This window comes from Coffea arabica, chromosome 11c (assembly GCF_036785885.1).
Source record: "Coffea arabica cultivar ET-39 chromosome 11c, Coffea Arabica ET-39 HiFi, whole genome shotgun sequence".
In the NCBI taxonomy this organism is placed as follows: domain Eukaryota; kingdom Viridiplantae; phylum Streptophyta; class Magnoliopsida; order Gentianales; family Rubiaceae; genus Coffea; species Coffea arabica.
In genome coordinates, this window is record NC_092330.1 from 20,372,348 (window position 1) to 20,444,436 (window position 72,089).

A 72,089-nucleotide genomic window follows, 5' to 3' on the forward strand; every position below is an offset into this window, starting at 1 on the left:
TAGCTTCTTCAATAGTGTAGCATAGAGAGGGTTTGCGAGTGTTTGTAAAACTTCCTTGCTTGACCAAGTGTGTTTTGGGGCAAGAAGGAAGTGATCCCTTCCTTGTACACATAAAATTGGTTGCAAGTCTATTCAGCTTGAAGTAACTTGATATATAATAGAGGTGTTCAAACATCAGTTGTGTTTGAAGCTTGGTTTGGTTCTTTACTCTCATTTACTGCTTTTCTATATAAACTGCTCTTCTCCTCATCTCACTAATACCTGTTCTACTATACTATCTTGTTCATTGAGAAGCATTTTGAAAAAGAAGGGCTGTCTGTCAAAAAGAAAAAGGTTGAATATTTACTAGCAGGTTTTTTGAAAACCTAATTCACCCCCCTCTTAGGTTGTCTTCGATCCTTACAATTGGTATCAGAGCTTGGTCTCCCAGAGATTAAGCTCAAGCGGCTTGGAGTAAGATGACAACCAGTCATGCTATGTTTGTTGATGGGCAATCTGTTACTAGGCCTCCCATGTTTACTGGTTCCAATTATGTTAGCTGGAAAGAAAGAATGATTATCTTCTTGCAATCCATTGATATTGAGCTGTGGTTTATTGTGAATGAAGGACCGTATGATGCTAATTTTCTTGATGCAGAAACAGGTTTGTTGCGGCCAAAAACGAGAGCTGAGATGAATGCTCAAGACAGAACCAATCTCACATTGAATGCCAAAGCCATGAATGTTCTTTACAGTGCCTTAGACTCAAATGAGTCAATCAGAGTAAAAGGGTGTAAATCTGCCAAAGAAATGTGGGATAAGTTAAGAGAAATTCATGAGGGCAGTGACAACGTAAGAGAACAGAAAAAGTCCATTCTGGTCACCAAGTATGAATCTTTTAAGATGGAGCCTCATGAGAACATCGACAAAATGTATTGTAGATTCAATGATCTGATCAAGGATTTAGAGGTACTCGAGAAGGAATACTCTCTAGGTGAAAAGAACAGAAAAATTCTGAATGCTCTATCAAAGGATTGGGAAAGCAAAGTGACTGCTATAGAGGAAGCTAAGGATTTAAATTCCTTATCCATTGAATCTCTGATTAACTCTCTAACCTCCTACGAACTGAAACTTAAATCTAAGTTGCAGGAAGAAGAAGACACAAAAGGAAGGAAGAGTATTGCTCTGAAAACTTCACAAGATGAAGATGAAACAGCCTCACTGGATGAAAATGACTTGGATGGTGATGATAGTGACATTGCACTCATCACAAGAGGCTTCAAAAGATTTCTCAATAAGAGAAGATTCAGGAAAGGCGGATCCAACAACTCCTTCCAGAATCAGACCAATGACTTCAGGAATAGAGGGAAACTAGAGTTCAACAAGAAGCAGAATGATAAATGTTTTGAATGTGGCCAACCTGGACACTATGCAAATGAGTGTCCAATGAAGAAAAAGAAGGAAAACAAGATTGAACGAAAACCAAAGTTCAACAATTTCCAGATTACCTGGAATGATTGCAACTCAGAAGGCGAAGTTGAAGAAGAAGAGGAATCTGCTCAAGTAGCTTTCATGGCCATTGGAGATGAAGAGGTAACACAATGCAACTCTCAAATCAATAGTGATAGTGAATCTGATGATGATGTCAATTCTTTTCTAGAAAAAATGCATGACAACTTGAAAGAATCCTATGCTAAAAACAAAGAACTGAAGCAAAAAATCAGCTTTCTAATACAAGACAATGCAAATCTTTTTCGACAAAACAAATGCCTTAAGCATGAAAATGATAACCTGAAAAGGACTGAAACTGATGTGCTTGCTGAACTTTACAAAAAGAAAAATTACTGTGACTTACTCAAGAGTGAGCAATGCAGCCTGAGAAAAAGGATGGATGATTTATGTAAATTGTTACATCATGTGAAACAGAATCATCTTCAAAAAATTGACACTGTACCTTATGTTAATACTCATCGAATAAGATTGAACCAAAATACAAATGAGTTTGCTATCCACAGAAGAAGGCAAGTCAGATTCATCAAACCTGTTCATTTGATTAATCCTATGTCAATATGCAACTTTTGTTATCAATCTGGCCACATGTACAGCAACTGTCATGTTAAGAAAAATATGAGGAATGGGATGAGATGCATGTGGATAGTCAAACATAAGACTAACTCTCAAGGACCCAACATGTAAAGGGTACCAAGTATTATCTTGTGGGTTTGTGTGTAGGTGAACCAGGATTACAGTGCTAAAGGATCAAAATGGTTCATTGATAGTGGATGTTCAAGACATATGACTGGTGATGCATCACAATTTATTAAACTCAAGCAAAAAGCAAGTGGAAAGGTAACTTTTGGAGATGATAACAAAGCCAAAACTGTTGGCATTGGCAATGTTGGTAAGAATGATCAAACTTTTATCCACAATGTTCTTCTTGTTGATAATTTGAGCTACAATCTGTTAAGTGTTAGCCAATTGTGTGATAAGAATCTGTTTGTATTATTCAAAAAGCTTGAATGTCTTATATTTGACTCAAAGTTCAACATTATTTTCAAAGGAAAAAGAGTTAATGATGTCTATGTTGTGTATCTTGAAAATTTTGATTCCTCATATCTCAAATGTCTCAAAGTAGCAAATGAGGACCCATGGCTATGGCATAGAAGGTTGTGTCACTTCAATATGGACTTGCTGAAAGAAATTTCTAAAAAGGAACTTGTTAGAGGTCTTCCAAAAATCAGATTTGAAAAAGACAGAATCTGTGATGCATGCCAATTTGGAAAACAAGTCAAGGTCTCTTTTAAACCTAAGAAATGTGTTTCCACTTCAAAACCACTTGAACTTCTGCACCTTGATCTATTTGGCCCTACACAGACTGCAAGCCTTGGTGGTAAGAGATATTGTTTTGTGATTGTTGATGACTACTCTCGATATACTTGGGTAATATTCCTTGCTCATAAAGATGATGCCTTTAAGAATTTTACCTCATTATTTGCTAAAGTACAAAATCTGCTTGGCTTGAAAATTGTCAGAATTAGAAGTGATAATGGGACAGAATTTAAATTCTGTGGTTTTCCAGAATTTTGTGATCACAATGGTATTACCCATGAATTCTCTATTGCTAGAGTTCCTCAACAGAATGGAGTTGTAGAAAGAAAAAATAGAACTCTCCAAGAGGCTGCTAGAACCATACTTAGTGAATGCAATTTACCAAAATATTTTTGGGCTGAAGCCATAAACACAGCCTGTTATACCATGAATAGAATTCTTCTAAGACGAATTTTGAACAAAACTTCCTATGAGCTCATGTATGATAAAAAGCCAGTAGTCAGCTACTTCAAAGTATTTGGTTGTAAATGTTTCATTTTGAATATCAAGGAACATCTTGGAAAGTTTGACAAGAAATCTGATGAAGGAATTTTCTTGGGATATTGTGAAAACAAAAGAGGTTTCAGAGTTTATAATCGTAGAACATTGATTATAGAGGAGGCTATACACATTACTTTTGATGAATCAAACGGTGACATTTCTATGAGTTGTGGTGAAGATGATGACACAGGTGTTCAAGAAGGACTAAAGAAACTAGCAATCAATGACCATGACTCTGCTTCACCAGAAACTGATTCAAAGGATAATGATGCTCAGATCAGTCCAGCTGAAGAAGTGAATAATAGAGATACCACTACTCCTAATGATCTTCCAAGAGCCTGGAAATTTGCTCATAATCATCCCAGGGAGCTCATAATTGGTGATCCTTCTGAAAAGGTCAGGACTCGTTCCTCTAGACACCTGGTAGATAATCTTGCTTTTGTATCACATATTGAACCAAAAAATGTTGTTGATGCTTTGAATGATGAGCACTGGATTTTAGCTATGGAAGAAGAGTTAATCCAATTTGAAAGAAACAAAGTCTGGACTCTGGTTGCCAGACCACAAGGCCATCCTATCATTGGCACAAAATGGGTGTTTAGAAACAAATTGAATGATAAAGGGGAGATTGTTAGAAATAAGGCTAGACTGGTGGCCAAAGGATACACTCAAGAAGAGGGAATAGACTTTGATGAGTCTTTTGCACCAGTAGCCAGGCTGGAATCCATAAGAATGTTTTTAGCATTTGCATGTTTCAAGAATTTTAAATTATTTCAAATGGATGTTAAGAGTGCTTTCTTAAATGGGTTTATAGATCAAGAAGTCTATGTTGACCAACCACCTGGTTTTGAAAATGTATCTTATCCAAATCACGTGTTTAAACTCTCAAAAGCTTTATATGGATTAAAGCAAGCTCCTAGAGCATGGTATGAACGTCTGAGTGGATTTCTGATTGAAAATGGTTTTAAAAGAGGCATTGTAGACACTACACTTTTTACAAAACAAAGCTCACAAGATCTTTTGATAGTGCAAATATATGTGGATGATATCATATTTGGTGCCACTAATGAAAATCTGTGCAAGGATTTTTCCATCGTCATGCAAAAAGAGTTTGAAATGAGCATGATGGGAGAACTGAATTTCTTCCTTGGACTCCAAGTGATTCAAACCCATGATGGAACATTTATAAATCAAACAAAATACACCATGGAGTTGCTGAAAAGATTCAGAATGGAGGATTCAAAGCCTGTTGGGACACCTATGTGCACCTCTACCAAACTAGACAAAGATGAGGAAGGTATTAAAGTTGAGGAGAAGAAGTACAGAGGTATGATTGGAAGTTTACTTTATTTAACTGCTAGTAGGCCTGACATCATGTTTGCTGTGTGTTTATGTGCTCGATTTCAATCCTGTCCAAAGGAATCACACTTGAATGCAGTAAAAAGAATCTTGAGATATCTTAAAGGAACCTTAAATTTTGGCTTGTGGTATCCAAAATGTTATGAACTTCCTTTGTGTGGATTCTCTGATGCTGATTTTGGAGGTTGTAAAATAGATAGAAAAAGTACTACTGGTATATGCAACTTTCTTGGAAATTGCTTGGTCTCTTGGTTTAGTAAAAAACAAAATATTATCTCACTGTCCACTACTGAAGCTGAGTATGTTGCTGCTGGTGCTTGTTGTGCTCAATTGTTGTGGATGAAAAACACACTAAATGATTTCGGTTTAGTGTATGAATGTGTACCCATGTACTGTGACAACACCAGTGCAATTAATCTAACAAAAAATCCCATTCAACACTCTAGGACTAAGCACATTGATATTAAGCATCATTTCATTTGCGATCTTGTCTCAAAGGGGATAATCCGTGTTGAGTTTGTTTGTTCTAGAGAACAGATCGCTGATATACTCACAAAAGCTCTTCCGCTAGATCAATTTGTGTCTTTAAGGACTAAATTGGGTGTTACAGAAAAAATGTTCTGAGTCCTATTTCCAGTCAATCCTTATCGGATGTCCGATGAATTGGAACGGACGTCCGACAGTGTTCTTCATCCAAGGTCCAGAAAATCCCTGGCTCGGACGGTTGTGTCGGACGCATCACTTCGTTCGGACGTCCGACACTCAAAAATTGAGTCCTATAAGACAGTTATCCACTCTTCTCAATTCATTTTCCTTCATAAGTCTCGGACGCGACCTTTCAGTTTCTCTAAATTTTGAAATTCAAATTCCTCTCTCCTCAAACCAAGTTTCGAGAAATTGACTCAACCAACTCCATTACACCTCTCCTGCTTATTAATCATTCATAAAAGGCATTCCTAACACCCAACTACCCCAAAATTCCTAATTTACATTCGAAACCCTAAAATCATATAACCCTCTCCTTGCGGCTTCTCAGTATTCATCAGTTGGTTCTTACTGCACTATTTCTTTGTACACCACACTCCTTATCCAAAAACATATCCACATTGCATCATGGTCAGAATGAGAGGAGGATCTTGTAGTGTCGGACGATCCTTTAGGCTTAGGGATGAAGATATTGAAATTTTGGAACCACCTCCTGTGGCACCCAAAAAGAAGACTGTAACCCGTAGTGGTAAGGTGAAGCAGACTGCCCAAAGAAAACTGAATATCCAAACTGCTGAATCATCTGATGATCAGTTGGATGGGCAGAACTCTGAAGAGAACATTGTTGGTAGAAATGAGGAACCAGAACAGGCTGACCAGGGAGATAAAACTGTCACAAGATCCTCTGCCAAAAGAAAGAGGTCCGCTAAGAGGAAGAGCACTCCTCAATCCAAGAAAAAACAGTCTGCTGATCCCACTGATGATCAGCAGAATGAAGAGAACACTACTGGGAGTAAGAAGACTCCTGAACCTTTCACCAGGAAGTCTCCAAGGACTAGATCTGAGGCTCAAAATGTGGAAGCATCTGCCACACAAACTTCAAGAAAGAAACGCTCTGGAAAGGATCCTGTGTCTCAACCAGATGAAGAACCCACTCCTCTTCCGAAATTCATTGATGATGAAGCCAGAGACAGATTTGAGTTGGTCTCTCAAAAAGGTTTTATCACCCAAAGGCTTATCATTCCCTATGAATTCCGTAAACTTGATCTTGAATCTGTTGTCAAACTGTTTGAATTCCAGAAATGGACCCATATTCTGACCATTCCTAATGTCTTTTACCCTGACATGCTATATCAATTCTTTGCTAATCTTAGAAAGGGTAAATCACACACTGAACTCATCTCTAGGGTCAATTCTGTCGACATCATGTTAACTCCTGACATTGTGAACTCCATTTTGAAAACCAGCATTGAACCCAGTTTCAAAGGAAAAATTGCAAATTTTTTTTCATATGAGGAATTTCCTTCTGCCTATCATCACTTTTACAGTGCTAAACTCATGACTTATTTTCAATCCAAATTCAACACCCCTGCTGAGGCAAGATTGGATGATCTCAGTCCTCAGAATCTAATCATCTTCACTATCATCTCGAATCTGTTGGTGCCAACTGATGGCCATAGAACAGATGCAAATAAAATGGAACTCTATCTTTTCTACTGTTTTGTTGAAAAAATCCGCATTGACTTTGGATTTGTAATGTGCAAATTTCTGCTCAAAATCAGCACTGATAGTCGTAGGAAGCTTTCCTATGGCAGATTTCTGACCCCCATTTTTGCTCATTTTGACATACCCTTTTCTGGCAAATCTCCAAAAGAAAGTGCATCTTCAGTTTTCTCCAAAACTTATTTTGAAAGAAAGAATCTAAAATTTTTTGAGGGTCATTGGTGCTACAAAGAGACTGTAGCCGAGTCTAGAAGAAAAAATTTGCATGAAACTCCTGTCACTCCTAGAACTCCCCGTGATCAGTCAGGGTATATATCTCCTTTCACCATTCATCCCAGAAAGTCTGCCAGTAAGTCCTTCTCTTCCAATTCTGAGGTCATCTCCCTGCTTGAAGACCTCAAACAGCATGTTATGCTTCTTGAAGATGGTCTCATGATGACCATAACCTCTGCCCAACAATCCTCCTTTCTTGAAAAAAGGAATCTTCTTGTGCCCCCTATACCTGAAACAAATGAAACTGCTCATCAGAAAGAACCAAGAACTGAGCCCACAAGGCCAACCACTGGTGATGAGACTACTCCAGCTTCTAGTTCTCAGCCCAAGGATAAAGGCAAGGCTCCAGTAACTGAGGAAGCATCTGAAGATAGTGATGAAGAAACTGAGGAAGAAGAGGATCCTGCACAGTATCGTCTGGCCAGGAGAAGGCCTAGATCATCTAAAATCACCATCTAGGCACTACTAGGTCACTGCACCTTTATCTAGGATTATAGTTCATCTTTTTGCATTGCACTTTTGTATCAAGTGCTGAACACCTGGTCTGTAATATCTAGCAATATTTTATGTTTCTAAATTAAGTGTTTTGTTATGAATGTTTTGAATATGTGTTATAGTTGGTTATGTGTTTATGGTTGAATGTTTCTAATTGATTCCAAATTGTGCTGAATATTGTTACTGTGTATACTGATATTGCTTCTGATGGAATGATATTGCTTCTGATATTGCTTCTAATATTGCTTCTGTATACTGTGTGATGACAAAAAGGGGGAGATGGTATATGATTGAAATTGGATTTGGTTTAACACTGGTGGTGTAGAGCAACTAGTTAGGGGGAGTCAGTCTCAGGGGGAATTGTGTTAAATTTAATTATGCACCTCGTTAGGAGGAGTCAGTCTCAAGGGGAATTGTGTTAAATTTAATTATGCACCTCGTTAGGAGGAATCAGTCTCAGGGGGAGTTGTGTTAAATTTAATTATGCACCTCGTTAGGGGGAGTCAGTCTCAGGGGGAGTTGCTACAATTTTTGCTCTATCCAATTGTTTTGTCATCATCAAAAAGGGGGAGATTGTTTATCTCAACTCATATCTTTTGATGATTACAAAACAAATGGATATTTCTAATACCTCTTGTAGAAATCCTTTTCAGAAATGAACCAAACAGGTCTGAGGCTTTAAAGCAGAAAAAGGAGATCAAAAAGTATGAAGATTGCTGAGGATGATGTCGGACGCACAAAAGGAAAGTATCGGACGTCCGATATCCTTTGAGCATCTTCGGACGAGTAAAGAACTCAGACTCGGACGTCCGAAGAAGACAAGCCAGAGGTTCGATGACTATTAATCATGATCGGACGCTCAAACATCTGTGTATCGGACGTCCGACAAGTATTGCTGCTTTTCGGACACAACACTCTGAACGCATCGGCCGGCCGAAGGATTTCAAGAAAACTTCCAGAACTCATTGATCTCGTTCGGACGCATAAAATCCAACCATCGGACGTCCGACAGCACCAACGGCTAGTTGACTCTTCAGCTGCCTTCTGCCCGTTGACAGCATTAATTGAGGAATTCTCTGGTCTCCTATAAAAGGAACAAAGTCAATCACCTCAAAACAACTTTGTACATCAAGCCTACATCAGATTGTGAGTGATTCTAGTGCTAGAATACTCAAAAGAAACATTTGTATTCCTTGCATGTGCAATCTTCGTGTAGCTGTTTTTCAAGTGTGACATAGCTTCTTCAATAGTGTAGCATAGAGAGGGTTTGCGAGTGTTTGTAAAACTTCCTTGCTTGACCAAGTGTGTTTTGGGGCAAGAAGGAAGTGATCCCTTCCTTGTACACATAAGATTGGTTGCAAGTCTATTCAGCTTGAAGTAACTTGGTATATAATAGAGGTGTTCAAACATCAGTTGTGTTTGAAGCTTGGTTTGGTTCTTTACTCTCATTTACTGCTTTTCTATATAAACTGCTCTTCTCCTCATCTCACTAATACCTGTTCTACTATACTATCTTGTTCATTGAGAAGCATTTTGAAAAAGAAGGGCTGTCTGTCAAAAAGAAAAAGGTTGAATATTTACTAGCAGGTTTTTTGAAAACCTAATTCACCCCCCCTCTTAGATTGTCTTCGATCCTTACAATATTCATCTTCTATGTTTCTTTAATTTAAGATTTATAGTTATTTGGAGGGTATTCAAATACTAAAGATGTAATAGGTAGGTTACATTTTTCTTTTCTTAAAAATTGTAGTTAGACATACAGATATAATAGATAGGTTAAATAAGTTTATTTTCCTATATTTCACCATTTTAAATTGTAGCTAAGTTCCCTAATAATAGATAAGGTCATGGTGTGTTTATGTGGCTTATATGCATAGATACTTACATGCTTTACTTGCTTTGTTTAGCATTTTGCATCTAGATATTATACTTATATGCTATATGCTTTATGTGCTTGTATGTGTTTATTTGTTTTAATTATATTTTATATATTTTATTATTATAAATAATGAATGCATGACATTGTCACACTAGTCCACAACTAGTTGTGGCTTTTCTTATTTTCTTACTAGTCCAATGTTAATAAGGCCGTGTAGAAATGGGTCAGTCCAGTACTAGACTCATAAGTCCTATCCTGCGCTAGATCCATGTATTAAGTGTCCATTTCCTTGTTTAGTTTAGAAGAGTCACTCTTCGAATATAAAAAATAGGTGAATAAGACCTTTTTAGATTTAGCACACTATTATCCCTCTATAAGAAGAAAAATTGTATCATGAATTTTCGTCTCCCATAGCCGTTATATTGCATTCCCGTCTCTTCAATCACGTATATTTATATATAAGCATTATAATTTTTATTTTTTTGAGTCTTTTTGCACACTCGTGGCCCCTTCAAAGGATTATTCTTGGGCCTCACAATGAATATAATTGGTACCAATTAGACCTTGAAGGGACATTTCATCCCTCCTAATATCCCTCTTAGATTTAGGTTTGCATTTATATTGAAGCATCCAAATGTGAAAATTTTGAATCTTAGATTAGGAAAATTTTGACTAAATCTCGCAACTAACTTAAGATAGGTTGAAAGAGTGTTTTAGATTTGAGCCAATTGAATCTTTATCTTCCTTATTTTTCAACTACAACTCCCGAGGTTTTCATCTTGTTTTTCCAAGACCTGGAGTTTTCTAAAAAAGGGGTTTTATTATTTTATTTTATTTTTCTAAAACCTTTTTTCGTGACTTGGTACAACTAAATTCAATACCAAGTAGTGATTCTCTTTTTTCTAAAACCCTTTTTCAGACTTTGTTTTCAGGTCCGAACTATCACATTTTCAAAAGTCTCATTAACAAAAATGGGGTGCAACAAGGTTTGTGACCGTTTGTTATGACTGGTAATGTCTGTCGAAAATCGCTTCCAAAAACATCAATTTTACCACCAAACACGGTATGTTTATTCATGATGTCTTTGAGTGCCTCATCAAACTTTTTTTTAGGTGTTTGTTTTGCCATGCTTGCCTCATCCTATATAATTAATTTTGCATATTTTATTAATTGAGCTATACTAGTTTGTTTTCCAATGTTGCAACTAGTCGATGCATCATCTTTTCTGGAGTTTTGAATGTTGAATGTATGGTTTTGCCTCCCGGAAAGATTGAAACCGCAAAACCAAATATAGTTGTTGCAAGAGTAATCTATCCTCTTAGCAGCTCACGGAGGGGAGGGAAATACAATACATACCCTGTTTTGATCGCCATCTCGGTCATATCATAAAAGTCCTTTTGATTCCATATATCGAGCACTAGTCCTTTGCATAAAAATCACTTTTATTATTTCACTTTAAAAATATATATTTGCCCCGTTAGATCCAAACTAGCTTATACTAGATATACACCATGAGATATCTCATATGGTGCTTTGCTATTTTGCAATGCCAACTTTATCCCTTTTAATTTACCCTAAAATAATGGAACTAATAAAGCCCAAGTAAGAAAAAGAGATATTTGGCATTGGTAGTTTTTTTTTTTTTTTTTATAAATAACTATCCACTAGTATGCCACCAAAACACCTTCTTGTATCTTGCAGTAATTGTGACCTCTCGAGAGAATCAATGACTGCATCGAAGATGTGGTGCATGGATGAGTATTTGGCTCTCTGTCTTATCATGCTTGCAATTGCGGCAACAACACGAATGTCACCTCCTCCATTCTTACTAAGTGAAGTGGGGTATGAAAAGCTATACTAAATACGATGGATTATCATCTTTGGAGGATGGGTTTTCAGAACCAGAAGGAGAACAAGAAGTGAAAACATGCATGGACCTCTTTCTCTTAACATAGTTGCCAAAACTAAGATTGTGGAAATCATCATCATAAACAAGCAGGGTAGTTGTCGTGGGGGAGCCACTGCTCCTATATTCAAAGCCTCCAATGCCTTGTTATTAATTAAGGTAGAATGAGTTCCCTTAGAAAGTTGTTTTGAGTTCTTAGCAAGTTATTTGGAGATCAGGATACGAGTAAAAGATTGTGAGGTCGAAGTAGTAGTAATTAGTAACTGAGGAAAGAATGAATGAAAAGGTTTTTTCGAGGGGGGATTTTGAGTGTATATATGAGGGAGTTTAAATTTAGTTAACCAAATCAATAAATGGAATAAGGTTATATAGTAACAATAGTGAATGCTGAAATGAGGAGTAGGAAGTTGCGTGAGCAAAAGCAATAGTGAATGCTGATGGGGATGTGCGAGTGTATAGACAAGTGTCGGTGCCTATTTGCATAGGAAAGTATGAGGATGAGGTGATCTGTGACGTCGTTCCCATGCAAGCCACTCACATTATTTTGGGACGACCATGGCAATACGATAAGGATGTATTCTTTGAAGGTTGAACTAATAAGTATTCTTTTACCCATGATGGTAGGAAGATTACTTTAACCCCTTTATCCCCCAGCCAAGTTTGTGAAGATCTAGAGAAGTTGAGGACAGAGAGTGAGCATGAAGATGCAAGGAAAAAGGAAAATCGAGTTGCTAGCCATGAGAGAAAGCAAAATCTCTTGATGCGCTTTACACCTGAGGGTGATGCTTTGCGCCCCTCACCTCTAACATTTGCTTTGTTTAGTGTCCACTCTTTTGTGCAGGTTGAGCAAGGGGCAAAAGTCTTGGTCCTGCAGTGTTCTATGCCTTCTTTCATTGGAGCTAAAAACCAAAGTGCTGTTAGCCCGCGCCGCCAATTCTTGCGTTCCCACGATTTGAGGACAAATCTTTTTAAGAGTAGGGGAATGATACGAATCTTAGGAGCGGCCCAAAAGCTATTATGTGGTCCATTGACGGGTCGTTGGGGTCCAATGAAGAGAGCCAAAGCCAAGCATTCAAAGTTCAAGGATTTCGTGTGCAACGCGCCGGACTGATTTAGTTGTTTTAGCAGTTTCCGTAATTTCCAATTATTTCCTATTTTTATTGCTTCCAATTGGGTCTTGTAAGCCTACTAAGGCATATCTAGTATGTTAAGGAATTAGTTATGTTTTGGTTAAGTCTTTCAATTCAATTAGGAAACTTACCTCTTTCACGTAGTTTTAGGTTAAGTTGTTTTGTAAGCCTATGAAAGGCTGCTCAATTCCATAGAGAAGGGACTTTTGGGATTTTCAGAAATTAAGAGAGTTTCTCTAGCTTCTTGTGAGCACCCTTGAGCACCTTTAGAGGATCTAAAGTGTTCGTCGACTTTATCAATCAGGGAACACGCCTGATTGTGGTGTCTTCTACCGTTCGAAACTATCTCGCGCTGCCCTTGATAGTCTAGGACTCCGCTTACCCCAAACTCGTTACCTTGGTCTTCGGCTTGTGGTTCGAATTCTGGCGTCCTCGGATCCGGGTTCGTATCAGTTGGCATCAGAGCATAGGTTAAGGTATCAAGTTATATCCCTTTTATTTTGTTCTTGTCGTATTTGTTTAGAGTTTATTATTAGGGTTTTTTTCTTAAATTCTTTTGTGTTGTCGGTCTGCCGCAGTTTGTGCTGCTAGTTGTCAGTTAATCGTGCCTTTGTGTTTGGGTTTGGAAAAAAAAAAAACTCAGAATCACTGTTCACGGCACTGTAGCGTCGTCACTGTTCACGGTACTGTAGCCGTACTGTTCACACGGTACTGTAGGAGCTACTGTTCATCCGTTTCTTTCTTTTAATTACAAGAAAAAAAAATTTTGTGAATTTTTGAGTCCTTGAAATCACCAAAAAAAAAAAAAAAAGGGAGCCTAGCTGCACTTGCGTGAATTATTGGTAGTTGATTGCTCATCTAAGGTCATTCTAAATTTTCTCAAGGTGGATGATCAAGAGCTTTGAGAAAATTGGTGAGAATTACTGGCGCGTCCCAATTTGAGTGACATACACGAGTGTGAGAGAAAATTGTGAATGAGTGAAGTGAGGTTCTTTGTTTGTCATTGATCTCCCGCAGCTTTAAAACATGTCAAACGAAGGTGAATCCCAACCTTTTGATTTAAGACTTCAAATGGAGGATATGATGGAAGAATTCGGGCCCATGCTTAGAAGCTCCATTGAACCATTGCACGAACGGATGGAACAATTGGAGTCATCCAAAAATCGAGCTAGTTCGAGCAGAGGAAGGTCGAGGCAAGTTGAGTCGGATGCGTCTAATAGTGAGGATGGCGAGTTTGATCTACAACCAAGGGTTGCCCGAGGAAGGAGAAACGGCGGGAATGAATCCATCAAGGGAGTTAAGCTCAACATCCCATCATTCCAGGGTAAGTCCTATCCTGAGACATACCTCGAATGGGAGCGCAAAATTGAGCTTGTGTTTGAGTGCAATAACTATTCAGAGCAGCAAAAGGTGAAGCTTGCCGCCGTTGAATGGATTATGCATCCGCAAGGTGGGATCAACTTCGAACTAGTAGGAGGAAAAATGGCGAGCGAGCAGTAGAAACATGGGGAGAACTTAAAGGAATCATGAGGAGACGATTTGTCCCAAACTACTATCATAGGGAGTTACACCAACAGCTACAAACTCTCACTCAGGGCGACAAGAGTGTGGAGGACTATTTCAAAGACATTGAGATGCTCATGATGAGAGCCGATGTGAATGAGGATGCTGAAACCACTATGGCACGATTCTTCAATGGCCTAAAATCCGATATTGCTGAGATAGTTGAACTCCAACATTACATGGATATGAGTGAAATGTTGGATAAGGCTGTGAAAGTTGAAAGGCGAATCAAGAGGAGGGGTACCACTAGATCTTCGTCCCATGTAACTCCTTCAAGTTGGAGCACCAATCCCGGATCTAAAGAGGAGAAGCCTGCAAACTCAACTCCTCCACTCAAGCCTAAGGGGACACAGTTGGATCGGGTACAAGTAAAGGAGTGCCAACCCCATTCAATGGTGTTTCTAACTCGCGCAATCGGGATCGAAAATGCTTCAAGTGCCAGGGGTATGGTCATATACAATCCCAATGCCCTAATCAACGCATTATAGTTATAAGGGACAATGGTGAAGTAGCCACAGATGATGAGTCTGATTATGCAGGGATGCCGCTTTTGACGGGTGATGGGGACTCGGAGGAGGAGATTGCACTGCTACCTGGGAATGTAGGATGTTTGGTCGCTCGTAGGGCGTTAACCATGCTTGCTAAGGAGGACGAGGGGTCTCAACAGGAGAACATATTTTACACCCGTTGCAAAGTTAAGGATAGGATTTGCAGCTTAATTATAGATGGGGGAAGTTGCACCAATGTTGCAAGTTTACTCATGGTAGAAAATTTGGCTCTCCCAACCAGGAAACATCCACGCCCTTATCGATTGCAATGGTTGACAGCTGATGGGGATGTGCGAGTGTATAGACAAGTGTCGGTGCCTATTTGCATAGGAAAGTATGAGGATGAGGTGATCTGTGACGTCGTTCCCATGCAAGCCACTCACATTATTTTGGGACGACCATGGCAATACGATAAGGATGTATTCTTTGAAGGTTGAACTAATAAGTATTCTTTTACCCATGATGGTAGGAAGATTACTTTAACCCCTTTATCCCCCAGCCAAGTTTGTGAAGATCTAGAGAAGTTGAGGACAGAGAGTGAGCATGAAGATGCAAGGAAAAAGGAAAATCGAGTTGCTAGCCATGAGAGAAAGCAAAATCTCTTGATGCGCTTTACACCTGAGGGTGATGCTTTGCGCCCCTCACCTCTAACATTTGCTTTGTTTAGTGTCCACTCTTTTGTGCAGGTTGAGCAAGGGGCAAAAGTCTTGGTCCTGCAGTGTTCTATGCCTTCTTTCATTGGAGCTAAAAACCAAAGTGCTGTTAGCCCGCGCCGCCAATTCTTGCGTTCCCACGATTTGAGGACAAATCTTTTTAAGAGTAGGGGAATGATACGAATCTTAGGAGCGGCCCAAAAGCTATTATGTGGTCCATTGACGGGTCGTTGGGGTCCAATGAAGAGAGCCAAAGCCAAGCATTCAAAGTTCAAGGATTTCGTGTGCAACGCGCCGGACTGATTTAGTTGTTTTAGCAGTTTCCGTAATTTCCAATTATTTCCTATTTTTATTGCTTCCAATTGGGTCTTGTAAGCCTACTAAGGCATATCTAGTATGTTAAGGAATTAGTTATGTTTTGGTTAAGTCTTTCAATTCAATTAGGAAACTTACCTCTTTCGCGTAGTTGTAGGTTAAGTTGTTTTGTAAGCCTATAAAAGGCTGCTCAATTCCATAGAGAAGGGACTTTTGGGATTTTCAGAAATTAAGAGAGTTTCTCTAGCTTCTTGTGAGCACCCTTGAGCACCTTTAGAGGATCTAAAGTGTTCGTCGACTTTATCAATCAGGGAACACGCCTGATTGTGGTGTCTTCTACCGTTCGAAACTATCTCGCGCTGCCCTTGATAGTCTAGGACTCCGCTTACCCCAAACTTGTTACCTTGGTCTTGGGCTTGTGGTTCGAATTCTGGCGTCCTCGGATCCGGGTTCGTATCAAATACAAAAAAGATAAAACAACTTGAGAGAACAATAAAAATGAAAGGAATTGCAAACCAAACTCAAAAATTTCTTCTAAACTTGGAGTTGAATCCACTAGTAGCATCTTGAATTGTTAGTATAAATAGAGATAAAAAATAAAAATAAACAAAGATATATATAAATTAAAATAAATGATGATAATAATAATAATGAAATAACAATCAAGATAATAATATTAAAAATTGAAATAAGTATGATTATGAATAATTATTTCCAAATTAGGAAACTTTATAAACGAAGAGGAACTTTCCAAATTAGGAAATTTTTCGAAAATAGAAACTTCTATTTTAGGAAACTTTCCCACACTTTCCCATACTTCCATCTTAGGGTTACTCAGAATCTTATATATATATAAGAAATATTAACTAATTAGGTCACTTATATATTTTAAAGGCACGAAACAAGTTTAAGAAATCCTAAAATAATCTCACTCGAGTAGTCAGTCAAAAGTAGGTGGTGTCTGTCCCTCTGAATTTTCAAATATTAAGTGTCAAAATTTTCTTAAATGCAAGTTCTATTTTGTTAGATGTAAATCGATCTAGTAATCTATTTGAAATATTTTGATATGATATAAATTGCATTATGAGTGGCATGTTTTATGAAATGAAAGAAAGGTGCATGTGACATATGAAATGAATTTATGATAAGAAAAATTCTTAACAGTCATGGAATAGACGGTAGGGACTATAGTCCTGATATGTTATGGGATGTTAGTTATGGGAGTCGGTATAGAGTCCGAACAATTGACTTATATTATGTGATTAAGTGGTAATCATGAAACCTTTTGGTCACCCTCTTAAAATGGGTTTAATCTCTAGGCTAAATACTCAGAAATAAGATATTACATGTACTTGTTATGACCTAATATCAAATGTTTTCGCTTTTATTACTTCTTATATATGATTATGGATAGTGTGGACTACAATTTGCCATTGCCACTCATTAATATTGTACATTAATAGTTTAATTTTGTTTGAATAATCTTGCATGCGATGTGTGTGAAAATGCTTTGATATATGTAATGCTGTAATTACATGGTCCAATAGAGGAGTAGTTGTTGCCTACTAAGTGAATATCACTTAACTCATTTTTCACCACTTTTGCGGATTTTGAAAATTATGAATTAGTCCATGTTGAAGACCTCGAAGATAATTTTTACTAGATCCTTAGTGGATAAGAGATAGCAGTATAGTAGTACTTGGTTGTTTTGTAATAGTGGATATCTTCATTAGATATGGAGTATATGGACTCCTTAGTTAATTATGGGATGTTTCTAGTTTGGGATTGGTACTGCACTATACTAAGTTTCATTAATGCTATTTTATTTTAGTTATTTTTTTAGTTTTATGTTGTATTGTATTTCAAAAGCGAGACTTGAGGAATGCAGCAGATGTCTCGTGACTGTGTACAAGTTAAGAGCATGACAATTATTATTATTATTGTTGTTGTCTTCGTCGTTGTTGTTGTTGCTGTTTTGAAAAAGCCACGTGAAGATGTTCACGTTATGACATGCTTTCATGCCACTCAATTCTCAATTATAAATACATGTGTATTAAACCCTGCCCCTGTTTACCAATATATAGATATGCACGTGACGCTATGTGACCAACTTTCATAAATATATAGTAGATATATTTGAGAATCTTCAAGGTCCACAAGAAAAACATTGGACACGTTGGTTTAGCAACGTGTGCTCAGTGGATTGGGCAACTCCAAGAAGATAGACTTTTTTAGCTTACAACTTGAGAGATGTAGGACGTACCTTTATATTTGTCTTAAATTGCTATTATTCAATGAACTCGCAAATTATCTTAGTTTGATTTGAGCAGGTGAGCTCTTTGGATATTTTAGTTTGTCTAAAGATGAAATTAGATAGCGCACATTAAGTTTGATGAGTGTCTAATAACGAAGTTTTGACTTCATTTAATTATATATGTTACCTTTATTTTTTAGTGAGACTTAAGGATGCAGCAAGTGTCCCCTGACTTACACGTGTGGGTTAAAGTACGACACCTCAACTGTAGGATTCAAACAAATAATAAATCATCAACCTAGAGGAACAATCAAATAAAGAACAATAGTGAGGCAAAGGAAGTTTTCTATTAATCAAACGAAACTCAGGCCAGAATACAAAACAATGAAGCCGCCACTTAAGAGGATGGACGAGAGGCTATGAAGTACTAGATCTCTTGCTGGCTGACTTCTAGTACTAGTACTCTGGGGCTAATCTAATCAGTTGGGATCCTCTATGTCACTATTCGGTGTCTTGATGCTTGCTTTACCATTTCTACATCAACCAGGGAAAAAAGGGCTGCAAAGATTGAGATGAGCAAAATGGGCCGCATAAGGCTACCATGTGAGGACTCGCAAAATTTACTTATTTAATCTCCTATTTCTAGCTTATTTAATTATTTATTTGGCCTTTTGCTCCGAATATTATTTTCTAAGTTCTTGAGATCTAATTACATGAAAATATAGTTTCATTATATTTTTAAAATAACTTGTTTCAAAAATTAATTTTCGGAAGCTCGTTTTGTAAAAATAGTGAACACGTCTTTGGAAATCTTGATCGATTGAGAGTACAATAGGTTTGAAATATTGGAGACATGTACAATGGACCTAAAATAGGCATTTTAATGTTTAAATACTCAAGTGATGGTTAGTAGTACGGACGTTATAAGAATTTCTCGGAGGTTTCGCGTTATAGCGATAAAATTGACGGTACACGTTTCCACACGCGTGACTTTATTTGAGGGACTTTAGACCCTTATTTCGGGATAATTAAGAGTGAATATTATCTACATGAATATAAGTGCATTAGAGGTTTAGTGCACTAGTGAACCAAACGCGCGAGAAATCGAGCCGAAACGCACCCAAACGCACCCTAGTGAGAGTTGACTTTGGGGATGATTTTTGCACCACACATTGTGTCTTCCTTAAGAAGCTAAATTTAGACCAAACACTCCCTCTCCTAGTCTCTCTCTTGGCCGGATTCTCTGCAGCAAAAACACAACACAAAGTTGCCATTTTCATCCTCAATTCTTGCACAAAAACTTCATGGATTCACACCAAATTTGAACTACACTTAGCTTGTCACGTGGAGAGATCATCTAGCTAGAAAAAGGAGGAGTTTCTCACGGTTTCTTGGAGCATCTTGAGGACCGAAATTTCTGGTTTAAAGCAACAAGGAGGTATAACCTCATCCTACACCTTAAGCTTGGTTTATGATGGTAGAAATGCATCCTTAAGCTATTGCATGTGTATGGGTATCTTGATATTGTTGGAAAAATGTGAAAGTGGGCTCTATGGATTCCCACACTTGGGTTGTTGCTGATTTGATGATTGATGGTGGATATATTGTTGGTTTAGTGGTTAAAATGATGGATTAATGGTGTGTAATTGACAGAAATTTCATTGGGTGCAAGAGGCAAAAGTTTCCGATTTTACCCCTGCCTTGTCCGACCACTTTTGTGCAAAATTTTGAAGTTCTAATGGCTTGATTATGTTGTTTACATGTTATTGTGAGTGTGTACAAAATTTCATTGAAAAATAACATGATTTGGTTGGTCAAATGAGTTGATTTCGAAAGTTAGCAAATCTGGAAAATGATTCCCGTATTGACCAGGCAGTCATTTTGTATCGGCTATAACTCTTTACTCCGATGTCGAAATCAAGTGCCGTTTGCGGCATTGGAAACTAGACATTCCCAGATTTCCATTGGTACTAAATTCGCGTTCTGGTTCCACTTGAGTGAGCCACACCATTCGTTTGAAAATCACTGCCCTGTTTCGTTGCTCTCCAGGAGACAGGACAGAAATTTCTTCTTGATGCTCAAAAACGAGCTGTTTGTGGATAGAATTTGGAAATGGTTTCTTCTGAGAAAATTCAGCTTTATGAGAGAGCTTTCTAACGCCATCAACCACGCTCAATTCCAAGTTGAATTGAGTGAGTTGTGGCCATATTTCGAAACTGATGCAGTGAGTAAAAATCCTCTTTTGACTAGTTAAATGGCCTAGCTTGATTTGGGACTTGTTGTTTTGGAAAATTTGATGTCCAACATCTACCAAACTTTATATTAGATGTTTCTTGGACTTTGTTTTACAAATAAACCAGATTTGGGTTGGTTGCTTTGGACAAAATGTTTAAAAAGGAAAGAAGAGCTAGAAGACAGTTTTACCTTGGGAAATTTCCTGAACTTTGATGGTTTAGTTAACTACCTTCCCGTGTGTATTTTCAAATGAAATTTGATAGAAGAGTAATCCTCATATGGAGGTTTAATTGTACAAAATTTGGTAATATTCTAAGACCATTTTGATATGCAAATGATGTCACAAAATTCGCTCATTGAATCTGGAAAACTTTTGTTTTCTCTTAGCCGAATGGCCAAATCTGATTTGGAGAGTTTTATTTCGAAAATTTGGATGTCAATGGTCTTTAAATTGCTCAGTGAATGTTTATGAACTCCTGGTTTCAATAATGGAGAGATTTGGAACTGATTTCATGGTACAAAAAGTTTGTAAACAAAAGAAAAGTGAGAAGGTAGTTTAGCCTTGAAACTCTTCATAAACTTTGGTTGTTTTAATGACTACCTTACCGTGTGAGTTTTTGTATGAAACTTGGTAGAAATGTTGTTCACATATGGAAGATTTAGTGTACCAAGTTTTATGTATTTCCACTGCCAACTTGATGACCAAATGATATTTCAAATCTAGTTTTAAACCTGGAAAATAGCCCAACAGTCTTAACTTTTTCAGCAACTTGGAGGTACTATATCTTGGTGCTCGAAACTCCGTTTCTCGTTCCGCTTGTTTTGTTATACTCTTGGATTGCAACACTAATTGATTTCCAAATTTCAAAGGTTAGTTCAAAACAAGTGAATTTTGCCGAATTTCTAAAGTTGGCCAAAAACCAACTTAAATCTGTCTTGGTAATTCAAGTTACCAACTTTGAGCCAAAATTTGAGTGCCTTTCACTTACATTCGTGGAAAAGTGTCTTCTAAGAACTTTTAGTACTTTGAAAGAGGATTCCAACAGTACCAAGTTTTCCAATTTTGGACTTGTGGAGAGTGAAATATGATTTTTCAAATATTACTTGTTAAATCTGGAATTTTTTAACTTAAAGGAAACTAAAGGTTTCAAACCCTCCATTTTCCTTCAATATCATTTGATCGTTTTACATTTGATTTTAAAGATGGAAATCAGATTTGTCTTGTATTTTAAAACCCACTTTTGAACCTCGAGTTACACGAACTCTTAGACTTGCCTCTGCGTTAATTTCTTAGATTGTACTAGTGTACAATTTTCCTCGATAATTAGAATGATTTTGAGTGGTAGTTGATTATTGTTGCTCAGGCACTCGAGGGAATCTCCCAGAGGAACTCGGAGCGGACACCTAAAACGCTTGTTTGAGAACTACTCGCTTGTTTTGACTAGGTGAGTGTTCCATATAGGAATACGTAATTGGAATAAGTCTATGACATGCTTAACCCATGGTCATTAAGTATTTACCACACTCATGCATATTTGAATAATGTATACTTGAATTGCTCGACATGAAACACCTGAAGTATGTATATTTGAACTATTGATATGAAATGCTTAAAGAGCATACTTATGTGATTACTTGAAATACTAGATATGAAATGTTTGGAGAGCATATTTACATGATGTGTTTAAATGATTAATTATGCTATGGAAGCATAAGTCGGTTGGAGTGAATCTCCTCGACTCTTACGTGGTGAAAGTGAAAAACGGCCAATGGCGGCCTATTGAAATGACATATGTCTACCAATTAACCGTAATTACTACCGTTAACCGTTTACCGTTTACCGTTTACCGTGTTTACTTACCGTTTTCTAATCTATGTGGTTACTTGCCTACTTGATTATCTGCTTACGTGATCACCAACTTACTTGATTACTTGACCACCTGATTACTTGATTATCATAAATTATATGCTCATATGAAGTGGGCCACGGTTTTAAGGCGAGTGTGTACTTTATCTCACTCGACCTCCAAACATGATAAATTTTTACTTTTGTCGAATTACTTTGTTACCTGTGCATGTTGTAAGCTATAAGCTGAACTTGGGCCCCGCCTCGGTTACTGACCTACTCGAGCCAGGACTGGGCTCGGTCGGGTAGGTTGGAACCCTGGACAACCGTTTCGGTATACTCGAGTATTACCACTGGAGGGATAAGGCGATGGCCAGACCGTACCGTGGGGATCGGAAGTCATAAGGTGCAGATGACCGACAGAGTTCCACTGGAACACCGTATCCTACCGTATATGTTTACCTTGTATCATGATAATTGTTTCATGCTAAAATGTCAACATGAAATCCTGAACTATGCCTGTGATATGCTCCATACCTGTTACCTGACCAATGTACTTATATCATGATACCTGTCTCATGATAAATGTCTCATACCATGATAAATATCTCAAATTACTCGTACAATGATTATCACCTCATGATAACACGCCATTGTGTAACATTGAACCATGCATATGATATGCCCAACTTACTTGATTTATTTGAACTGTTAGAGTGTCTTGGAACCTCACTGGGCTGTGTAGCTCATCCCACGTTGTGGTTTTCTTTTACAGGGTTCGAGACCAAGGGTGCTCGTGAGTAGTACTAGATTGTTTTCTTTTGAAAACTTTAAGTTATATTATAACGGATGGCTATTGTACCCTTTTCCGTTGGGTTGTATTTAAGCTTGGAAGCTGCATAATTGTAAGTGTGAGATATTTGGAGTACTTTAATTATGTATTGAAGTTACTTAAAGTATTTCGAGCTTTTGAATGATGGATTGTAGTGAGTCCTGGCGAGAGCTGGGCAGGCGTCCCGCGGATACCCTTTGGTTCGCCTTAGGGAGAAGTGGGGGCGCTACAATTGGTATCAGAGCTTAGGCTTCAGATTTTGTAGTGTATCCTAGGCTTAAATGTTTAGGATGCCGGACTGTGGGACTGTTCTGAAAGTTAAATGATTGCTTGTAGTGATGAAATTTAGAGCCACTTCACGTGGTCTCTACAAAGGAGCAAGATAGGGCCAAGTGGTGTTTGGTCCTTACTATGTGATTAAGTAAAGACTTAAGTGCCCTTCTAGAAATGTAAGTTGTGAATCATGAATGTTATAGGTTGTAAAACCTTTATCTTGATAATTGGAGAGAATTTGATATGTATGTTGGGTAGGAATCTTGAATGTGGTGATTTACTCTTGGGACCGGCCGGCTCGAGTTGTGAATTACCTTATTTCGGATTCTTGTGCCCGAGTACTTGAGAGTGGAAAGCAACCATAAGGACTTGATATCTCCATTTGTGGGGAATAAGAATGAATCGATATTTCATGTGAATGGTTACAGGAAACCAATAATTGTTTGGTTAAGATGGTACAATAATTAAGAGTGGAAGATGGAAAATATCGTAACCCAAAAGATCCTTGTGTTTGGATTGAAATCGAGCATGTTAGGGAACGAGAATCGTCTAGTTCCAATTAATCTAGTGAATCTCTACTGGTGATCTTTCATAGTGAGACGATGGGAGTAGAACTTAAGAGTTTGCGCCTTGGAGATGAATGTACTTGTGATAATCACTTGTTTATTTTTGTTATTGACTTTGACTTGGCATGAACTTTACTTGGCCATAATTTGTGTTATGATTTAATGAACTCTAGTTTGTGTTTACTTGCATAGTGATAATGTTATTTGTGAAAGTGTCTTCATCCTCTTTAAATGTTGCTACTGGTATATGAGTGTAGTTCAATTTTAACTAAGTGTGAGGGTTATGCATGTGCGTATAGATTAGTTGTGGACATGGAAACTAGAGGACAACGAAAGGGACGTCAACCTAGACAACCCCGAAATGAAAGAGTAGCTAATGGGTCCGACATCGATCAAAACGTTGAGCTAAGTGCTGGGAGAGGAAATGACCAGATAGGACAAGTTTTAACTCGCATGACGGATATCCTAGAGCTCTTGGTAGCTCAACAAGGTCAAGGTGTTGGACAAGGAAACCAACGTGGAAACCAAGAGATAGGGGAGGATCGAGCTTTAGAGCGGTTTCAGAAATTTTTCCCGCCCAAGTTTGCTGGAGGACCTGATCCAGAGGTGGCTGAGAATTGGTTAGAGAATATAAGAAATATATTCGATGCCTTGGATTACACAGAGGAGAGACAAGTCACATTTGCTGTATTTCAACTTGAAGGAGCAGCCCGAGCATGGTGGAATGTTATAAGAAACAAGTGGGAAAGAGATCAAACTCCGAGAATTTGGATAAACTTCGTGCGTGAATTTAATGAGAAATTTCTTCCTCCACTTGTCCAAGAAAAGAGAGAAGATGATTTTATAAAGCTTCGTCAAGGAACTTTAAGCGTAGCTGAGTATGAAACACGCTTTACGAAGTTATCTACATATGCCCCAGAATTGGTGGCTACTGAACGGAAGAGAATAAGACGGTTTATCCAAGGATTAGATTTGGAAATCCAAGATACCCTTGCCGCAGCACAGGTTGAAACATTTAGTGACGCTCTTGAAAAAGCGCAAAGGGTAGAAAGTACAAAATCTCAACTGAGAGCTTTTCAAGCAAGGAAAAGAGATGCATCTGATAGTACACCAGGAGGAAATGAACCACCACCCAAAGTTAGAAAAGGAGTGGATGGAGTAGGACTATCACTTCCTGCACCACTCATGATAAAAGAACCAAAAGGAACTATGTCACGAGGGACTTCAGTAGGACAAACACGACCAAAGAAAACCTCGCAAGTAAGTCAGGTCGCAACACCTCGTCCGACTTGTGGATATTGTGGAAGGACGAATCACACTGAAGAAAACTGTTGGCTAAAGGGACAAAAGTGTATGGGGTGTGGAAGTACCAACCATAAAGTTCATGACTGTCCAAGGAGGTATCCGCGAGAAACTACTGCTCAACAAGGAAATGGAACTGTTCCTCGACAAGTCAATGGAAGGAGAAACCGACCAGTGACATCTGAAAGAACGCATGACATGAACACACCACGCGGTTCAGAGTTGTCCGAGATTACAGAAGGTATGAATTTCGAGGACGAAATTCTTTTAAGGAGGGGAGGTTGTGAGGACTCGCAAAATTTACTTATTTAATCTCCTATTTCTAGCTTATTTAATTATTTATTTGGCCTTTTGCTCCGAATATTATTTTCTAAGTTCTTGAGATCTAATTACATGAAAATATAGTTTCATTATATTTTTAAAATGACTTGTTTCAAAAATTAATTTTCGGAAGCTCGTTTTGTAAAAATAGTGAACACGTCTTTGGAAATCTTGATCGATTGAGAGTACAATAGGTTTGAAATATTGGAGACATGTACAATGGACCTAAAATAGGCATTTTAATGTTTAAATACTCAAGTGATGGTTAGTAGTACGGACGTTATAAGAATTTCTCGGAGGTTTCGCGTTATAGCGATAAAATTGACGGTACACGTTTCCACACGCGTGACTTTATTTGAGGGACTTTAGACCCTTATTTCGGGATAATTAAGAGTGAATATTATCTACATGAATATAAGTGCATTAGAGGTTTAGTGCACTAGTGAACCAAACGCGCGAGAAATCGAGCCGAAACGCGCCCAAACGCACCCAAACGCACCCTAGTGAGAGTTGACTTTGGGGATGATTTTTGCACCACACATTGTGTCTTCCTTAAGAAGCTAAATTTAGACCAAACACTCTCTCTCCTAGTCTCTCTCTTGGCCGAATTCTCTGCAGCAAAAACACAACACAAAGTTGCCATTTTCATCCTCAATTCTTGCACAAAAACTTCATGGATTCACACCAAATTTGAACTACACTTAGCTTGTCACGTGGAGAGATCATCTAGCTAGAAAAAGGAGGAGTTTCTCACGGTTTCTTGGAGCATCTTGAGGACCGAAATTTCTGGTTTAAAGCAACAAGGAGGTATAACCTCATCCTACACCTTAAGCTTGGTTTATGATGGTAGAAATGCATCCTTAAGCTATTGCATGTGTATGGGTATCTTGATATTGTTGGAAAAATGTGAAAGTGGGCTCTATGGATTCCCACACTTGGGTTGTTGCTGATTTGATGATTGATGGTGGATATATTGTTGGTTTAGTGGTTAAAATGATGGATTAATGGTGTGTAATTGACAGAAATTTCATTGGGTGCAAGAGGCAAAAGTTTCCGATTTTACCCCTGCCTTGTCCGACCACTTTTGTGCAAAATTTTGAAGTTCTAATGGCTTGATTATGTTGTTTACATGTTATTGTGAGTGTGTACAAAATTTCATTGAAAAATAACATGATTTGGTTGGTCAAATGAATTGATTTCGAAAGTTAGCAAATCTGGAAAATGATTCCCGTATTGACCAGGCAGTCATTTTGTATCGGCTATAACTCTTTACTCCGATGTCGAAATCAAGTGCCGTTTGCGGCATTGGAAACTAGACATTCCCAGCTTTCCATTGGTACTAAATTCGCGTTCTGGTTCCACTTGAGTGAGCCACACCATTCGTTTGAAAATCACTGCCCTGTTTCGTTGCTCTCCAGGAGACAGGACAGAAATTTCTTCTTGATGCTCAAAAACGAGCTGTTTGTGGATAGAATTTGGAAATGGTTTCTTCTGAGAAAATTCAGCTTTATGAGAGAGCTTTCTAACGCCATCAACTACGCTCAATTCCAAGTTGAATTGAGTGAGTTGTGGCCATATTTCGAAACTGATGCAGTGAGTAAAAATCCTCTTTTGACTAGTTAAATGGCCTAGCTTGATTTGGGACTTGTTGTTTTGGAAAATTTGATGTCCAACATCTACCAAACTTTATATTAGATGTTTCTTGGACTTTGTTTTACAAATAAACCAGATTTGGGTTGGTTGCTTTGGACAAAATATTTAAAAAGGAAAGAAGAGCTAGAAGACAGTTTTACCTTGGGAAATTTCCTGAACTTTGATGGTTTAGTTAACTACCTTCCCGTGTGAATTTTCAAATGAAATTTGGTAGAAGAGTAATCCTCATATGGAGGTTTAATTGTACAAAATTTGGTAATATTCTAAGACCATTTTGATATGCAAATGATGTCACAAAATTCGCTCATCGAATCTGGAAAACTTTTGTTTTCTCTTAGCCGAATGGCCAAATCTGATTTGGAGAGTTTTATTTCGAAAATTTGGATGTCAATGGTCTTTAAATTGCTCAGTGAATGTTTATGAACTCCTGGTTTCAATAATGGAGAGATTTGGAACTGATTTCATGGTACAAAAAGTTTGTAAACAAAAGAAAAGTGAGAAGGTAGTTTAGCCTTGAAACTCTTCATAAACTTTGGTTGTTTTAATGACTACCTTACCGTGTGAGTTTTTGTATGAAACTTGGTAGAAATGTTGTTCACATATGGAAGATTTAGTGTACCAAGTTTTATGTATTTCCACTGCCAACTTGATGACCAAATGATATTTCAAATCTAGTTTTAAACCTGGAAAATAGCCCAACAGTCTTAACTTTTTCAGCAACTTGGAGGTACTATATCTTGGTGCTCGAAACTCCGTTTCTCGTTCCGCTTGTTTTGTTATACTCTTGGATTGCAACACTAATTGATTTCCAAATTTCAAAGGTTAGTTCAAAACAAGTGAATTTTGCCGAATTTCTAAAGTTGACCAAAAACCAACTTAAATCTGTCTTGGTAATTCAAGTTACCAACTTTGAGCCAAAATTTGAGTGCCTTTCACTTACATTCGTGGAAAAGTGTCTTCTAAGAACTTTTAGTACTTTGAAAGAGGATTCCAACAGTACCAAGTTTTCCAATTTTGGACTTGTGGAGAGTGAAATATGATTTTTCAAATATTACTTGTTAAATCTGGAATTTTCTAACTTAAAGGAAACTAAGGGTTTCAAACCCTCCATTTTCCTTCAATATCATTTGATCGTTTTACATTTGATTTCAAAGATGGAAATCAGATTTGTCTTGTATTTTAAAACCCACTTTTGAACCTCGAGTTACACGAACTCTTAGACTCGTCTCTGCGTTAATTTCTTAGATTGTACTAGTGTACAATTTTCCTCGATAATTAGAATGATTTTGAGTGGTAGTTGATTATTGTTGCTCAGGCACTCGAGGGAATCTCCCAGAGGAACTCGGAGCGGACACCTAAAACGCTTGTTTGAGAACTACTCGCTTGTTTTGACTAGGTGAGTGTTCCATATAGGAATACGTAATTGGAATAAGTCTATGACATGCTTAACCCATGGTCATTAAGTATTTACCACACTCATGCATATTTGAATAATATATACTTGAATTGCTCGACATGAAACACCTGAAGTATGTATATTTGAACTATTGATATGAAATGCTTAAAGAGCATACTTATGTGATTACTTGAAATACTAGATATGAAATGTTTGGAGAGCATATTTACATGATGTGTTTAAATGATTAATTATGCTATGGAAGCATAAGTCGGTTGGAGTGAATCTCCTCGACTCTTACGTGGTGAAAGTGAAAAACGGCCAATGGCGGCCTATTGAAATGACATATGTCTACCAATTAACTGTAATTACTACCATTAACCGTTTACCGTTTACCGTTAACCGTGTTTACTTACTGTTTTCTAATCTATGTGGTTACTTGCCTACTTGATTATCTGCTTACGTGATCACCAACTTACTTGATTACTTGACCACCTGATTACTTGATTATCATAAATTATATGCTCATATGAAGTGGGCCACGGTTTTAAGGCGAGTGTGTACTTTATCTCACTCGACCTCCAAACATGATAAATTTTTACTTTTGTCGAATTACTTTGTTACCTGTGCATGTTGTAAGCTATAAGCTGAACTTGGGCCCCGCCTCGGTTACTGACCTACTCGAGCCAGGACTGGGCTCGGTCGGGTAGGTTGGAACCCTGGACAACCGTTTCGGTATACTCGAGTATTACCACTGGAGGGATAAGGCGATGGCCAGACCGTACCGTGGGGATCGGAAGTCATAAGGTGCAGATGACCGACAGAGTTCCACTGGAACACCGTATCCTACCGTATATGTTTACCTTGTATCATGATAATTGTTTCATGCTAAAATGTCAACATGAAATCCTGAACTATGCCTGTGATATGCTCCATACCTGTTACCTGACCAATGTACTTATATCATGATACCTGTCTCATGATAAATGTCTCATACCATGATAAATGTCTCAAATTACTCGTACAATGATTATCACCTCATGATAATACGCCATTGTGTAACATTGAACCATGCATATGATATGCCCAACTTACTTGATTTATTTGAACTGTTAGAGTGTCTTGGAACCTCACTGGGCTGTGTAGCTCATCCCACGTTGTGGTTTTCTTTTACAGGGTTCGAGACCAAGGGTGCTCGTGAGTAGTACTAGATTGTTTTCTTTTGAAAACTTTAAGTTATATTATAACGGATGGCTATTGTACCCTTTTCCGTTGGGTTGTATTTAAGCTTGGAAGCTGCATAATTGTAAGTGTGAGATATTTGGAGTACTTTAATTATGTATTGAAGTTACTTAAAGTATTTCGAGCTTTTGAATGATGGATTGTAGTGAGTCCTGGCGAGAGCTGGGCAGGCGTCCCGCGGATACCCTTTGGTTCGCCTTAGGGAGAAGTGGGGGCGCTACATACCAGCTCGAAATCATTCTTGTAGATGAGTAGTCTAAATTGGAAAAAATTGGTTTCATTAGTTACATGAAGCTGAAAAAAAATTTCAAGAACTTACAAGTCCTTGTCTCCTGGATTAAGCTTTTCACATTCCAATGAATGAAGTGGTAAGATGGGATGTACCAATAGTATCAAAGTTTAAGATGTTTATCATTATTGATAAATCCGCACAAAAACTTGTCTTTCAAGGACTTCAGGCTGTAAGGATGTTTATCATTATTGATAATTCCTCAGAGAAACTTGTCTTTCAAGGACTTCAAACTGTATCAAATCAAGCATCAGGAAAAATTGGGAATACCAATTAGGGGAAAAAACGATTTCTCTCTCTAAATATTTCCTTTGCCTTTTGTCTAACTCTTTGTGTCTCGCAGGCAACTTCTTCCTCCTCGTGGGTGGGAGGCCAGCCATGATCTTCTGCTCTCTAATTTCTTTCTCGTTTTGTTCAAATAATAATCTCATTTAGGTTTTTCCTAGTGCAAGTATTCTCTCTTTTTGGATTTCCAAGTTAGAGCTTCATCTCTCATATGGTTTTTCTAGTGGGACTTTTGTACTCTCCTAAAATTTCCTTGTGACAGTTTTTCTTATTTTTTGTTATATTTTCTGTTGGATTTGAGATTTCTTATATTTGTTTTATCAGATCTAGAAATTCTCAAATCTACGACATCAAATCTAGCTTTCTTCTAGGCCATATTTTTATTACATCAGATTTGACAGTTCAAGATATGTAAAGAATGGAATTGCAGTGATTCATATGATTGGAAGACATTTTCAAGTTTCATGGTACAATCTTTTGATTTTTCAGATTTATTTTTAATTTTTTTAGATTTATAATTTACAGATTTGTTATTTCTATTGCATGTTAATTTGACGTACTTTTCACCATCCATGTAGATTTATGAAAATGAATTATGAATTTCTTTTACAAAAAAAAAGCTATTGAATAGGCATAATTGGATTTAATCACATCCGTAGTTTATCATAATAGATTTTTTGAATATCATAGAGCAAAAATTAAGGGAAAAAGCAACAAATTAGGATGAAAATCTATATATAATAAATGTGAAATTTCAAACCAAACCAAGTTTTGATTGTATGTGATTAAACTCAATACTTTAACAAGCCAAGTCAAGATTTTCGTGAATATATATGTAATTTCAAAGCAAACTTGATCAATGCCTTTCAAAGAATTATCAAATACATGCCAAGTCCAAACATATTTTTTTTTAATTTTCAAATCAATTCTAAACATACCTCTATACAGTTCGTTGAAACTTGTTTTCAGCCCTATTCATGAGGACACAAAAGTTAAAAAAGAAAAGGTGAATGTGATACTCTATCCCGTATTGAAAAAGTAAAGTGTTATAAACCAATAATTAAATAGAATCTAAACACTCAAATCCAACTTATAACTATTTCATTTGTTTTTCATCTGATGGGTTTTCAGAAATAACTATTTCATTTGTTTTTGATGTAGAGGGTTGATCTATAGGTTGATGTTTTATTAATGATATTCTTGCTTCGATCTCTAAGTCTTTTTTTTAATTCTAATATCTAATTTTGTAATTGTTTTACTTTTTTTATTATTAATTTCTACTTGAAGATCTTTTGTAGTTTCTTTTCTTATGTTCTTCATTTTTGGGTATTTATCTATTAATTTTGAAATACTAAAAGGTTCTATTATTTTTGGCAATTTATATTCTTGTAAAATTAGATCTTTTAGTCTTTCTAAATATTCTTTTTTAGTCTTAGGGTCATCTATTTTTTCTATAATATCTAGTAAAAATTCTTTATCTTTCTTTTTTGTAATGGCACTTATATATTTTGAGAAGCTTGAACAATTGCAATTTTCTTGTTCTTCTGAACTAGATAAATCATTATAATAGTCATCTTCTGTATTTTGTTCTTTTTCATTTATCAATAATGCTATTAACTTATTTTTTTATTTCATCTTCCAATATATATTTTTTTCTAAATTTTCTTTTATATTTCTTTTTATTATAATATTGTTCATTATTAATTATTTTTCTAAATTTTTTACCCCTTTTATCTTTCTTTTTATTTCTTGACGATGGAGATTTTATTCTTGTAATACCAAAGGCTTCACAGAATGATCCTACTTCTTTTCTTTTTTATTCATATTTTATTTGAAGTTTTAATTCAAAGCATAAAACTAATCCTTCTTTTTGACAAAAGCAAATAATTGTCCAAAAGAAATATTTTCAAATGAAATTATTTCAGTTCTCATTTCTTTTTGTAAATTATTCATAATTCGTTGGGAAAATAAATTTCGTAATCCAGTTATAAATCTTTCTTTCCAAAATGAAGCATTACAATCTGGTCATCTTAATACATTAGTTAAAAACATATTTTTATACCATCTAAAATCTGATAGAGTTGGACATCTTAAATTTGTTAAAAATGCTTTATTAGCATTTAATTCTTCTCTGGATTCCTACAAAATACGTGGCTAATGCTACTATTAAAAATTCTGTTGCATCTGATTAGGCTTGAATATTTCCTTCAGTGTCTTCAACTTCTATTGTATGATCAAAGATTGCAAGTTTTTCTTGGAGACTTAGGGCATTATCCCACCAATTTTTTAATTGTCATGTGAATCCAGGCACTAATAGAGTTGCTACATTTCTTTCTTGAATATTTCTCTCATTTTCATTTTCTTCGTCATCAAAATCTTCTTATAAGTATTTATAATTAATTTTAAATTTAGCTTTATTTATAACATTTATTTCTCCTTTCATTTGTGAATGTGTTGGTGAATACTCAAACTAATTTTGATGTATTACCTTTGGTACTAGGGTTTTAAATCTAAATGTTGAATTACTTTCAATAGGGGGTACTAATTCAGTAAAATCGGAACAAGATTGTCTAGTTGGTATCCATGAATAATTTGAAGAGGTTGAAGGTCTTTTTCTGAATGAATTGAATTTTATAAACACTCTCCCATCCGATTTTTCTACTATATGTTCTGCTTCTATTCTTTCTAAATTTCTTGGGACTTGAGGATTTTGTATTTGAAATTCAATAGGTACTGTGATTTCATTGCATTTTAATCTTTTAGGTGTATATATTGTTGGTCTATCTGCTTCTACTTGAAGCATTACAGTTTCATCTTTTTATGTGGGAGTCATTATAAATTTTGGGTTTAATTGTGATGATAATGGTCTACAATACATCCTATAAATTATAGCAAAACTTTTTCTATGTTTTTCAAATTCATCTCCTTGTAAATGAATGTCTAATACCATAGAATTCAAAACATGTGGGTCAATCATATCTATTGAAAATCCAGGAGCACAATTAAAATATATTGGTCCATAACATACATTTGTTTGAATCATTGCTAATAATGAAGTTTTGTATTTTTTAAGTCTTTTATCTCTTAGTGGTAAATAAATTGGAGCATGTACCCCTAGATGAACTAATGGTTTTACTGCTGCTTGATTTAATCGAAAATGAAGATATCGATACCCTTTACTCAAATATTTTTGAATTGTGGCAGGATTTATCAATGGTGTTGTTTGAAATTCTTTTTGGATTGATGTGGTTTCTTTATGAGTTTTGACTGATAACGCTATTTTGAAAACTAAACTTCCATTCTGTATAAATTTTCTATTTTTTCTTCTGGAATTGTCCAGTATGAATTATTTATTGGCATGTGATATTCATTACTTTGTGACAGTCCCACCTCCCCCTAGGGTGTACCCAAGGGTTTGGCAGACCGCCTATCCAACTCTCGCCAGGACTCAGTCACAATTCATGAAATTTACAAATGATAACCTCAAAATAAAAGCGACATTAAGTACAACATTCAATATATACACTCATGGGCCTCCAATGTCCACACAATCTATAATACAACCAATGAGTCAAGCTTGCAAAAAAATCAAACCAAACAAGCTGGCTAGACATCTATGAAGTGCTCACGTGAGCGACTGACGAACTTAGATGAAATCTAGACCTTCCTCAATTCAACCTCTCATGTTCTCATCCCTGTAAGGAAAACAAAATTGCATGGAATGAACTAAAAATCCAATGAGATTCCAAGAAAACAGGCAGGTAATATATAGCCAAGACCATACACCGGATATCAAGAAACAAGTCAAAACTCAAATAGATCATGACCCAGTATATAGTTAAACAAATTGCCAGATAGATTATGCAAAAGTGTACAGTAAAGAACACATTCATGGCAAAGGATATAGATTGCTCTTAGGAGCAAGTTCCACTGCAGTTTGATCAAGGTTTGTTGACTCTCCGTCAATCACGAATTTTAATATCCATAGATCACCACTTTACACTAACTTTCGTCCACCAAACATACCTCTTACTGGGCCCGAACGTCAAAGAAGTACTCGAAGTTTGTCGATCTCCTCGACCAAACCCTTGCCGGCTCGATTTGACCAACTAGCCTTGGGTTGGACTTATAGTCCCAGATATTCAGAAATTTAGGATCTGGTTTACAGCCCCAAGTATTCAGTATTCAGGAATGGAGTCGTTGGCTGTTATCCAACGCTCACACAGTAATAATTAGAGACGTTAGTTGACTTGACGCTCCGTATTCAGTAATATCAGTGTTCAAGTGATGAATTCCAGTCAAGAGTAAACAGATTAGGAACTTGTCCTTTACTCAAGATTGCCCAACTTACTCGACCGCCCTGAAGCTAGTCTAAAACAAGAGGTCTAACGAGGGCTCAGTTCAGCCGTTGCCGACCTACATTCACACATACGCATGAGTAACCCTAGATTGCACTTACCCGACGTCTCGGATAAGGTCCAAGGCCTAGTTCAACCACTACAAGAGAAATGTAACTGGTCTACTATTCAACCGCCACAAGAGAAATGCTACCGGTCTACAGTTCAATTGCTACAAGAGGAATGTAGCCGGTCTACAATCACGCATATAAATATGCAAGTCCACACACAGGATCAATTGATTCAAGTTGATGGAGGTCGAGTGCAAATAAGGACACACTCGCCTAACCATGATCAAGTCACAAGTAATGTCCAGTAATTCACATTCTCAAGTATTCCAAGTATTTCAAGTCAATATACAGGTCATATGCACATCAAGTTACTTGTTCAATCATGAATGAGATATCAAGTATTTAATCAAGTTAGGTCAATTGAGTGTACATAAGAGCACACTCGCCTAAATAGGTTCAAGCCATAAATAAGCCTAGCATATCATGTTTCAAGCATTTCAAGTATTTCAAGTCCAAACAGTTGAAAATCGGGTGGGTGCGAAAACCTGATCAAACAAGAAAACTGAAGGAAAACTGTAGAAATCAGATATTTTGGCAGCAAATCCGGCCACAAATCCGGCCAGATATTGGCTGGATTCAAGGCCGGATTGACAGGGAGAACTTAAAAATTTTTTATGCTCACTGCCTCAAATTCGACCGACAATGCGGTCGGAAATCCAGCCAGAAAGTGGCTGGATTCTGGCCGCATTTCAGTTATAACAAACGACCAATACATATTTTAACAAAAAATCAAAAGTTTAGTAGAGTTAGGTCAAGTACAATAAAGTATATGCTTGCCTATGAGATGATAAATCAAGTACCTAGCAATTTCTAGCAACAGTGAGCATGTAACATGCAGTTGGAACACTCACCAATGAATTGCGACCCTTCACTTTAAACTTGGTTTGTCCTCTTGAACTCTCTCGAGTCCTGTGGTCATATACTATATTAAAAGACTAGCAACACAAAACCAATATACATGAAGAAATTAAGGTTTCAAAACTTCATTTTCTTTCATTTAAACCTCAATTCCACCCATAAACCCAACTCAAAATAGTTTACCAACTCCAATCTTAAAGTTGGAAATGAAAGTAAGAATAGTTCTAGAAAAATAGAATTTTTCTAGTTTTGCGTGATACTTTTTAAAAATCATATCTCAAGCTTCTTAAGTCCAAAATTTATAAAATTTATACTGTCAGAAAATAGACTCAAAGGGTTACAATTTCCCAGAAGACACATTTGTAAGATTCTATCTACAAGTTAGTCAAATTCCAACCTCAAGTTGCTGTTTCATCCAGTCGAAAGACAGAACAGGTGTGGAAATTCAGTCAAATTTGGAAAATCACAGATATTCATAGGAATTGAGAAAAATTCTAAAATTTTCACAGTACAAATTACCATGAATCTAGTTTCAAACACAACAAACAGAACTCAATTCTGACTTTTCTACACCAAGATATAACAGATTTCCCCAAGACTGCTCAAGGTTTATTGCGGAAAATTTTCAGCAGCACTTTCTTTGTGTTTACCAAATTTTTCAGCCATTTTCAAGGCTTCATTCTCACCACAAAACAGTCTCAAATCAAGCATATACATACCAAGCCAACAACTCACTAAGTCAAGCATCTATATAGCATATAACCCTCACCTGCTTGAGCTAGAAAATTAAACCCTAAACTGAAATTCATAATCATAAGCTGGAATTTTCTATAAGTAAGCCAAAATAACTTATAAAAGCTAGAAAATTCACATGGCAATGCAACCGAATCATAGCCAAACTCAAACCATCATACCAAGGCTGAAATTTTTCACCAAAAGCTGAAATTTGCCAACCACCACTTAAACCATGAAATTTTCCAAGTAAACTACCAAAAGCAAGCCTTAAATCTACTCATATGCAAGTAATGAAAGAGTAGATGGTTTCTTGATGTAGTTACCTCAATACTCTAAGAAGAAATGGAAACCAAGAGCTTCTCTCTCCAAAATCTCTCCACCAAAGCCCTTAATCCTTCCTAAAGGTCAACTTTTATGGAGTAGATTGCAAGTTTATGGTGAAAACTCAAGGATTCAAGCTTGATTTGGAGGTTGAAGATGAAGTTTTCTTTCCCCTTTTTTTCCCTCAATGATTCAGCCAAAGCTAGGAGGAAACGGAAAGAAGTTTTGGTCAAATTTTGTTTTTATTGAAGAGGTAAGAAAGTCTTTGGTCATGGTAAAAAATCCAAGAATTTTGTGACATGTGTTTAGCCAAGATTAATCCTCGTCTTGTCTTCTAATCACTAAAATATCTAGTCAATCTCTAACTATCTCTTAACAGCTTATAAAATAATATTCCTTTGTACAAAACTCTTTTTAATCTTCAAAATTTTATCACACGCACTGCATTAGTGGGTCCTACGTCCATAATGCAATTCAAACTTAATATGAACTAACTTATGCAAAGAAAATGATTTAAAACTTGATTCACTTGTAAAAATAGCGAGGAAATTAAGGCGATGATTTAAAGTAAAGAGAATGTATTCAGAGAAATAAAATAAAATATAAAATACTTTTTCGGGTCCTCACACACTTTGTACTATATTTGAATGTTTTGAGTTAGAACCTATCCTTAAATGTCTAAAAAATGCAGCCATCTTTTTATTGTCTAAGACTCATATGGTCTTATTCTATTGTAATGGGAACAATCGAACCTATGCATGGAACACCCTAATATCTCATGGCCTTACCAACTAGCTTATAAGTTTCAAAATCTTACCATCACTAGGATAGATAATTATTTATAATGTCTTATAAATAATAAGATGTATGCATGTCATAAACATTAATAGATAGAAACTAAATCAAAACAAGAAAATTATAGGTATGGCTCTAATACCAGAACCATTACCAGGAAATTTAATAAACTAGTTAAAAGAATTTAATAAATGAAATTAATAATGATATGCTTAATTGAAATTGGAAATTTGGAAGTTTTAATAGAAATGTTGGAAGCTTTATCAATTTGTGAAAGCTTTGATCTTGATTTGAAACCAAACACAATTTACACCAGTTGCTGGAATAAAAAGATTTACAAGAGAGGGGAAATTTTTAAGAGAAGGGCAAATTTTAAAACAAGTAAGATAGAACTCTTTTCTAAAACTCGATGCCCTTTATCTCATTTTGATGATTATTTATAGTTATTAGAATATTACATTTGAATTTCATTTGGCAGATACTTTCATTTTAGGTGCATTTGAATCTTCATGCCGACACTCTTATCTTCATTTGATCGGTTCTTTAGAGATTACATCTTATCTTCTTTTGAAGCTGGCCGACACCTTTTGTTTAAGTATCATTTAGGTCTTGTTCGCATGGCCTACCAAATGAATCAAAAGTGGAATCCGATAATTCTAACATCTAAAGAATGGATATTAATTTCTTGTGTCTATCAGATGAGATATGTAAAGAATGGAGTTTCAGCGATTCATATGATTGGAAGACATTTTGAAGTTTCATGGTACAATCTTTTAATTTTTCAGATTTATTTTTACTTTTTTCAAATTTATAGTTTACAGATCTGTTATTTCTATTGCATGTTAATTTGACGGATCTTTCACCATCAGTGTAGATTTATGAAAATGAATTATGAATTTCTTTTACAAAAAAAGCTATTTTTAATCACATGATATTAAAGTTGTATTTTGTAGAAGTTTTAGATACAAAGGTATGTACATAATATGAAAGGGGCAATATTTTTTTTGATTTCTGAATAAGAATTTTTAACATTTTCTAATGATTTTTGAATGGCTAATGAGTTTACTATGATACCCATCCCATATAAAATATATAAAGTGCTATAGATCGATACTTAACAAGAGTCTAAGCACTCAAGTCCAACTTAGGATAGCCATTCTGGACTGACGATGACAGAGTGCAAATAATTGGACTTAGCTATTGAGACTCTAGTCATATTTTGGCCTGGCGTGCCCGGGGCATTATATTATGATAATAGAGCAAATCTCATGTAGTCTATGCATGGAGTGAGACTAGACCAGTAGTACTGGACCAGATCACATAAGGGAGTGAAAGAAGTAAGTACTATGTGGGACTAAATGCTGTGTTGACCTAAGGGCGGGAGCCATCTCTAGAATCCATATTAACTATCTTTAAAATCTAACATAACTGAGTAGACAGTCCGAATTATGCTTCGTGAGTAGAGTTGAAAATCGAACCAAGCAACTTAGCACTCGACTTGAACTCAGATCGAACCAAATTTGTTCAAGATTATTTATTTAGGTATCAATCCAAGTCTGAACATGATTTGAAACTTGAAAATATTAACAAACCAATCATGATTTTCACATTGTCTGACTCGATATGTTCAGGAATATATAAGGGAAGTAAATTTTATAAAAATATACTTATAGTTTCCTTCCTTAACTTCACTTCTTTCCTTCACGTATATTGCTTATTTTATAAAAGAGCAAGTATATAATACTCTCGTCAATAGCCATAATTGATTTTAATCATATCCCTAATTCATTATAATAGATTTCTTGAATAGGCATAATTGACTTTATTCACATCCCTAGTTCATCGTAATAGATTTTTTGAATATCATAGAGCAAAAATTAAGGGAAAAAGCAACAAATCAGGATGAAAATCTATATATAATACAATTTAAAATTTCAAACCAAGCCAAGTTTTGATTGTATGTGATTAAACTCAATACTTTACCAAGTCAAGTCAAGATTTTCGTGACTATATATCTAAAATTTCAAACCAAACTTGATCAATGTCTTTCAAAAAATTATCAAATACAAGCCAAGTTCAAACTTTTTTTTTTAATTTTTAAATCAATTCTGAACATACAGTTCGTTGAAACTTGTTTTCAGCCCTATTCGCGAGGACACAAAAGTTAAAAAAGAAAAGGTGAATGTGATACTCTATCCCATATAGAAAAATTAAAGTGTTATAAACCAATTGTTAAATAGAATATAAACACTCAAATCCGACTTTGTTTATCTATTTTGGACTAGTGAGGATGGTGCTCATATAATTGGACTTGATTGCTGAGACTCTGCCGGGGCGTGACATTTACTGCCTATTAGTACAGTCCAGGAAAATAGGCATTGGTTTACTGATAATTGAAGGCAGGATGCAATTGTCGTTTTTTGAGGAGTGACTGTAGGCATCAATGGGCTCAGAGAAGTATAAGTTTATTGGACTACACTGCTTCCAAGGGTGGAAAGATATAATACTCCAGAAAAAAAAATCATGTTGCTATTTGTATGTATACCTAAGTACTCGACAGGTTCGTACTGAAAGATATGAATTGTATTTTTCGTTATTGGGTAGCCTGAATAATAAACTAAACGTTAGGAGTCAAGAGTTAATTTTTTATTTTTATTGTATAGTTAACAGCATAAGTGATAGAAACCTAATTTTGTCTTTATTGTTTTGCCCTCAAAGATAGTAAAAAAATAAATAAATAAAAAGGATTCTCAAAGACCTTAAAGTAGGTTTCAAGGAGAATGAGATTTAGACTCTGTTTGATAATCCAATTCAGTATTTAAATTTAATAAATTCAAACCTTAATATGTTTAGACGTATTTGATAATTAAATTAAAATAAAACATCTGAAATAATTGGTAATCTTAAAGCTGAAGTTGATTCCAAAGTGCAGGTGACGTTGATTCAGTTGAAGTCCTTAGCCAGTTGGCCTTTATGTAAGGGTTATTATTACTTTACCCCCTTAACATTTGGTGCTACTATTAATTTTCTCCTTAACGATATCTTTTAGTCATTTTATCCCTAAGACTAATGGTCAAACTTAACAGAGTTTGTTAATTAAAGTGAAAAGACATGTTTAACCCTTCAAATTATTATCACTTTACCCCCATAAAATATAGTCTCACTATCAATTTATCCCATAGATTTATTTTTTAGGCAATTTATCCTACCATGAAACCAACTTAACAAGTTAAAAAACTTTAAAAGAAAATACCCTCCTCTTTGCATAATAAAAAATTTAAAGTGACTCTTCTCCTTTTTAGTATTAAGAAAAAAGTCAAAGATTTAATTTCTTTCTTCTTGGCAATTTTATTAATATTGAAAAAAAGAAAGATGCAGAGGGGGAGGTGTGAGAACTCGAGAAAATTGTGCGTATGCCTTAAATTTATTTTATGTATTTATTTTGTTATTAGAAAAATTACATATAATATACAAATGATTCAATTAAGTGTATAATTGATTTCTTATAAAATTGAAAATAAAAAATATGCTAGAATAGTGAAGAAGGATTCTTATAGGGATATATAAATTAGAACAAATAAAGTTAGGAGTCAAAGCACGAAATAATAAAACTACAACCCTTAGTAAGCAAATAAGTTAAAGCCAAAAGACCAATTTAACCTTAAAGACTAAACAAATGACCATGCAACCAAAAAAAAAAAAAAAGAAAATAAGCTTCTGGACAACCGAGTGGGACTTGGGCAAATTAATTGCCAAAGCATTGGGCGGTGACTAACATCTGCTAAGTCAGCTGCCAAAGAGAAATCAGCTGCCAACATTTGCTAAGTCCAAGCGGTGACCGAGAGGAAACAAGTAGAAGCTATGTTCCAATATATTTGGGCGGTGGCTGAGAGGAAAATAAAACTTCAATTCCTTTTCATTCCAACCCAATACCGAGAGTAAAACTGAGAGAGTGGGAGAGAAAGCTTGGCTAGCTTCATCACCAACTAACCAAAAACAAGAAAGAGTACCACGAGGAAAGCAGGAGAAGCTCGAGCTAGGACCTTCAGGAACCAAATTAGGGAGAGCTAGAGCAGCCTGTTGTTATCGGGCTTCAGAGAGAAAAAGGGTAAGAACCTGCCATAATCTCCTGCTTATTCGGTATAAATGGAATAATATACGAGCTGCATGTGAATTTAGCAAAGAAAATGAGCTTTTAGCAAAGGTGAGATTCTGTTTTGAAGGCAATGAAGTTATCGGACAGAAATGGAGGGAATTGAGAGCTGTTGTTTGAATTTCAACCTATAAATGATGGAAATTTTATGTGATAACTGTTAGGGTGGTTATCTAAATTTAGCCTTTGTTGAAAACCATCACCTATTAAACCCAAAATCTATATGGCGATTATTAAGAAATAAATTAACAGGAAAATAGCGGAAGCATATCTGAATCCATATTGACAAACTAGATACTTGAATCCTTAGAGAATTTGGGGTGGCTTTCCAGGTCAACAGGTATTTACCAATCCTTTGAGAGAGGCCTTTAGTTTCTCTCTGGTATCTTTCCTGACGATGGGATATCAGGGAAGAGTTATTTTGTGGTATTAGGAAATACGACAACTAGAATGATCCCTGTGACTTGGGGACCATAACTCTATTTATAGGTAACATTCCTGTTACCCTTTGGAGCTCTATTTCAACCCATCATAGAAATAGGAGCCCTTAAGTCTCTATACATTAAAGGCCCACACCCTATTAGATACGTTAAACCCAAACTATATTTGATCACTTTAATTGGGTTTAACCTTAATTGACAGTTTACAATACATAATTATTCACATATAAGTCCAATGTTGGATTAAGGATCCAACAATCTCCCACTTGGACTATATGTGTAACCTTATAATTATGTTTCGCAATTAATCGTATGAGTTCAACTTTACTGTCATTATCACAATGTATCTGTAACCAATTCGGTCCATCAATCATACCAACATAGGATCAAAGCGGCCTTTGTTACAATTTCGTAACTCGACCCATCAATGGTCACATACATTGATGCAATTTAATGACATGAATCATGATGTGGATGTGTAGCATGAAAATTTCATGTAATGTGATCAAAATATGCCTATTTTCAACTGGTCCATCTTAAATTTTCATGAGATCAAACCATACCAAAGTTAGAGTGCAAATAAATCCAAACTTTATTTATGCATAAAATATTCTTAAATCCTTAATAACCAAAAAAACATCATAAGAGCATTCAAAATAACAAACTCCCACTAAAACTGTACATCAGTTAATAATATGACACCCATACGAGCAGTATGCTCATGAAACATTTTGGGTGGCAATCCTTTAGTAAGCGGATCCGTAGCCATGGAGTTTGTCCCGATATGCTCTATCGATAACTGTCCATTCTGCACTTTTTCTTTAACAGTTAGGAACTTGATATCTATATGTTTAGATTTCGTTGAGCTCCTGTTATTGTTGAAATATAGGACTACTGACTTATTGTCACAAAATAATTTAAGTGGTCTTTCAATACTATCTACCACACGTAATCCTGTGACGAAATTTTGCAGTCAAATTCCTTAATTGGATGCCTCATAACAAGCTATAAACTCTGCAGCCATAGTGGAAGATGCTATGAGGGACTGTTTAGCACTCTTCCAGGATATGGCACCTCCAACCAACAAGTACACATAGCCTGACGTTGACTTCATAGTATCTTGGCATCTAGCATAATCGGAATCAGTATACCCAACGATCTCTAACTCATCTGACTTCCAATACATGAGCATGTAGTCTTTTGTTTTCTCTAGATACCGTAAGACCCGTTTAGTTGCTTTCTAATGATCTAGTCCAGGATTACTCAAATATCTACCCAACATCCCAATAATGTACGCAATATCCGGACGCGTACATACTTGAGCATACATTAGACTCCCTACTGCTGAGGCATAAGAAATCTTTTGCATCTGTCTTTCCTCAAAAGCATTCTTAGGACACTGTTCAAGACTAAATTTGTCTCCTTTAGCCACATGAGTGTCACCTAATTTACAATTTTGCATGCCATACCTTTAAGGATCTTTTCGATATAGCTTTTTTGTGATAGTTTTAAAATACTCCGAGAGCGATCATGGTGTATTTGTATACCTAACACAAAAGATGCATCACCAAAATCTTTCATCTCAAAATTCTTAGTTAGAAATTTCTTGGTTTCATGCAATAGACCAATATCGTTGCTGGCAAGCAAAATGTCATCAACATACAATACAAGAAAAATATATTTGCTCCCACAAAACTTATAGTATATGCAATCATCTACTAGATTCATTTCAAAACCAAATGAGATGATCACTTGATGAAATTTGAAATACCATTGTCGAAACGCTTGTTTGAGCCCATAGATAGATTTTTTAAGTTTGCAAACCATATTTTTTTAGATCTCCGGATACAAAGTTTTTTGGTTGCACCATATAAATTGTCTCATCAATGTTACCATTGAGAAACGCTGTCTTTACATCCATCTGATGTAACTCAAGATCGAAATGTGCCACTAATGCTATGATAATTCTAAAAGAGTCCTTTGAAAAAACTGGAGAGAAGGTTTCTTTATAGTCGATACTTTCTTTTTGTGTAAATCCCTTAGCAACAAGACGAGCTTTGTATCTTTTCACATTGTCTTTCGAATCCTCTTGATTTTAAATATCCATTTACAACCATGGATTTTGCACCTTCTAGCAATGGGACAAGATCCCAGACATCATTGTCTTTCATGAATTTAATCTTCTCATTCATGGCATCGATCCACTTTTGAGAATTTGAACTTTCCATGGCTTGACGGAAGTTGATTGGATCATCTTCCATCAATCCAGAGTCATCCTCATGTTCTTGGAGAAAAACAATGTAATCATCTAGCACTGCACTTCTCTTTTCTCTAATAGATCTTCTTAATGGCACTGGTTCTTAAAGAGGAAGAGTTTGTTCTTCTATAACAGTTTGCTCTTCGACATTGTCTTGATTTGTCATGTCATGATCAAGTTCAGAAATAGGGTCTTGAGTAAGAGCAATAATACCTGTGAGAATATTAATATATTTCTCTTTTAAAACAATGTCCCTTACTATATTTTCTCCCCCAAACTCGACATCCTCAAAGAATCGAGCATTTCCTGTCTCAAAAATTGATTTGGCTGTGGGATCATAAAACTTGTAACCTTTGGATCTTTCAGAGTATCCAATAAAATAACAACTAATCGTTCTTGAGTTCAGTTTCTTTTCATTAGGCCTATAAGGCTTTGCCTCAGCTGGACATCCCCAAATGTGTAGATGCTTTAAACTGAGCTTTTTCCCTGTCCAAAGTTCATAAGGGGTTTTGATAGTTGCTTTAGTTGGAACTCTGTTAAGAATATATGCTGCAGTCTTAAGTGCTTCTCCCCAGAGTGACTCTAGTAAGGTGGAATGACATATCATACTCCTTACAATGTTTTTAAGTGTTCTATTTCGTCTTTCAACTACACCATTCATAATGGGTGAACCTGGCATAGTGTACTGTGGGACGATACCGCACTCCTCTAGATATTTAGCAAATGGTCCTGGTCGTTGTTCACCTGAACCGTCATATCTACCATAGTACTCACCACTACGGTCAGATCTGACGCTTTTAATTCTTTTGTTGAGTTGATTCTCAACTTCAGGTTTAAAAGTTTTGAACACGTCCAGTGACTGTGACTTTTCAGAAATGAGATATATGTAACCATATCTTGAAAAATCGTCTATGAACGTTATAAAATATTGTTGACCATTCCAAGCAGATGTAGGAAATGGTCCACAAATATCAGTATGTATAAGTTCTAAGACGTCTGAGAATCTATTGGCTTCAAATCTCCTTTGATTGGTTTGTTTCCCCTTTATACAGTTAATGCAATCATCAAAATCTGTAAAGTTTAAGGGGTCGAGAATTTCATTTGGCACAAGTCTTTCCATTTTTCGTTTGGAGATATGTCCCAATCTCTTGTGCCATAATGCAGCTGAATTCTCATTGACTAATTTTCTCTTTACTTCTCTAATACTCAAATGCAGAGATTCATTAAATGAGACAATCGTATCAATTAAATATAGATTATCATAATGCATTTAAAGAACCAGAACCAACCAATATTGAATCATGAAACAATTCAAATTTTTCATTTCCAAATGAAGAAAAATAACCAAATTTGTCCAAAGCAGAAATAGAAATTAAATTTCGTCTAAAAGACGGTACAACAAATGTCTCATAGAAATCTAAATAAAATCCGGTTTTTAACAATAATCTAAAAACTCCAATTGCCTCAACTTGAACTGTTTTGCCATCGTCCACGTAGATATATCTTCACTATCATTAGGCTTTTGACAATCCAGGCAACCCTGCATAGACACACTGATGTGAGTTGTTGCACCAGAATCTAACCACCATGTGTGTCTAGATACCGAAGTTAAATTAACCTCAGAACAAACCAAATTAAGAAGCATACCTTTCTTAGCACGCCAAGCGTGATGTGACAGCCCCACCTCCCCCTTAGGCGAACCAGAGGGTTCAACGGACCGCCTGCCCAACTCTCGCAGGGACTCAGTCGTTCACTCACACAAATCAGAAATAGAACCACAAGAAAGAGCAAAACGAGAAGAAAGAGCAAAACGAGGATCCAAAACTTAAAACAAAACTTGTATACATTGCTATCTCAGAAAGAAGTACAACCGTCGAGAATACAAAAGTTCTCAAGTCACCATACAACCAGCTTGTGCCAAGCACTAGGGTGAGAACCAAAACAAAACCAAAACTAGACCCAGCTAGTCAATACAGAGCTCTCGTCCCCGCTCGCCTTCCCCTGTTAAGGAAAACAAAACTAAGGGATGAGCTAAAAGCTCAGTGAGGTTCCGAACATAGGATCAAGCCATAAATCAAACAATAAGTCAAGAAACATTTACAACATTTACAATAAGTCACACATGAAAAAGATACATTCGTTCATTCGTTCGTTCTCCTGTCATTCCTCTTATTCCTTCATTCGTTTGAAAATGCATTTTTCATTTATCAATGAAACCCTCATTCGTTCATTTCATTCAACCCTTCCTGGACGTTGGCCAGGCTCCACCAACCTCCACCAACCTACAAGGTAATACTCGAGTATACCAAACGTTCACCCAGGTCATCATATCGCCCGACCGAGTCCGCTTCTGGCTCGAGTCGATCGGTAACAAGGGGCAGTGGCCAGTTCAGCGAAAAGGTTTACATTCATGCACAAGTAACATTTCAATCGTTCAATCATTGAAAATTTCACAATCATTTAGGCTGAGTGCGATAAAGTACACACTCGCCTAGAAAACTCGTTTTGGCTAATCATTGAAAGCGTTTAACATGTTATCAGTCATATATAAGCCATATAATCAAGAAACATAACAAACAAGGAACACTCACCTATTTACGTAAAATAACGTACAAATATCCTTCCGGATATTACCTCAGTCACCGAGAAAACCTAAGAGTAAATGAGAAAGAATATTACAATCTATCTAGTACAAACAAGTAAGTGAAATCAAAGAAAAACCGGCAATTGATAAGTAAAACGTATAAAGACGCCTTTATAGTGAAAAGGGGATATTTGGATCGGAGGACGAAAATAACTAGGGTTTCATAAACCAAACACAAAACTAACTCAAGCGGGTTATAAAATGTCCGGCGAAAAACACTTGGATCAAAGACAACTCGGACTCCAACGAGATAGGCTAAAAATATTGTTTTCGGAATCGTTTAGATAGTTCAAAATCACCTCATACCCAAGCAACTAGTATAGACTACACATCATGATAAAATCATGTGAAAAGGAGGACAATACTACCTTACGTTCACACTTAAAACCTCACTTAAACGTGGTTCACTTGTGGCCGAGAAAACCCTAAATCATACTTCTATATTTTGGGTACGGAGTAAGTAAACATCTGGCGTTTCAAATCGAAGAGGTATCATGTTTTGGAATGATAAAATGGAATGGTAAAACGGTCATAGTATTTGCCAAACGAAAATATACAAATTCAAATAGAAACTTAGCCCTCGAGCGAAAATTTGGGCAGCACGCCCATTGTATTTATCTATTTTTTCAGCCATTTATGGCTTCATTATCTTACTCAATCCAACCCAAAGTTATCCATAACTCAAAGTCAGTTCAATAGCCATTCCAAAGGCTTAAAACAATACAAGAACAAAGATTAAGCTAATATCAAGTGCGGAAACAAAGCTTATAGAAGACAGATTTGACGGGTTTTTTGCGGAACAGGCACATCCGAGGCTACGCTTATCGGATTGAGGTGAAAATTATACCAATTCGAAGCTAAGACAGAGGCCTACAATTTTCATGAAGAGCACTTAGTCTAATTTTCAGTGTAACCTAATCAAATTCCCAATTCATATAACCTGGTTCCAACTATTCTGCTAATCAACCGTACTGCATTCAAATGACCATATCTCAGGCTACCAAAGTCCCTTTAGGGTGTTCTTGGAGGCGTTGAAAATCTAAGACAAAGACCTACAACTTCCATGAAGACCACTCAGTCCATTTCTCACCCTAACTAGGTCAAATTTACCAAAACAATTTCAGATTTTCCAGTTCGAGATTCACTGCAGAAATCAACTAGCAGTTCTGCTTTATTCACTCATATCTCAGCACACACAACTCCAATTCAGGTAATTCCAAAGCCATTTGAAAGCTAAGATCCAAAGATATAATTCTTAAGAAGACATCATCAATCAAATCAGTAGTAATCCTGGTCAAACTAACCAATTACAGAAGCTGATTAGCATGTTCGGGTAGAAACAGGGAAGTAGGGATATTTCGATCTTTTCACAGGCTACGTTGTTCCAATTGGGCTGAAATTTTGCAGGAAACTATAAAATGTTATTCTCTACAACTTTTATATTTTGTGCTAAGGCCAATTCGGCCTCTAACATTGTCAAACAGGAACGGGCAGAACTGGAACCTAGAATTTCAGAAATCTGGATTCCAAGCATATAAGTGCTAATCCTCACAAATTGAACTTGAAACACCCCTACTACCTCCTATACACGCTTATATACATCATATATCATTCATACAACAAATATGAGAAGGAAATTATTCAAACCCTGACTTAAATACATCAACCCCAATCATCCAAATCCACTTGATATAAGCATAACAAGCAATATTACATGCTACTATACAACTCAAACATGGTTAAGGGAAAAGAAAAATTAGTCAGCCATTATACCTCAAGAAAAGAGCTTTCAAGAGTTATCCTTCACTTCCCTTGGCAAAATTTTGCTCCTTAAACTTCCCAAGCTTCCAAACTAATGATTAATCGGTTTAGTTTTTCTTGTTTTCACTCATTCAAGCTCAAACCAAGATTGATTGAAGTTTCCTTTTCTCTTGTTTTTCCTCCCTCAACTCACAGCTGATATGCAGAAATAATGGAGGAAATGGTTGGTTTTTGGTGATAAATATGGTGTAAATTAGTTAGTCAACCATCCAATGAAATACCGCCACTTGTCGCCACCAATTCCATTCATTTTTTCCCTTCTCTCTCTTGGTATTTAAAGTCAAAAATTGTGGCTGATGTATGAGATATTTTGAGGGTTAATTAGCTGTAATAAAATAAGAAGATTAAGGTAATAAAGTAGGGATCAAGTGGTGTGTTCAATCGGTAGTGCGCGGTACCCGTCGGTTCGCGCCGTTTTTCTTTAAAACACACGTACTAGGGTTTTTACTTCCTATTCACTAACTTTTTATCATTTCTTCTAATCACATATTATTTCTCACCCAAAAGTCACTCTTAAGCACTAAATTTGATCCTCGCTCCGTACCGGATAATTACACGACGGATACACGAAAAACCCTATTTCACTTGGAATTGAAATCGGAAAGGAAAATCCTAATTTTCTATGATCATTGGCACTTTTTCTAGGGTGATTAAGTAGCAACATGGTATAGAATAATAATTTTCAAATAAAAGGAAATTTTTCAAGAAATATGTAAGGAATTTGCAAGTCCTCACACGTGATAGTTGGTGCAATGCTTCTTTTGATGCCCTTCAGCTCCACAGAAGAAACAACTATTCTTTTCCTGATCATTTGATTTCTTTTATTGTTTCTTTTGTGGCGCTGTACCTGCAGCTCCTTTTTCTTTCTTTCTCTGAAGTCTTTTGCTTTTATTATTAGTGGTTGACACCAGATGAGCACTTTCTGTTTTCTCTTGCTTCAACCTTTCCTCTTCCTCTACACAGTGTGAGATGAGTTCATTTAGAGACCAAGTCTCTTTTTGACAGTTGTAACTCACCTTAAACTGGCTAAACTGTGTAGGAAGAGATATTAGAATCAAATGCACTAGTAACTCTTCAGAGAGTTTCAACTTAAGTGCATTTAATTTCGAAGCAAGATGAGACATCTCCATGATGTACTCTCTGATATTACCTTTACCACTATATTTCATTGAAACTAGGCGTGTCAAGAGCGTATTAATTTCAGTCTTTTCGTTCTTGACAAACCTTTTTTCAATGTCTTGAAGGAACTCTTTAGCAGTTGCAGTCGTTTCTGACATTGTTCCCCTGAATGCTTCTGGAACAGTCTTTTTAATGATCATCAGACACAAGCGATTTGATCTCTCCCACCTCTCATTATTTCTCTTTTCATCAGAGGTACTCTGATCTGTAAGAGGTGGGGGAGAATCAATCCTTAACGCAAGGTCGAGATCCATTACTCCAAATACTATCAAGAGATTTTCTTTTCAGGACTTGAAGTTTGTGCCATTCAGCATCGGAATGTTATTGATGTTGGCAATAATATTTGTAAGATCATTCGCAATTGAACAGAAAACATAATATAATTAAAACTATGCTCACATAAACCAAAATAATAATAAATTTAAATAATGGTAACCCCATCTCAAGATGCCGATGTTCCATTAATATTTTATTTTTGGACAAAATATTAACTTCTAAGTGATATCTTGGCGCAGTAATAAACACTGACAATAATAACATGTCAAAAAATAAATTTTCCTTTGGACCAATTTATAATTCACATGTAAAAGCCGAATAATTATCACATGTTTATTACCACAAGTGCACATGTAATTTTATTAAATATTGACCTTCCTTTGGGCCGATCAATATTCATAAAATTACTAGTACCCAACTAATTATATTTTAAAATAAATTAATTTCCATAATAGAGGTCACTTTGATGGCGTACTATTTCAATTAATTTATTCTAAAATATATATATCCATACCAATATTAAAATTTAAAATTATACAAATTAAACAAGAATTTTGATCAAATTCAACTTTAGTCAACTGTGATCAAACCAATTAATTGGATCAAGACTTATTGGACCCAAAGGTCCATATTCATAATTTGACTCAATTTATTATTCAAGCCCAAAATTTTTTTTAAGTTCATAAAGTCTTATAAAACTGTATATTTAGTGGGCCAAACATATGAACTTTATTGGGCTTAAATGTCTTATTAACTTTATTAGGATTCACTTAAATTAAAGAAACCCTAATATCCTTAATATAAATATATTGAAAATCAATTTGCATAACCATGAATCGGCTAACCAATAGTGAATTTGGGCAATAAACAGTGAATCGGCCAAGTAAAAGTGCAAAACATCGAAACCAACAACCAAGGTTTGACCATCATGCAACCTTGGTCCACTTTGTTCACAAATGCACACAACAATCATTAACAAAAGGTAAAGGCACGTGAATAACATAAGCAACAAGGAATCTGGATTCATTGGCCATGTAGCAAAACAAAGGTGATTGCAATTCTAACAATCTGTGGAAAAGTTGACCGAATTTATGAATCACATGATGTAATTGGACCAAAGCATAAAGATTCCCATCAGCAAACAAGACTTCCAAAAATAAATGACAAAGCCAAAACATGAAATCCGAAACACGAAGCCGTATCATAAAACAATTGTAGACACCAAATTTTAGTGTAAATTCATTTACTATTTATTTTTATTTTATTTTATTTTTTATTATTTGTCGTGTTAGTTTTATTCACTTTTTAGTTTTTATTATTATTATTATTTTTTAAGTTTTTTTTAGCATAGAATTTCTCGAAAAGTAAAAAAAAGGATTCAGAAAATATGATTTAGTTGTTTGTAACTTAAATTCAATGTTTTCTTGAAAATGAAAAATGACAAAAAAGAGAAAAATGATGAAAATGAAAAGTAAAAAAAAAAAAAAGGAAAAAAAACGATAAAAATGAAAAAAAAAACTCTCGCGGCATCCAAAGCTGCGTATTTTCGCAGCTTGCAAAGAAGGGCTCTTGCAGCCCTTTGGCTGCAAATATAGGAGAGATGGCTGGGGTTTTAGGGTTGGAGATTCTGGTATAAAAAGGAAAGAAAAGGCAGCCGCAAGGGGGGAACCAGAAAAAGTGACGGAAGAAAGAGAGGAGATAGAGAGTGGCGGCTAGAAACTAAGTGAGGGAGAGATTACAGAGAGTGTTTATGCTTGAAAAGGAAGAGAGAGTTTCTGGAGGGTTGGAGGCTAAACAAAAACAGAAGGGAACGGCAATTGAAAGGAACCAAAAGAAAAAAGAGCATACGAGAGAGGTGACGGAAAAGGAAAAACCAGCAAAGGGAAAGAGGAGAAACAAAGGATACGGCTAAAAGGAAAGAGGAAAAGCTTGGCGGCTGGGAGAGTGAAGCCTGGAGCGCTGGCGACGAAGTTTGCAACTTTCGTTTCTGGAATTAGCGCGGTTTCTTGGGAGGTGCTGCACGTTCATTTTACTCTTCAAAGGTAATCACAATTCCTCCTTTTGTTGTTTCAGCGCTGGTTTTCATATGCATAGCCATGAATACCGAGTTGTTTGTTGCTGTCAAGGTTGGATAACTTGGGTTGTTACGGTTGTTTTCCTTTCTTCGTTGTCTTGTTGATCGTCCCGTTTGAAATCTGGGTTACATGAACTTGCGAGAGACTGTGAATCATCTGTTTGAAGTAATGCCATATCATGTTAATCATCTCAGTGATTTTTTAAGCATAATTTGAGACATGTTTCGGTGATTTATTTTGATGAGAGTGATCTGCTGTCCCTTTGATTGCAAACCCGTAAGGACATAAAAGAGAAAGGGGTCTTGATGATTTGATTTTGTCCAGTTTGAATGCTTGATAGCTCCATGGGTTGGCAGAAAGATGTTGGCTTTCATCTAGGAATCACCGCAAAAACTGTTTTTCTTTCTTTTGTTGTAAGCTGCCCATTTGGTTGTTCGTTGATATTCAATGATTGTTTTCCTGCTTCTAGTGTTGTATTAATCAAGTGATTTGAATTTTAATGGGCTGGGTAAATAAATTTATTGGCATGGTTTAAGTTTGTGTAAGATATTTGCGTTGGGAAGAGATATGAATTGCCGCAACAAGACCTGCGATTGCATTCAGAACTTCCCAGTTTTATCATCTTAGATCCTCCTTTGCTCGCATGCTTAAATTCTTTTTGTGTTTGAAGAAGACTTAATTTTTGTTGCGTGGTCTGAATTTGTGATGTTGGTTCGGAAATTTCTAATCAAAGCGGAGCTTGAGAAATCTGGGTTTGAGGAGAAAGTGCAGCAGCCTTCGGTTGTTAGAATATATGAAGTAACTGCAGAAACTTGTTTCATGGCTATTGCAGCAGTCTTCGGTTGTTTCATGAGTATATTAAGTTTTTTCTGCCTGTTGGGATGATGGTAATGATGTAGTATGCTGCTTAGTTAAAGTTGTGTATGTGGACTTGAAATCAGTTTTTTTTTATTGCAAATAAGCTGTGAGCTTGAGTTGGGTTTCGGTTGCTGAAGGCTTAACAGGAATTGTTGCAGAAACTAGTTTTCCTTCGTAAGCTTTGCATGGAACTTGAATGAATAATTCTGAAAATCACACTTTAACCCCTCAAGTTTCCCCTTATGCCTCCATGACCCAAGAAATTGGGAAAACTAATCAATTTGATCCCCTTGGTTTTTGGTTAATGCTACAAAGACTCAATTACATTCCATTCTCTTGCAATTAAGTCCTAAGTTGATTGCAACTTGAACTGTTATTTGGCCTTTCCTTCACTTGAGGACCTTTGAGTCCTTCAATGTTTCAATTGGATTCGAATGATTGAGTAATGTTTGCAATTGAGTCTTTAGTCATCTTTTTATTTTAGAAATTTGATCAAAGATTCCGTTTTCTTGGTTTTCATGCATTATTTGATCATTTTTAAGTTGCAATTGAGGAAGGATTCGATGATTTTGGTGGATTCCGATTGTCTTATACATGTTTTATCATTAAATTGGTGCATTAATCCTTTGCTTTGGATGGTTTTAGCTCAAGTTACCCCGTTCTTTGGTGACTTTAGCCCAATTTAAGTCTTGTCCACTTTATCAGCACCACAAAAGGGGGAGGTATAGTTTCTTTTATCTTTCTTGTCTCTCCTATGTGATCCAACGTGTTAAGTGAGAATTGCATGTCTACTTTGCTTTCTTTGTCTTTCTTTCATTACTTTCATTTACTTCATTTACTTTCATTAAGTTATTCTTTTAATGGGGTATGTGTACACCTCTTGGCTTGTAATAGATAGGGCTTGGAAAGCACTTGATGAAGACCTATTGAAGACTTGTGCCTAGCTAGCAAATGTAATAGGTTCATTAGCTTGATTGTTTACTTTTGTTGCTATGTGTTAATTTGCTTTATTAGGCTCTTGCATCTAGTCGAGCATGCTAAGTGTTATGTGCTATGTGTTTATGAATGTTTGGCATGTCTACTTGCTTTCTATAGTCGTAGATGAATGTAATGGATGAATGTACGTTTCCACTAGTCCAACGCTAGTAGGAATTCATAGAAAGGGCTAGTCCAATGCTAGACCCAATAGGTCGTCCCTTCTCGATAGTACATTTTTGCATGTTCACTACATGTCATGCATTTTTCTTAGTTTTATCATTTGGCATGCTCCTTGAACCCCTTTTCCCCTCATTTTAGGATTTTTGCACCTCATGCTAGTTATAGGGTATATTTGCTTGAAGAGTCCCCTTTCGATAAGGGAAACGAGCGAGTGTGGCTACAAAATAGCCTTAGCACGCTAGTTCTCCCTTCTAATCAAAGGAAAAATTAAAGTCACAAAGTTAGGACTCCCCGTTCCTGTCTTGATGCATTCCTATAGGATTCATGCATTTTACTCATTCGCTATCACATACACTTCTACTTTATATTCTAACCCTTTTTCCACATTCTCACTTCACACTACTTTAATTTTGCACGTTTTCACTCAACTACTTACACTTCATAATATCACTCGCACACATGCACTTTATGTTATCTCACATACATTTTCACATTATTACTTTACTCACCTTATCTTGTACATCCATTTGCACACTTTCACTTACACACTATTGTTTTTTATCACTTTTTCACTTCACACAAACTCAAGGAGCCCTTAAGTCTCTACACATTAAAGGCCCACACCCTATTAGATACATTAAACCCAAACTATATTTGATCACTTTAATTGGGTTTAATCTTAATTGACAGTTTGCAACACATAATTATTCACATATAAGTCCAATGTTGGATTAAGGATCCAACAATAACCTCTTAATCATCTGGTACACTTGAATACGTATGTTGTATGCTGGATTCTAGTCAAGAAAATCAAGTCTTGTTGCAAAAAAATTTCTTTAGAACTGATAGCTTGCTGGAGGAAATAATCTGACTTCTAGTCGTGAGATAGGTATCGATTGTGTAGCTTGCTATTAGAAAAGATGGAAACTATAGCTAGGAATGTATGAATTATGTCTACTTTAAGTACTAAAAGAAGGATTAACCGTAGAAACTTGTAAAAGCTGGAACCTTAAGCTGAATTTGGCAAAGAAAGCTGATGGCTGCTGAATTTACATCATGGCCGAGAGAGAGAGAGAAGAGTTTGATCAGTCTTCCCTTTGAGTTTAGTTGCAAACTTTATACGTTCTGTTTAAGGCTACTCTGTAGCTTAATAAATATGTTTTGCCTGACTAGTTGGGGCATGAAATTGAAAGGAAAGATTTGAGAAAACATCAAATGTTGGACTGTTACACTGCTAGAAAATTTAGTTAAGTGATGCGATAGCTGATGACAGATTTTGTATGTGGTTTTGGCCGAACAACATGCTGAAATTATGAGTTATTCACCTTGGTTTATGCTGGACCGAAAGTACATTAAAGTACTTAGAGCTGTAAGCAAGTAAAAGAATGAAGTTTTGCTGAAAATCTGAAGTAACATTGCTGGAATTTTGGTTTGCTGGCTGAAATGGTAATTAGTTAAGCCTTCTATGATGTTTTTGGAAATTCTAAGGTAACCTGTTGTAGCCATATACATTAAACAGCTTCTAATCACTTAATCTTGTCTTCATAAGCATTTTAAAGAACTTAAAACTTGAGGGGCTAGTGTAGTGGACCAAATTGGAAAAATATACAAACTAGAATCTAGTTTAATCTAAAGGGAAGGAATGAAAAGTCTACTTGCCTTAATCCTTGAATATTGGATAGAAAATGGTTTAATCTTAGACTAAACATCTCACAAGACTTTAAACTTAGCATACATGAATATTTCCCTGGTTTGAGTTGATTAAATTGATAAGTCTTGAAGTGAAATGTGAGATAAGTTGCTAGATTTGTTATATCTTGTTTTATAAGCCAAAACTTGACTTTAGTAGTTTAAATCATAAGGTAACAAATAATAAGTGATCATATACGAATTGTATATTCACTTTAGAGTTATAAACTTGTCTCAGGAGACAGTAGTGTGCAAGAAAGCAACCTCGAGATCGAAGTATAACTTTTGATTGGGGTGAGTGTTTCCACATTTGAGTGCTTAAATTGCCTGTGTGTTTAGTTAAGTGATGTTTAAGTGATTATGCTAGTGCTTTATTGTAAATTGTTTTCAATTGTCCATCGCCTTCTAAGTCGGAAGTGTACTTCATCGCACTCGACTTAGTTTGAGGTTGAAGGTTGATAATTGATCAAGTGTTATTGTAAGTGTGCATGACTGTAAACTGTGTACGTACTCACTACAAGAAAAAAGGTCATTAGTGACAACATTTCTTTGTGACGACAAAAAGTCGTCACAAAATGAGGTTGTTTAGTCACGACTTTGAAGGTTGTCACAATTGACTCAAAGCAACTAAGTTTTCAGTGACAACTTTTAATTGTCGTCACAAAACTACTTCGCGCCATGGGATTTAGAAGGCGCGAGTTTTGCGATAGTGACGACTTGATAAAAGTTGTCAGTAATTCTACCACTTTCTTTGACAACTTTTCGTTGTTGTCACTGTTTATGTTTATTGACGACCAATTTTTGTCAATAAAACTATAGTGTAGTTAGTGACAACAACAATTGGTCATCAGTGACAACTTTTATTTTTGACGAAAAGAAGTTGTCACAAAAGTCTATCCTTTATTGACGACTTTCTATCTCGTCACAAACCTTTAATGGGAGGCAACTCATTTGTGACGACTTTTCTAAGTCGTCACTAGTAAATTCCCGTCAAGATTTAGCAAGAAGGCGGGAGTGTTTAGAACATACAATAGTGACGACATTAAGAACATCATCACTATTGAATGGCTTATTTACGGACGACTTTTTGTTGTCGTCACTGATCACTAAAAAAGTTATTAGTGACAACATTTTTTAGTGATGACAATATTTCGTCACAAAAGGGGATTCTTTAGTCGCGACACCTAAAGTTGTCACAATTCCATCAAAGCAACTAAATGTTTATTGACGACAAGTAGAGTTGTCATAATTGCTCAAATAGACAGTGTCTTCAGTGACGACCTTGGAAAATGTTGTCACTAAAATGATTTATTCAGTGACAACTTCTAATATCGTCACTGTCACTCTCTTGATTCAGATTTAGTGACAAGAATTCATCGTCACTATTTAAAGTACTTATTTGTAAGTCACTTTCATTAATTCTACTGTGCCACCCTAACTTTTGCGATTTAGCCCCAAATGTTATAAAAAATTCCATTAATTCCATTATGATACCTTAAGTTTTACAATTTAGCCACATATATAGTACACCGATTTTTTTAATTCTATTATTACTCCCTAACTTTTGTAATTTAGCACCATATGTAATTTACCAATTTCATTAATTCTACTTTGGCACTCTAACTTTTGCAATTTAACCCCCATATGTAATACACCAATTTTATTATTTCTATTATGGCACCCTAACTTTTACAATTTAGCCCCTATTTTTTTATTAGGAAATTGCGAATGGTATCTTGATAAACTATGCATAAATATTTTATAATTTTCTCAAACTTAAGTAATAATTTGTTATAAACTCTAAAGATATATCTTTCATTACAATAGTTATAAGGCAGGCAGGTCTTTTTATCAATGGAATAAGAAATTTATGTCAGATTTATCCTTTGTACTACATGCCAAGTAGTATTAGCAAAAGAATAACAAAGTACTACAAAGTAATTAACAAGATAGCCTTCAGGGAGTGTAGTTTATGGGCAAATGAGCATTATCTATTCAAAGTACCAACTTTTTATGGGCATTTTACTCTCAAACATATAATTTATGATAAATTTATAAAGGGATAATTTCAGAAACCTCCCCTGAGGTTTCTGACAATTTCACTGACCTCCCCTGAGGTTTCCACAATTACACTGACCTCCCCTGGCAGAACTTGGGACCCAATTGCTGACATCATATAATGCAAAATTACTATTATACCCAAGACATTTTGTGTTATTATAGGACTAAAATATGATAAGGCAGATGGTGTTTTGGATAGTATTGGATTGCATTTCTATTTATTTAATGTATGGTTATGAAATTTGTAATGATATTACTCTTGGATTGCAGTTTTGGTTTGCACCTTATTACTGTTAAGGTTTTATAAATGACTGTTTTAGTTCTTGGATTACACCTTACCTCCAAATTTTGGGAATTTACCCAAATTTTCCATTTTCTAATATTCCTACAAATATGCAAAATTATGCATATCCCTCAAATCTACCCAATATTAATGTTTTGTTAAACTCTAAATAACAAAAATATGAAATATAATATTTAAATATATTTTAATACACACAAGTTGGACGGGTAACTAGTGTGTCAGAGAGTTGCCATAATCTCCTTAAACCCGCATGCGGGTTTAAAGAGTATTCGGATATTCTCATATGCACCTATGCAAATCGAACCAACCGGATATCTTATCCGTATCCCATTTTTTTAAATAAAAATCTTATAAATTTGAAAAATAAAATCAAATTTAGATGTATTAGGGTTTTAAAAATATTATATAAGTGATAAAAATTTTATAAATTGTAAAAATAAAATCAAATTTAAATAATTAAATGTTATATTTGCCTAAGAAATAATACAATAATCATAATAATGATAATACAATAATATTGGTGTAATAAAACTGCCATTAATTTAAATATTTATTTATAATGCCCAAAGAGCCTAATTACCAATTTTTTCTTCTCGCGCTCAAATATAACATTAACCCGCATGCGAGCTAACCTTGAAATAGAAAAAACACAGAATCTTGCTTGCGGGTTTCAACGTTATTATGCAGGCGGGATTTTGACCTGCTTGCTTGTGAACATGTGCCACATTGCTTTGAATTTTTGTGACAAGAGGAAAGTTTTGTCTGATGAATGTATTTGTGAAATGACCTGAGTGGTGGTAGATGGGTTAATTGGGTCGGTTGCGTTACCCAATTGTTTATATCCATAAGTAAAATTTTATGATTCCCATACCCATCCCCTCATTTTTTCTTATTTATTTCTGATTTTTATTAGTTTTCATTAATTCACTAATATAACTTGTACACCTACCTTAAGGGCATTTATGGGAACAAAATTTCCTCTCTTTCCTGAAAACACTTTTTTATGTTTACTTTTGTGGTCATGGGCTGATTTTGTTACAAAATCAGAAACCTCAAGGGAGGTTAGTGTAATTGTGGAAACCTCAGGGGAGGTCAGTGAAATTGTCAGAAACCTCAGGGGAGGTTTCTGAAATTATCCCATTTATAAATGTTTGTAAGTAAAATTCAAAAAGTGTTACACTGATTTCTTACAAAACGAAAACTGGCAGGTTATCTCTTCAACATAAATTAAATTTTTTTAAAAAAAGAAATGGCCCATAAAATACCAACTCTTTGTGGGTTTCCTTTACATGAACAAATATTTTGCTCTTTATGGGTATTTCACTCTGAATCATGTAATTTATGTTAAATACATAAATGTTTGTAAGTAAAATTCAAAAAGTGTTGCACTAATATTTTTATGAAAGGGAAACTGGTAGGTTTTGTATTTAACATTAATTAAATATGTGAAAGCAAAAAAAAAAAGAAATTATAGGGTACAGCAATTTAATTAAAAAAAAAGAAATATTAAAAACTAGCAATTTAATTAGTGACGACTTTTCTTGTCATTATAATCTTGAATAAATTAGTGATAACATTATGTCATCACTAAATTTTCTTTGATTTTGACTTAACAATAATGTCTTATTAATAGCATTTGATTATTTTTAATGAAAGTCTATTATAACCATAGAATTTGACTTTCGTTATTTTCAATTAATGATGTACTTTAGTGCTGGAATTATAAAAAATTGCAGGGCTAAAATATTTGCAAATTATAAAAGTATATTTTCACTTATATGTAATTAACAAATTTTGCCACCTATATTGATGAAAATTTGTGTTTTTGTACTAAAAAATAAAGAATAATACTATAGCAATAAAATCTATGCTTCAAACCAAATTAAAAATAAAAAAAACATGATGATTGGTCTCAAATGTTGGGAAAATGATTATTTTTATTGAAACTATGTTATAACCATATAATTTGAGTTTAATTATTTTCAATTACAAGATGTTCTTTAGTGCTGCAATTATAAGAAATTAGTATAAAATATTAGCAAATTATAAAAGTACATTTTCAATTATATGAAATTAACAATTTTTGCCACCTATGTTGATGAAAATTTTTATTTTTTGCTAAAAAATAAAGAATAATACTATAGCATTAAAATCTATGGTTCAAACCATATTACAAATCTAGAAAAAAACATGATTTTTGGTATCAAATGGAGGGAAAATGAGTGAAGTCAAAATTTTGATCAAATCATTAGTGAAAGTGCCGCGCAACAAAAACAATATCCAAAGCAAGACCAAAGCAATATCCAAAGCAACGGAACACTTGAGACAAACCTTCACCGAGCTGAAGTAAACAAAAGCTTCTGCACTAAGCACCAAAACAGAGCTTCCGCACTGAGCACAAAACAGAGCTTCCGCACGGCCTGATACTTTCACCCACACTTCTCTGGCTTCTCACTAGCATCACCATGGCTGTCCAGCATTAAAGTACAAGGTTTTCAGGTGGAAAGGTTCGTTTTCTCTCTCCTATACATTTTCCCCAATTTTTCCAAATCCCTAATATGTAAGATCCTTTTTGTTATCGCTACTGAGTCGCCTGGATTAAGCTGTGTAGCTACTTGTTTTAGCTTCAATATTTCGGGTTATCTGACCACAGGTTAGGGTAGTTTAGGATGGTCCGAGGAGCCAGTGCTCCTTATTTTCTGGAATGCATTAAAGAGGGAGGAGACAGAATTGTTGAAAATTGGAATGGAAGCCTATGTTGGGCATTCCGAGAGAAGGGATCGAGTTTTGTTTAAATAACTGGCGAATTAGGTGAGTAGTTCAAGGTTATTTCATTGACAGCGCAATTAATTTTTGTAGGCTTACCCAGTAAGCGAAGTTTTGAGCTTCCATGGTTTTGGTTTGCTGTCGTTGGAAATACTGATATATTAAATTTTTGTGGCCCTATTGCTAATTACGTAATACATGTCTTGGTTGAGAGTTAGGTGTAACCGTGACCAAAATCTTTTTCGTTTTCTTGGGTATATATCCCCTTATCCGATAAGGTTGCCATGAAAGGGGACAGAAATTGAGGGAATGGACGAAGGAATCATTTATGTCCACTGCCCAGTTCTTGTGAATTAGCAGCAACCAAGACTCTAGTCTCAGTGGGTCTATTTTGTCTAATATTTTCAGTTGCATTGCAATAAATTCTGGTATTGTTTTTTTAAAAAGAAAATTCTGGTTTAATGCCCTACTCGGTGCTTTAACCTTACCTCAACTGAGATAAAATGCCATGCCCAAAACCCCTAAAGATGGCTTTCAGGTGTTCTACTATTTTTTAATTCCCCTAAAGATGGCTATCAGATGTTTTATCATTTTGTCTTATTAGTAATTTCTAGTCTTATGAATCAGGTTCATCCCTGCATCTTTGTGTCAAACCTCTTTTATATGGCTCTGCCCTTTTTTGAATTGTTCTCCATTTAACTCTTTGGAAATCACTTTCTAACTCACTGCCAGAACTATAACTCTTTGGAAATCACTTTCTAACTCACTGCCAGAACTAGTTCTTTGGCAACTCCGTTACCTCAGAATATCCAGTTCCATTTCAAAGTAAGGGCCAGCCCTTGCCTTTTTAAAACCCTATTAGCTACATAACTGCCTTTACGCCTCAGGTCCAGATGAATCTGAGGACAGACATCTACCTAAGTTAGTCATCTCTAATGAAAGTTTTCCATGCTTTGATGCTTGGTTAACCGCAAACCTTCTTAGACAAGTATTGGTTTAGCCATGAATTGTTTCTTGGAAAATTTTTGATCAAATACTAAAAGTTAGAATTGTTTTTGGAGCATTTTACTGGACATGTTCGTGGAAGTTAAATAACCAGTGGACAACCAGAATGAGGCCAAATATGCACCTTACATTGCACGAGCATAAATTTAACTTTGATAAAACATTGTTATGATGAGTGTTGCTGAATACCTAAGACACAATAATTTTCTGTTGCTCCTAAGATGCTTTTGCCTTAAGACCTGAGCCATTGTTTGAGTCCCTAGGCCGAAGGAGCTGTCTGATTCAGGTGTTTCAAGCTATGTAAGCCACTGCAGTTAGTATCAGGAATCTTATTGCAATGCTTAAAAATGAAGCTCTCTGTGGAATAGTTGATATAATATAGTCTTTAACATTTGTTAGTAGTAAATTGATGTGAACTAATGGCAAAAATAATGTAACTTCCATTATAGAAGGGCACGGAGAGTTTTTGCAGAAATGCTACTTAATTTCAGGTTTTTTGTTTCAAGCATATCTGCTTGGGACTGGTTTCTTATTGCTGCTAGATGAGATTTCTAAGTTTTCCCTTAATCTGCATTTTGACAGTTCTTGCGAGCTTCAGGATTACCTTAAGTTTACTTCCCTTTCTTGATTGTATTGGCTGCCTCGCAGAAGAAAAGAGAAAGGGTACAATGGGTGGGATAGATTTTCTAAGGCACCAAATATAATAGGGAAGAGTTCAGTCATTACTGCCATTAACAAAATCACATACTAAGGCTCTTCCAATGAAAATTCACAACAGTCATGGCCATTCTAATTTATTTTTGAGTTGATAATATACTTCTAGATTATATAGTAGTGAATATACTTCCAGATTATATAGTAGTGAATATACTTCTCTCATGCGCACATAATGTGTGGACCTAATTTCTTCCCTTGTACTTATATTTTTTGGCTGTTGGCTGATGGATGATGGCTAGTCAAATAGTAACATTTGACAAAGCTAGACTATAACAGGTTGCTTATAGTTTCTAAAAGGAGAGAAATGGTGGTTATGTTTCTTCTTACTCATTTGAAGAATTGAAAACCTGAATCTGGTTATGAGAGCAGGTGGATGATAATGTTCAATTTGGCGAACAAATTGTTCCTTCAACTTTTGTAACTTTATGATAGTTATTCTGCTTTAAAATAGTGATTCTATGATACTTATGTTTCTTAAGTGTACAAACATGTAATGACTGCTAAAACATCTTGTTGGTCGTTTAGATCCTCAGTTATCTGTATGAGGTTTCATGGGTTGAGTTGTTCATTCATTTTCATTGCTGAATTATGGTACCATTCGACTTCATTACCAGCTACTAGTTCCTTATTTCCTGCCAGTTGTCAGTGCATGAATCAATGTTAATGAGTTTTTTTTTTCTGTTACTTTCTTTTCTGGGCCAGTAGATTACAGGCGATACTTCCCATTATGATGCTGTAGCAAATTCAGCTGCATCTGGAGTACAGTCTGCAGGCCTTAATTCTGGTTAGTCGATGTTAATGCAGGCAAGCACAATAAGAAATGATGAAATACTATTTGCATATTTAACCGAAGGGTTAAATTAACACCCTATATCTGAAATCTGCACTTTAAATTAACACCCTATAACTCTTTGGACTGTTTTTTGGTAATAGCTAGTAATAGCATTTTTTGGGGCTGATGTTATGCAGCATTGTGGACTGTTTTTTGTTATGATTGTATAGTTTATGGTTATGGTTATGGCTGATGTGTAGTTTTTGGTAACTTGTGGTCATTGTGGACTGTTTTTAGAGAGCTCTTAGTTGAGCTTATTGTTTTTGCTGTTGCTGTTGCTGTTGGAAACAAAAGACTAAGTCGCACTTTTTCAGTGGGGCTATAGCACACCTCTTCCTTTTCTTCCGTACTCCGTCCACTGACTCGTCTGTTTGGAACTCCAAATTAATTTTTTTTCTGTGATGAAGGAGATGAGAAATCTCTTTTAGTCAAGAGAAAGTCAAATATAGAGGGAACACTTGGGATCGGATTCCTAGTCAATTGAAAATTCTTTAATAGAACTGTCAACCAGCTGCCAATTCGTGACCTGTTTGGGCAGCGCAATATTATAATACTCGTGGACTAAAACATTTAGCTAACTTCATAAATTTGATGGAACCTCACTTTGGGACTGGGGAGGATTGAGAGAGACGTTGGAAAGAGTGGAGCCAGTCAAGTGGATTCCACTGCCTCTTTGCCTCCATGGGATGGGATGACGGATACCAAATGCTGAGGCTGTTAATTTGAGGTCCGAATCTGTTTGCTACTGGGATAGGCAGTTTTGCGAAAATGGTGGTACGTTGGCTATTATTTAGTGCAGTTTTGAAACCCCTTTGGTCCCCTCCTCTACTCTACCTGGGGTGGTGCAGTCAGTGGCCCAAAAGCTTGCTTTTGCGTACCTGATATGCAAAATGTGACCTATTTAAAACGAGTACCAGCCGTAGCTTAGATCGAGAGGTGGTTGAATTATTGAATACTCCTATCATTTTTTGGGCTGGCTAGCTTTCTATTTTCCTGCGCCCTTTCTCTAATCCACATCATGGAGTTGCTGGCACTCTGTTTTGTCCAGCACCAACCGATCATTATTGGAGGATTCCACATCATGGAGTTGTCTTGATTCAATTTGGTATTGACCATTTGTTTCCTCTCGGAGAAGGCATTAGAAAGATTTTTTTTTTTTTTTACAAAAACACACCAGTAGTAATTTGTGTTCAAATTCCTATGCGATCTGATGTCTGCCGCTCGTAATTAGAAGCCATTGTGCTCCACAAATTTAAAGGCATTGTACTGAAGAAAGTTTCGATCAAGTTACATTTAGCCTAAAGGTTGCATCGGACAAGAGGACTTATGCAGTGTTGTAGAGAGCTCTTTAGTTGAGCTTATGCAGTGTTGTATTTGTATAGATTGGACTGTGATTTCTAATTTCTTGTTGGTGTTGTAATATGTGGGCCCAAATTATATGAGGTTCTTAATGAATTGTAATTTTTGTCTTAATAATCTAAGTCTCATCACTTGTTCTTTATTATTGTACTCCTCCCCTTACCTACTTCTTTTACTCTTTTATGACAGATAAATGCTATTCATACTAGCTTTTGGAAGATATCTATGGTTATGGTTGAAGAACGTTGAAGACAAAATTGCCTTTTGCTCATGGAGTGGTTCATTTAGATGTTGTTCAATTTCTTAAACTGTGATTGCTTTTGTACTTGTACCTTATGTATAAGTGATATTTTGGACAAATGTTATTTTTGTAGGCATTAGTTGGGTAATGTACACTTGAATTTGGCATTTGAGAATGCTATATTATCACCATGTAATCTAATGCAAATACTTTTGGTTATCAATCGTTCATGTTTATTTGTATGGTTTGTTTAAAATCAATGATTTAGCAATGATTACAGGCCAAATTATGACTATTAAGCTATTGAGAAATTATCTAATGACAAAAAAAAGTTGTCACAAAATAGAAAATAAAAACTCCTTGTCACAACAGAGACTGTCACTAAATCTAAGCTACATTTGTGACGACAATTGTTATCAGTAAAATAGTAATATACAATGGCTTTCGGTGCTTTTTAGTGACGACTTTAAGTAGAGCATTTTTGACAAAAGGTCAAGTCGTCAATAAAACACTTCCGGATTGTTGTCACTAATGACAACTATTTAGTGACGACCTGAAATGTCGTCACTAAATAGTTGTCATTAGTGACAACAATCCGGAAGTGTTTTATTGACGACTTGATTTTTTGTCAAAAATGCTCTACTTAAAGTCGTCACTAATGAGAACTATTTAGTGACGAAATTTTAGGTCGTCACTGTTTACTTTTACCGACGGGGATTTAGTGACGACTTTGTGACGATCAAAAAGTCGTCAATAAAAGGTATTTGTGACGATATTTGTATGTTCTGTGATGACTTTGTGTTGTCACTGATGAACAATTTTCTTGTAGTGACTTTATCGTACTGGCTGAACTGGACCCCAAAGCCCTGTGTTCAACAGACTATTCAAGCCAACAAAAGGGCTTGGTCGGATAGGATGGTAGCTTTGGGTAAGTATATTGATATGCTTGAGTATTATCACACAGTAGCAGATTACTGATATGGCCATCTAAGTGAGGGAAGTGTTTACTATTTTGGAGGTTATAAGGAGGAGTTCGGCAGAGTGTGTAGTGCATTGAAGTGGCTCTAATATGAGTATTGTATCCTTTTAACAATGATTACTCAGTGAAGTGTTTCCTTATTTGTTTAATTTTGCTACTTGTTTAAGTGTTTAATTGATTATTGCTTTTGTGGAACCTCATTGGGTTTTGCTCAACTTTTTAGTTTGTTTTCCTTATAGGAATTGAAGTTTGAAGAATGACCGAGTTGAATTAGGAAGTTGTTTTGGAAGATCTGTTAGTGCGTATATATTGTATCCATGGTTTCTTTTGTACCTTGAAATGGTCAAACCTTTTATCATGAGTTTGGTGTGGTATTAAGAATGGATGTTTAGCACATGTATTTTGTTTCTTTTATTGGACAAATTTATATTTCAAACTGATTGGAGTTGTACATAGGAGTGAACGTTCAGTTGTTTAATGGAAATGTTATCTCTGAAGTTAATGTAAGTAAGTGAGTCCTGATGAGAGTCAGGCAGACGGTCTGCTAACTTCTAGGATACGCCCTAGAAGAAGGTCGGGTGGTCACAGGTAGTATCAGGGGGAGGGGAGAGGGAGAGAGAGAGCTCAATTCTTTTTTTAAAAAATTACAAATAGAAAAGAATTAAATACTTTTATTATTTTAAATTATTTCACTTTTTTATTTATCACCACATTCCAATCCTAATCTCAACAATTTTAAAGTAATATAATAATGTTAGACTTTTTTTTTATTATCTTTTTCTTGCAAAAATCTAACTTTTTGTCTCCTTCTTTCCTATCTCTTTTTCTTTTCCTAGTATTAATAAATGTGAAAAAAAGAAATTTGAGAAAAACCTTTATTTTTATATTTTTCGATCTCTTAAAAAAAAGAAAAAAAGAAAAATAACCATTCCAACTTTTTTATTTTTAATTATATATAAAAAAGGTAAATATATTTAAAATTTTTTGACCATAATAGTTAGATTAACAATAAGGTAAAATACCTAGAAAATAATGTTAGGAACTAAAGTGATTGTATCACTATAATCTAAATGAATAAAGTGATAATAACAATGTAGTAATGCTATAAAATAAAAAGATATTTTTGTCCAAAATTTCTTAACATGTTGAGTTGAATTACTTATGGAGATAAAATGACTAAACGATAACGTTATGGGGTAAATTGATAGTAGTGATATAGTTTAAAGGGGTAAAGTGATAATAACCCTTTATGTAATGTACTTGGGGACATACATCGGTTATTGAGGTACCAGATACAACTGTTGTTCATGTCTTTGGGGAAGCAAATTCCTCGGCAGATAAGTTAACTGGATTTCAATATTCGGACGCCATCTTTTCAGATTTTTCCCAGCTTCCACCAGTGGTTAGAAAGACTTTTCAGTCAGATAGAGTAGGATGGCCAGTAATTCGCAATTTGGCAAAATAGTGAAGTTAGTGTAGTTGTGAGGACTCGCAAAAATTTACCTATTTTAAACTCCTATTACCAGTTTCTTTGATGCAGTGGCTAGGTTGAGAAGTGTGGTGAATGTGGTGCAGGTTAGGTGGAAATGTCCGAAGCAAGCACGCGTTAAGTTAAATTCAGATGGATACTCAAGAGGCAACCCGGGGAGGAGTGGAGGGGGAGGTTTGCTCAAGGATAGTGATGGGAGGGTCCTGTTCGCATTCTCCTGTTACTTCGGGGAGATGACTAGTTTACAAGCAGAAATCAAAGCACTACTCCACGGGGTGCCATTGGGAATAGCTCGAGGGCTGTCCAATTTTCATTTGGAGTCTGACTCGTTGGTCCTTATCCAAATTATTCAGGTGAGTGCTAAGTGTCCGTGGGTGGTGCAGCGGGAGTTACAAGAATTGATGCAGTACTGTCACCTCTACATCGAGTTGTCACATTGTTTTCGAGAAATGAATAAACCTACGGATAGACTTGCTAAGCTTGGGGCTGATGCTGGGGAGTCAGTAGTTTATGATTCCATCCTTGACCTTCCCCGCATGGTTAGAGGAGATATTACTTTAGATAGGTAGGGTTGTCCTAGTTTCCGTAGGGGTAGATTTAGAGGGTAACGTTGTTTAATCGGTCTCGCAGCTTGGGGTGGTGTTTCCCTCTATGTACTTTGGTTCTCTCTTAATATTAATAAAACAAAAAAATTATGACTAAAAAAAAAAACTCCTATTACCAGCTTATTTAAATATTTTATTGCCCGTTTGCTCCGAATATTTTATTTCAATCTTTTTAGACCTAATTACATGGATCTGTGACTTACATGTATTTTTAAAATGACTCGTTTCAAAATTTAATTTTTGAAAGCTCGTTTAGTGAGAATAGTGAATACGCGTTTGGAGACAATAACCGATTTGAGGATACAGTGAGCTTGGAGATTGAAAACTTGTACCTTAGTCTTAAAAATAGGTATATTTACGTTTAAGTACTCAAGTATTAATTAGTGATACTATCGTTATAAGAATTTCTTGAAAATTTCACTTTAGCGTGCATAAATCGGAAATACGCGTTTTCGCACGCGCGATTAATTGAGGGACTTTAGACTTTTATTTTTAGTCTATTAAGAGTGAATAATAATAGTATGAATGGAAGTGCATTAGAGGTTTAGTGCATTAGTGAAACGAATCCGAGAGGAATCGGGCACGAAAAGCACGCGAATACGCACTATTGAGGGGTTGACTTTTGGAGCACCTTTTGGCCACACACTTAAGTTTTCTCATCAGCAAACACTCTCTCTTTCTCTCCTAAGACAGCCGACCAACAAGGGGAAGAAGAAGGACCAAAGCTCTTCCATTTCTTGCACAATTTCTCATCCAAATCATCTCAAAATTCACACACAACTTGCAAATCACTTGGTGATCAACCTAAGCTAGGAAAGGAGCTTCATCTCAGGGTTTTTCTTGAGTTTAAAGTAACCGAAATTTTCTGCCTTAATCATCTAAGAAGGAATACAACGGTCAACCTCTTAATTCTTGATTTATGGAAGTTATATTGCACTTATGAGCTCATAGATTCACATGGGTAGCTTTATATTGTTGGAAATCTTGTGAGTGGGCTCTATGAAATCTCACAATGGCTTGATGAACTGATTTGATGAGATTTGATGTTATTTATGTTGGATTAGTACTTAATCTAGTGAAAATAAGGGGTGTTGTGAAAGATAGCTCAAAGGAAGTGAAAAGGAAAATTTTACTGTTTCTGCCCCTGCCTTTGCCGTGTACTTTGTTGCACTTTTTTGTGGTCCAATTGACTTATTTTTTATATAAAGGTGTAATATAGGTTGTGTATAGAGTTTCTCAAAAATTTATGTGATTTGGATGAGTAAATGTTGAGATTTCGAAAATTTACCAAAGCTGGAAACGGGTGTCCATAATGCTCTAGCTGTAATTTTCTTTCGGCCATAACCTTTTGCTCCGACATCGAAACCGAGTACCGTTTGTGTCACTAGAAACTAGACATTTCTAGTTTTCCAATGGTATAAAATGCATGCCCTGATTCCATCCGAGTGAGCCATACCAACCTTGTAAACTTGCCTGTTCTATTCTCGTCTGTACTGGAAGCCCTGTTCTGTTCTGCGAATTGATGCTCAAATATGAACTAGTTATGGACAGAATTTTAAAATTATTCCTTCTAAGAAATTGTAGCCTTATGAATGTAGTTTTCAATGCCACTAACCACACTCAATTCTGAGTTGAATTGAGTGAGATGTGGCCGAATTTCAGATCTGTCCTCTTGAAAGAAAACCCTAATTCTGGACTGATCTATAGCTAATCTTGATTTGGAACTTGTTATTCGAAATCCTTGGTGTTAATCACCTATCAAATGTATTTGGATGTTTCCTAGACTTTCTCCTCATAAATGAATCATGTTTGAGGGATGTTCATTGGCCAAATGTTTGAAAAAAGGAAAACTAAAATACAAGGCAGATTTGCCTTGGAAATTTTTGGAACTTCAATTGTTTTGTTAACTAACTTCCCGTGCGAGTTTTTGCATGAAAATTTACAGAGGAATATATCTTAGATGGTAGTGTAATACTGCTAACTTTGGTGCGATTCCAAGTTCATTTAGATGCTCAACTAAAGTACCAAAGTTCAAGCTTTAAACCTGGAAAACCCCTGTTTGAAGAGGAAATTTCAGTGACTTTGAGCCACTATATCTTGGTGGTAAAAACTCCAATTCTTGTTCCACTTATTGTGTTGAAACTTTGATTGTAACTCTAATTGAGTTCCAAATTTAAGAGGCTAGTTCGCATTGTGTGAATTTTTTTCGAATTTCCAAACTTTGCCGAAAATCAGCCCAAATCTGTCTTGGCATTCCAAAACAGCCACTTTGAGCCACATTTTGAATGTCATCCATTTGGAATCATAGAAAAGTATTTTCTAGGAACTTTTAGTTCTTTGGAACTATTTTCCAACGGTACCAAATTTTCCAATTTTGGACTTTCAGAGAGTGAGTTATGATTTTTCCAAGAATGCCCCTAAATTCGATAATCGTTGACCTTTTGAAAAATTTTCGCGCGGGAACAATTTTAAAGAATCCAGCCGTATATCCGGCCAGTTCTTGGCCGGATTGGTGGTGAAAATTGAAAAAAATTGGGATGCTCTCTGCCTCAAATCCGGCCAGAAATTCGGACGGATTTCCGGCCAGTTCTTGGCCGGATTGTGACGTGTCTATGACGCCCCTACTTCTTCCAAGGGCGAACCCAAGGGTATCGGCGGAACGCCTGCCCAACTCTCGCCAGGACTCGGTACAATCCATAATTCAAAAACTCGAAATACTTTAAATAATTTCCAAACATCATTAAAGTATTCCAAAATATCTCACACTTACATAAGTTAACTTTCAAACTTAAATACAACCCAACGGAATATGTACTACAACCATCCGCTATAGTACAACTTAAGATCTTCAAAAGAAAGAAATTTAGTACTATTCTCGGGCACTCTTGGTCTCGAACCCTGTAAAAGAAATCCACAACGTGGAATAAGCTACACAGCCCAATGAGGTTCCAAGACACTCTAGCAGTTCTATTAAATCAAGTAAAGGGAGCATACCACATGTATGGTTTAGGGTTGCATGTTGACATAAGAACATGAGACAATTATCATTCTACGAGTAATTTGAGCACATCACAGGTATAGCACATTTGCATGAAACGGTTATCATTATATAAAATAAACACACATTGAAGGATACGGTGTTCCATTGGAACTATTTCGGTCAACTGCACCTTATAACTTCCAGTCCCCACGGTACTGTCTGGCCATCGCCTTATCCTTCCACTGGTAATACTCGAGTATACCGAAACGGTGGTCCAAGGTTCCAACCTACCCGACCGAGTCCAGTCCTGGCTCGAGTAGGTCAGTAACCAAGGGCAGGGTCCAAGTTCAGCTTAGAGCTTACAACATGCACAAGTAATCAAATAACTTGGCGAACGGTAAAAATTTATTCTTTTCGTAGGTCAAGTGAAATAAAGTACACATTCGCCTTAAAATGGTGGACAATTTCATATGAGCAATTACTAGCAACAATTAACACATAAACACGTAAGTAATATTTGATAATTTCATGTGAACATGTAATTTACGGTAATCAAGTAAGCAGGTAGTCAAATAGATTAGATAACGGTAAACGGTAAACGGTTAACGGTAGTAATTACGGTTAATTGGTAGACATATGTCATTTTAATAGGCCGCCTTTGGCCGTGTCCCACTATTACCATGTAAGAGTCGAGGAGATTTACTCCAATCGACTTGTGCTGCCATAGCATAATTAATCATTTAAACACATCATGTAAATATGCTCTTTAAGCATTTTTTTTATCGAGTAATTCAAGTAGTCATATAATTATACTCTTCAAGCATTTCATGTCGAGTAATTGAAATATGTGCACT

The 72,089-nt window shown here is 35.9% G+C and overlaps 1 protein-coding gene and 2 long non-coding RNA genes across 3 annotated transcripts; 2 read left to right on the forward strand and 1 right to left on the reverse strand.

Moving 5' to 3' along the window:
• Positions 1 to 19,174: 19,174 nt before the first annotated feature.
• On the forward strand, positions 19,175 to 22,970 carry LOC140016718 (uncharacterized). The gene is made up of 3 exons (XR_011822927.1): positions 19,175 to 19,368; positions 21,530 to 21,610; positions 22,787 to 22,970. It is a non-coding gene; the product is annotated as an uncharacterized lncRNA (long non-coding RNA).
• A 2,913-nt stretch (positions 22,971 to 25,883) lies between these two features.
• LOC140016992 (uncharacterized) lies at positions 25,884 to 29,714 on the forward strand. Its single transcript, XR_011823278.1, has 3 exons — positions 25,884 to 26,112; positions 28,274 to 28,354; positions 29,531 to 29,714. It is a non-coding gene; the product is annotated as an uncharacterized lncRNA (long non-coding RNA).
• Positions 29,715 to 49,483: 19,769 nt separating this feature from the next.
• LOC113715946 (uncharacterized) lies at positions 49,484 to 50,095 on the reverse strand. The gene has a single exon (XM_027240248.1). It carries the CDS (start codon positions 50,093 to 50,095, stop codon positions 49,484 to 49,486), a length of 612 nt encoding a protein of 203 aa, XP_027096049.1.
• Positions 50,096 to 72,089: the final 21,994 nt, after the last annotated feature.

Bases quoted from the DNA above. Each gene is read 5' to 3' on its own strand.
- LOC113715946 (XM_027240248.1), bottom strand. From the start codon at position 50,095: ATGGATCTCGACCTTGCGTTAAGGATTGATTCTCCCCCACCTCTTACA.